The 66,895-nt window shown below is 38.9% G+C and overlaps 1 protein-coding gene across 1 annotated transcript; it reads right to left on the bottom strand.

The window, feature by feature from the left end:
* Positions 1–19,272: 19,272 nt before the first annotated feature.
* LOC115209689 (epimerase family protein SDR39U1) lies at positions 19,273–33,452 on the bottom strand. Its single transcript, XM_029778172.2, has 6 exons — positions 33,327–33,452; positions 30,101–30,207; positions 28,928–29,013; positions 27,545–27,666; positions 24,875–25,027; positions 19,273–19,910 (listed from the first exon to the last, which is right to left on the bottom strand). The coding sequence occupies exons 1-6, from the start codon at positions 33,340–33,342 to the stop codon at positions 19,501–19,503; spliced, it is 894 nt and encodes a 297-aa protein (XP_029634032.1). The 5' UTR covers positions 33,343–33,452; the 3' UTR covers positions 19,273–19,500.
* Between the last annotated feature and the right edge of the window lie 33,443 nt (positions 33,453–66,895).

Genomic DNA, 66,895 nt, shown 5'->3' with positions numbered 1-66,895 from the left:
AAAAAAACAGCAAACAGAAACAAATAAATACATAACGATTTACTCCTCACCCACATTTCTTCAATTACAGTTTACCCATGATTTTTACAAGTACTTCCATTCGGTCATGCCATACAAAATTTCTTTCAATTTCACCCCCAATTAAGACAAAATTCGAGAAAACTCAATATTTTAACATTTCACTCTTTCACTTTGAAGCCTTTACTCTGCCTATTACTCCCACTTCCTCTTTAGACACATAGACACGCAAATATATAAATAAAATTGTAAGCTAACGTGTGTGTCTGTGTGTGCGTGTGTGTGTGTGTGTATGAGGGTGCGTGTGTGTGTGTGTGTGTGTGTGACAGGGATGACCCATTCAGACTGGTCATCCTTTTTGCTAGAAGAAGATCACCTATGCTACACCACTGGTTTTCAGTTCATATTAATCAAATTAATATTCACAACAAGAAGGACTATTCATTATAATACATCAGTTCCACACATTTACCCTGGTTCCATTTCAGACAACTGCACAAACATTTGCCATTTGACACATGTATGTAAACAAATTCCTTTCTTAAAAATTTCAATTCATTTTCTTTTTCAATTCATACAAAGTTATTTAGGACGAATATAAGATCTAAAGTATATCCAAGTAGCAGAAAGATCGCCCAAAAGTGTATATAGATATTTAAATGTATTATATATTCATCTATACCACATGTATGTATAATGTGTGTGTATATATTTCCATAGAGGTAACCATTCACTCCGCACAAAGTTTTTTAGGACGAAAATAACATCTAAAGTTATCTCTAAGAAGCAGAAAGATCGCCCAAAAGTGTATATAGATATATAAATGTATTTATATATTCATCTATGCACACATGTATGTATAACGTGTGTGTATATATTTCCATAGAGGTAACCATTCACTCCATACAAAGTTTTTTAGGACAAAAATAAGATCTAAAGTTATCTCTAAGAAGCAGAAAGATCGCCCAAAACTGTATATAGATATTTAAATGTATTTATATATTCATCTATACACACATGTATGTATAATGTGTGTGTATATATTTCCATAGAGGTAACCATTCACTCCATACAAAGTTTTTTAGGACAAAAATCTTTATATATAAAAGAAAGGTTGTGTGTCTGTCTACTCCGATTTAGATTCCTAACTACTCCCACATTTTGCGATGCAGTTTAACCAAAACCGAGTATCTTATAGTCATGATTCATATCGAGCCCTTCTGGGTATTAGCGCGTGTCTACAATGAGTCTACGATTTTACAAATAATTTACCATCATTTTTTCCCATTTTAATGCATATTTTTTTTAATAAAGGGAAGTAACTCTCAAACTTCACACCAATATGCGTGCTCATATGCGACGTAATATCACATCAGCAGCATTTCCTCACACCATCCTTGCACTTGGCGAAGGCAAAATACCAGGGGATGAAAATGGTAATATTGCCATCGATTCCATTTGTACCATTGTTAAGACACTTTCTGATCTCAGAGATGCAGTGTTCCAAGATCTACAAGCTAATTATCAGAATATGGATTGGATTGGCCAAAAGGCTATACTGGCCCCGAGGAATAAAACTGTTCACCATATTAATGATGAAATGCTAAAACTCATTCCTGGGGAAGTCTATGTATATCAGTCTATCGATACAACTCCTGACCCACAGGACGTCATCAACTATCCAATAGAGGTACTCAATTCCTTTGAGCACCCCGGACTACCACCACACATTCTCAAACTTAAAGTTGCTGCCCCTATAATGCTCATCAGAAATTTGGTTCCCCCAAAACAATGCAATGGCACACGTTTGATCGTTAAGTCCTTATCTCCCAGCGGAAACTTATATCAATATTTGCCTGAATAATCATCATAATTCAGTGCAATCATTAACAGTACTTTCAAGCAATTCAGCCCCGAGCAACGCCAGGCAATTCTGCTAGTGTATATGTATATGTATATATACATATATGTATGTGTACATGTATGTATATACGTGTATGTATGTATATACATATGTGTATGTATGTATGTATGTATACATGTATGTATATACGTGCATGTATGTATGTATACATGTATGTATATACGTGTATGTATGTATACATGTATGTATATACGTGTATGTATGTATACATTTATGTATATACGTGTATGTATGTATGTATGTATGTATACATGTATGTATATACGTGTATGTATGTATGTATGTATACGTGTATGAATGTATGTATACATGTATGTATATACGTGTAAGTATGTATGTATACACGTGTATGCATGTATGTATGTATGTACACATGTATGTATACACGTGTATGGACGTATGTATACGCACATGTATGTATGCACGTATGTATACACGTGTATGCACGTATGTATACACATGTATGCACGTTTGTATACGCACACGTATGTATGCACGTATGTACACACACATGTATGTATATACGTGTATGCACATATGTACACACACACGTATGTATATATGTGTATGCACATATGTACACACACGTATGTATATACATGTATGTACATATGTACACACACACGTATGTATATACGTGTATGCACGTATGTACACACACACGTATGTATATACGTGTATGCACATATGTACACACACACGTATGTATATATGTGTATGCACGTATGTACACACACGTATGTATATACATGTATGTACATATGTACACACACACGTATGTATATACGTGTATGCACGTATGTACACACACACGTATGTATATACGTGTATGCACATATGTACACAATATGTACACACATGTATGTATATACGTGTATGCACGTATGTACACACACATGTATGTATATACGTGTATGCACGTATGTACACACACACGTATGTATATACGTATATGCACGTATGTATGTATATACATGTATATGTATATACACGTATGTATATATGTATATATATGTATGTATGTGTATATATATATGTATTTTTATATACTAGCTTAAGGTGACCCGCTCTATGTGCGAGTAAGAGTGTGGTTGTTACTTTCTGTTGCTTCATTTCAGCACGTAAAAAGCACCATCCGAACGTGGCCAATTGCAGCTCCGCCTTGATTGGCTTCTGTGCCGGTGGCACTTAAAAAGCACCAGCCGATCGTGGCCGCTGCCAGCCCCCATGGCACCTGTGCCGGCGGCACGAAAAAAGCACCCACTACACTCACAGAGTGGTTGGCATTAGGAAGGGCATCCACCTGTAGAAACACTGCCAGATCAGACTGGAGCCTGGTGCAGCCTAATGGCTTCCCAGACCCCGGTCAAACTGTCCAACCCCTGCTAGCACGGAAACAGGACGTTAAACGATGATGATGATTCTCCTTCTTTGTTTCTCTCTCCTTTCTCTCTCACTTTTCCACTCTCTTACTTTTCTTTTCTCTCGGACTCTCCCTCGCTTTTTCTTACTCTCTATCTTTATCTATCTGTCTCCCATTTATAAACAACAAAATATCTTGAGTAAGTTGAGAAATAAAATATTTTGAAAGATCAATCATAAATATGAGGCAGTGACAACGGAAAGGTCTGCTTCAAGGCAGACAGCAAAACACTAACATTTAAAAGGGACAGATGAACTTGCGAGCTGAATAAAAATAATAAAATATTGGAAACCAAAGTTTGAAGGGATAGAATCTGAGGATAGTAGAGTCACCATGGCTGGCATTTCTTAACGACGGACAGCAACGTATTGACAGTTTAACGGCTGGCGTAAAATTTTGAACTTGATGTAAAAGAAAATTCCTAAACACCAAGTTTTGAAGTGATTCTTTCTCACGACAGTAGACTCACCATGGCAAGCATTCAAAACTTCTTCAACACATTGACGATTAAAAGGCTGGCGCAAATTTTTTAGCTTGATGTAACAGAGAATCGCTAAACACCCGCTCCTTTAAATTTTAATCCCCTTCCAGCCCCATTTAGACCCCTTTTCACATTTTGGTTAATATAACGCGATTTCATTCGGGTCTACTTGGGGCCACATTTTATAAGATGAGGAATTTTGTCCTAGAGGTCACGCCTTTCATTTGAGGAAAAAAATAGTTGTCATGCAAACTTGCCAGCACTTTTAACATAGGTGTGCATATTTTCAGCTCAACCGACCACATAATGCACACATTATATATATATATATATATATATATATATATATATGTATATATTGTGTGACTGTGCACGCATTATATATACAAATGTATACAAATTATATATATATATGTATAAATTAAATTAGAGATAAAACCACTAATAGGCAAATCAAACAGTGAAAAACATAAACCAAAACATAAAAATTAAAATATAATATACAAAATATATAAAATATAAAATTGAAAAATTAAAATTATTTAAATTTAAAATTAAAATTATTAATTTATATTTATAATTTTTTTAAAAATATATATAACTATCAAAAAGTATTAAAAAGTTTAATATACATAAATACAGATATATACACTTTGTATATATACATTATATATACATATTTATATATAGAACACACACACACACACACATATATAAATTAACCCAATAAATATATGATTCATAATATTTGTTCTCATGATTGTGTGGTGGTGGTTGTGGTGATGATAATTCTCTCTATGAATGCAGACAGACGTAGAGAGAGAGAGTGTGTGTGAAAGCGCTGTCGAAGGCGGGGAGGGGGGAAATATAGAACGCCGTGACACAACGTTATAAAGGGAAAGTGAAGGTAAGGGAGTTGGACGCCGTGAAACAACGTTATATATAGAAAGTGATGGGAAAGGAAGAGAGTGAGTGACAGAGGAAGACAGATACATAAAAGAATGAGAGTAGACTTGTCAAAGTGAGTTTTTGGCCCTAGCAATGACACCTTTTATGATGGGGATTTCTAACCTAGCCCACTAACATCCTCACTTCATTTTACATGTCCCGTCGTATATATTATATATATATATTATATATATATATATATAAACACACACGCATATATATATATATTATATATATATATATATATATATATATATATATATATATATGCGTGTGTGTGTTTGTGTGTCTGGGTTTGTCCCCCTAGCATTGCTTGACAACCGATGCTGGTGTGTTTATGTCCCCGTCACTTAGCGGTTCAGCAAAAAAAAAATGATTGATAGAATAAGTACTGGGCTTACAAAGATTAAGTCCTGGGGTCGAGTTGCTCGATTAAAAGCGGTGCTCCAGCATGGCCGCAGTCAACTGACTGAAACAAGTAAAAGAGTAAAGAGTATATATATATATATATAAAATATATAATATATAATATATATATATAATATATATTATATATATAATATATATAATATTATATATATATATATATATATATATATATATAGAGAATAAGTACTGGGCTTATATATATATAATATATATATATAAGTACTGGGCTTATATATAATATATTTTTATCTAGTTTCAGCTCACGAGTTTTATACAGCTGGATGCCCTTCCTAATGCCAACTAATCTAAGAGTGTAGTGAATGCTTTTATGTGCCACCAGCACGAGGGCCAGTCAGGCGGTACTGGCAACGGCCACGCTCAAATTGTGCTTTTTATGTGCCACCTGCACAGGAGCCAGTCCAGCGGCACTGGCAACGACCTCGCTTGAATATTTTTTCATGTGCCACCAGAACAAGTGCCACAGTTTAGAATAGTGTATCTCTTTCCAAAACAGATGAAGATTTGACAATACAGCAGAGTAATGAAACATTCTTCACTTTTACAGTGTTAACTCTGCTAATGGATGTCTTTTAAAAAACCTAAAGAACCTTTGGCTTAAAAAAGATATAAAGAAATTTGAAAACTTGAAATGCCTTCAGGTTCATTTATAATTATTAAATTTTTTTAATGACAGTCAAAGCATGAGAAGTTGCACTGATGAACTTTTAAGGGAACACTAAGAGGAAGAGAGATGTTCATAGTCTGATCAGACTCCAGTGAATGCTTCTAATATATTTTTGGCCACTTATAACAGTCTGCCTTGTTGATTCTTCAGCCCTGTAACAAGCACCCCAGTTTGGGAATCTAAGGTGGGATCATTTTATACTTCAGACATCACGAAACAAAACTAGAGAATATTCATCCATTTATTAATTTATGGGGATGGGGTACTAAGAACAGCAATAATCCAATCAATAGCATATCTCTTCATTTTTAATATATTGTGGCAGATTCAAACATTGATGTTATCCAGAAGTGAATAACAACAGCAATCAGATATTCATATTTGAAGGAAGAGGTATCTTATTGCTCACCCATTTAACTTCTTTACAAATCTTTGACTTGGAGCTCACATAAAAATATAATTTTAACATTATTTAAAGATTACCAAAGATTCTTTTCCTATGACTTATTCAGAGGAGGAAGGACTGCACCTCTGACCCTTTTTAGGGCCTCTAAGGCTGCTTAACCATTTAGCATTTAAACCAGCCATATCCCATATCCAGCCAAAATATTCTTCCTGTTTTATGTTCAAAGTGGCCAGATCCAGCCTCTCACACCTACCCTACAATGTTACTCTGAAAAATATAGTCATTTAACCAAAATCTCAAAGCTACAAGATAATGCAGGATAAATTCAAAACTGTGAATAAATAAACATATTTGATAAAACAATCAGAATGCCAAGAGGTTAAAGGAAAGAAGCTATGCCCTGACTCCACTAAATGTATTCAACAATAGGATATAGGTCTTAAACCGAGGGATTATCTGAAGCAAGGTCTGCATGGAAACTCTCTCTCTCTCTCGTTTCTGCATTGTAAAAGTGATAGATTATGATAGAGCTTTATGCTTACTGAACTGGATAGATCAAGTGTATACTTACTTTTCAGCTGCAATCTCTCGTCTTTTCATTATTATTTCTATAACTGTCAGCAGTAATAATACACCAAGAATAATTAGAGTACCACATCTGAAAAAAATGTTTTTTAAAAATCATATCAAAATAAGAATTATCAAATAAATGTTAAAATTGATTAGATTTTCGCAATTTGTAAAGTATTCAGATTTACATATAATCTGGGCTATTGGATTATATTGATTTCTTACAGAGGGTCATGACAAATAATAATAATAATAATAATAATAATAATAATAATAATAAAGGTTTCGAATTTTAGCACAAGGCCAGCAATTTTTTAGGGGAGGAGTAAGTTGATTATTGGGACCCCAGTGTTCAATTGGTACTTATTTTATAGACTTCAAAAGGAAGAAAGGCAAAGTTGACCTCGGTGGAATTTAAAACTGAGAATGTAAAGATGGACAAAATGCAGCTAAGCCTTTCACTTGGCATGCTACAATTCTGCCAGCCTGCAACTAATAATAATAATCCTTTCTACTAAAAGCACAAGGCCAGGAATTTTGGAGGAGGGGACTAAATTACATCGACCCCAGTGTTTCACTGGTTCTCAATTGACCCCAAAAGGATGAAAGACAAAGTTGACTTCAGCGGAATTTGAACTCAAAATGTAAAGATAGATGAAATGCTGCTAAGCATTTTGCCCAGCACATTAACGATTCTGCCACCTCGCCACCTTAATAATAATAATAATAATAATAGGCCTCACCGAGGCAATGGCCAGTGACCGAGAATTTTGGAAATATGCTGTGCTTGAGAGGACCTGGCAAGCCAAGTGAGACCATAACCTTTTGGCCTAAGCCAGGGGTATAACCAGCCCACTTATGTGTACCTTCCCTTCATTGGACACTGCTTGTGAAGACCTGTTGAGGCAAGTGAAATCGGAATCAAAATCAAATTCGATGACTGGCATCCTTGCTTGTGGAGCACCAAGAGCACCATCTGAGCGTGATCGTTGCCAAAGTGGCTACCTGGCGTTCGTGCCGGTGGCACATAAAAAGCACCATTCGAGCGTGATCGTTACCAGCATCACCTTACAGGCACTTGTGCCGGTGACACGTAAAAAAAAAAAAACACGATTTTTCCGTGATCGTTGCCAGTACCGCCTGACTGGCACATAAAAGCACCCACTACACTCTCGGAGTGGTTAGCGTTAGGATCCAGCTGTAGAAACTCTGCCAAATCAAGATTGGAGCCTGGTGCAGCCATCTGGTTCACCAGTCCTCAGTCAAATCATCCAACCCATGCTAGCATGGAAAGCGGATGTTAAACGATGAATAATAATAATAATAATAATTCTTTCTACTATAGGCACAATGCCTGAAATTTTGCAGGAGGGGTCATGTTGATTTCATTGACCCCAGTGCTTAACTGATACTTATAATTCTTTCTACTCAAAGCACAAAGTCTGAAATTTTGGATGTTGGGGTTAGTCTTTGACATCAATCCCAGTGCTGAAATGGTACATTATTTTAAGGATAAACAGCAAAGTTAACCTTGGCAGAATTTAAATTCACAATATAAAAAGCCGCAACAAATTCCAGAAGGTATTTTGTGAAACATTCTAAGAATTATGCTCCAGAAAGTGTCTCCTCTTTATGGAACATGTGCCCCTCATTGAACTTTTTTATTTCTTTAACTACAAGAAAAACGGAGATTAAACAGGGCTTACAGATATCTGAGGAATGGGATAAACAAGCAGAAATTATATAAGAACGAGGTTGAAAGATGCTATGCTCCTGTCATTTTGGAGTTGTGCTCTCATCAGCATTAGATACCAAACAGGACAAGTAACTTGAAATGCATATATTAGACCGTATGTGAGTGCTATGAAATGACAAACATTTTTCATATTTTGCCTAAAGCAGGGAATTTTCCCCATTGTAAATCACAGTGAAAATGGCATTTTTACAGATCAAATATATCCCGAACATATTTGAGTTAACCAAAAAATTATTATATATATATATATATATAATACATACACAGACACACACATTGCACCAATTATATGCATCCTTTCTACAACACCTATTTGCATCCTCCTTATATTATTTCAAGCTGTTGAATCCAGAATGTTCCATGATGTCTTTAGTCACTCATAGAAATTCATAGAGTTCTTTAGTCATTCATGTGAAAAAAAGAACGCATATCTTGCGAATCACTGAGTTGTAACATGTGGTGAACATCCATGGAACACTTGATTGGAATTCAGATTTTATTACATTTCTTTGTACGCTGGTCCTAGCTCTTTACCGGCTCTATTTTCCGAATCCATATCTTACTGAGGTCTACTTTGCCTTCCTTCCCTCCATGTTAATAAAATAAAATACTAATCAAGTACTGGAATTGTCCCTCCCCTTGAACAGGAAACGTCCCAGATCAAATATATCCTGAACATATTTGAGGTAACCAAAAAATTATTATATAGATAGATAGATAGATAATACATACACAGACACACACATTGTACCTATAGGCGTAGGAGTGGCTGTGTGGTAAGTAGCTTGCTTACGAACCACATGGTTCCAGGTTCAGTCTCACTGCGTGGCACCTTGGGCAAGTGTTTTCTACTATAGCCTCAGGCCGACCAAAGCCTTGTGAGTGGATTTGGTAGACAGAAACTGAAAGAAGCCTGTCATATGTGTGTGTGTGTGTGTTTGTGTGTCTGTGTTTGTCCCCCCCAACATTGCTTGACAACCGATGCTGGTGTGTTTACATCCCCATAACTTAGCAGTTCGGCAAAAGAGACCGATAGAATAAGTCCTAGGCTTACAAAGAATAAACCCTGGGGTCGATTTGCTTGACTAAAGGTGGTGCTTCAGCATGGCCACAGTCAAATGACTGAAACAAGAGTAAAAGAAAAAAAGAGACAATAGCAAAGGGGTTCTCATTTGTCTTGCCTGGCAGTGTTAGTGTATCCTTTATGAAGAATATTATGCAAACTAGTTGGATACCGTAAAACAGACAATAGTGGGTGCCATTTTATGAGTTTCATAAAACCAACAATTTGTAATTGTTTATTATATTTGGAAGTCAGGACTTCCAAACAGTATAATTGACAAAGTTTTTCTGTTAATATATATTTACTAGGTTTGAAGGTACATGAAGAGAAGCTAATTTTGATTACTTCAAAATTCCTCTATTTTTACAAATCTCACATTCCCCTATGATGTCTTTTGCATGTCCTGAGAGTTATCTGTAACCCAGTTTGAGACTTACTGCAGCAGTATCTTACAGTAGATTGTTGTTGTTGTTGTACAGGGCTGTGGAAATAATTTTATTCAGGGAGAAGGGCTCTTTACTTGTCATCATTGGAGATGATCCCTTTCATGAAATAGATATTAGCTTCCTGTTATTGGAGAAGGATTACTCTTTTATTGGAGAGTGTCTCTTCATCACAAGAAGTGTACCCCCTCCAATCTTTTAATTGCCTATTTTAAATTTAGTGTGTGTGTGTGTGTATGAGTTTGTTTTTTTTTGTTTTTATGACAATTTGCCAATCCTTTTTGGCCTTTGTCTGGTCTCCATCCTCATATAGTAATGTTGCTGCATGTGACTCTTTCTTTCCATTGCCACCCCAACATGACTGGTACTTTATTTTATCAGTCCCAAAATGATAAAAAGCAAAGTTGACCTCAACAGGAGTTGAACTCAGAACTTAAAGAACAAGAACAAATACCACCAACCATTTTGCCAGATGCTCTAATGATTCTGCCAATCTACTTATAGAATATTGAAAAGAGAATATAGAAATATCTGAATATAAACTTCTAACTTTCCATTCACAAATATGAAGAGAGGAGAATGAACTGATTTTGTTCAGCTTAAATCCAGTTGATCTACAATTTGTAAATTGCTTGTCATAAAAACATTCTTATAAATAGTTTTTCTTGCCTGTTTGATTAATTTATAAATTGTTTTGTACATAAAAAAAGTATCTTGAAACTCATTGTTTAAATTGGGCATTGAAAGTTGCCTTCACCAAGTTTAGTTAGTTGAGCTTTACAACTAGTAAGACAATTGGCTTTATGCCCAACTAATGAAGTTGTTGTATGGGTATTTTTATAGCCCGCTGTATGCCATTTTCTATAAGTAGAGATGGGTATTTTTGTTTGAACAAAAATTCTCTTAGTTCTATTAGGCATTTGTTCCTGATATTTGCATCTTCTATAATGGTACAAATTCTTCTGGCTAGGCAGTATGGGATGTTGCGTTTTGTATGTGGTGGATGGCACGACTTAAAATTTAGGTATTGATGTGTGTCTGTGTGTTTATAGTATATATCTGTGGTGATGGTGGTGTCTTTTTTAATTACCATTATATCTAGGAATGGTAATTTGGTACTACTCATCTCCTTTGTAAATTGGAGAGATGGGTGTAGGTTGTTCAAGAGGATATTGAACTCTTCCAGAGTATTTAGAGATTCTGTCCAGATTATGAAGCAGTCGTCAAGGTATCTCTTCCATGCCTTTTCAATATACTTTCTAAATCCAGTGCCATAGTTTACCTCCACCTCTTGGTAGAGTTGTCGTTCTAAGTATCCCATTACAGAGTTGGCGTAAAACGGGAGCAATCCTCGTTCCCATTGCCGTGCCTCTAATTTGGATGTAATTCTTTCCATTGAAGAAGAATGTGTTGTTTTCTAGAATAAGTTTGGCTGTGTCTAATATAAATGGCACTGTGAATCTGCTGGGAATCACTTCTCTATGTTTTTCTAACCAGTATTTAATCGCCTTTATTCCTAAATCGTGTGGAATATTGGTGTAGAGGCTTACCACATCAAAACTTAGTAAAACTGAATTTGTTTCTGTTGTTTTGGGAAGATGGGACAGGAAGTCGATGTCATCCCCGATGAAACTGGGTATGTAAGTACATAGTGGTTTCAAAACAATGTCAATAAAATTGCTTAGACAGTGAGTAGGGCATGCTGGACCAGCTATAATAGGTCTAAGTTTTAGGTCTTTTGGATGTAGTAATTTTATGTACTCACTTTCTTGTTCTTTTACTGCCTGTTGAATATCTTTTGATTTATGTATTTTTGGTAAGCTGTAGAAGTTGCTGGGTTTTGGTTCGAAATTGGTGATGTAGTCTCTTTCATTATCCGTAAGTGAGTTGTAGTGTTTTGAGATCAGGTTGTTGATCTTTTTCATGATGTGGTGGTCTATATTTGCGGGTATTTCACAATAGAAGGTTGTGTCCTTCAGTTGGTCCTCAACCAAATCCTTATAGTATTCAGTATCCATAATAACAATTGCACCACCTTTATCTGCTTGTTTAATTATTATTGTTTGATCGTTTTGTATACGTTTACATGCAGACATCTCTGATTTGTTAATGTTTGGCCTAACATTGGTATTGCATCTAAGGGGAAATTTAGACAGGATATCAATGTATTAGTCAAGGTAGTTATTTCTTCCTTTTGGTGGGGTGAAATTTGATTTATTCCTTACTAGGGATTCATCAATCTCATTACTTTTGTTAGCGAAGAATTCTACAAGTCGTAATTTTCGACAGAATGTTTGGATATCCTCCTTTAATTCTTGGTGGTTGGCTGTTGGTGTGTGAATTTCAGTCCTTTTGACAGAAGTTGGATTTCATCATTGTCAAGATCTCTTTTTGATAAATTAATTATTTTAGGATCTATACGTTCAGTTGTTTTGGGTAAGTTTCCTCTTGGATTTTTTCTTTCTCCGGTGTTTGTTGACCTGATGTAAAAAAAATGGATGTTTTTCTGTTTATGATTTATATTCCTGTTGATGTTTGTTTGATGAATTTTGCATTTTGGTTGTGGTATTTTACTTGGTTTCGTTATGTTTTCTGTCTTGTTTTTGGTATTATGTATACTACTTTTCAATTTCTTGTTAGTATTGTTTTTAACCACCTGGGGAAATGATCTGGGTTTACTTCCAGATCTAGATCGGTTTTTTGTCCAGTTTCTTGTGGGTAATCTCTGTTGAGGTCTTGAAAATGATCTTCTGTTATTTCTACTGCTAATGGTCTGTTCAAAAGAATATCTATTTTGTTTGTGCTTTTTGTTCATGTTGTGTGCATTAGGGTGTTTGCATACAAAAAGGGAAGAGTTCTTACCGTAGTTCGTCTTCGATTCGTGGTGAAACAGGTGTTCATGTTGCCACGTGTTCTGGCGTATGTTGCATTTGTGAGGTTGTCCACTTTTAATGCTATTTCTCAGAGTTCTGGTGTCTTTACCGTAATTTGTAGCATATTTGTTGAGAAATAATTGTTTCCGCTGCCAAAACTTTCTTGATCTGCTTTCTTCTTTTGAGATATCTCTGATCCATAGTTCTCGCATTTTTTCTGCTATATTGCCGATTGTTAATTTGGATATTTCATCTCTGATTTGATCAACGATAGCTTCGTATTTGGCTTTGTAGCGGGATTGTTTAGACAGGGTAATGGAGATGTCAGTCCTGAATTTTATCAAACTAAGGTCCCATCAAAGTTTTGTTTCTTCCTCTGGTTCTCCTGCAATTTCATTAATTAGGTACTTGTGAGGAAGTATGGGTGCCGCTAAAGATATCCATTCCAAATGTATTTCAGCATATTTTTCGCATTTATATGCCTTCCAGAAGTTTTGTTTTCTTATGTTAAGGAGTTTTTTCCATGTCTTCCGTATCTCTTCTCTTTTTCAGTGTGCCTCTTTTTCCAGATTTCATTCATTTATTTCTGACATCCAAGGCTTTCTCTTGTAGATTTTATAATTGTTGGTATCATTTCAGCTAAATTCTTAATTTTCTATAAGTAGAACAAAAATACCCATCTCTACTTATAGAAAATGGCATACAGCAGGCTATAAAAATACCCATACAACAACTTAGGACAACCCAAGGAAGAGGAAAACAAGAGCAAGTCATACCATTCATAGTGACACACAACCCATTTCACCAAAATATCTTCAACATTGCCAAAGCAAACCTACGAATCATTGCCCACAGTAATGAATTAAAAGACATAATCACGGATCGAGCTATGGTGCTTAGTAAAAGACAGCCTAAAAACTTGAAAAAATTACTAACAAAGGCAAAATTTGACCTTAGCAACAAAGACCAAACATTCACTGTATCTAAATGCAATGATAGCCGAGTGGCACATGCCAATTCATACATACTGGCCAATATATAAACAAATTGCACAGCCCAAGTGAAATCGAGAGGAAAATCAGAGAAAAGAATTTTATTGATAAATTCGAACCCAAGCAATAATAATAATACTTAGATAGCAAGAAAATTATCTTATTTAGGGTTAAAAGTTCTATTGCCACCACCATCACCACTAGCAACAATAATTAAGGTGCTGACAATGATGATGATGACAATTGAAATATAAAAATCTTTGACAAAGGCTATTTACAACATTTCTATAAATAGCCCAACAATTGCTGCTTTGGCCAGGGTCAAGATACAGGACTCTTGACATGTCCAACAAAGCATGATGCCTAAACCAATCAGCTTAAGTAATTGAGTGATACTACACACTGATTGGTCAGAATACAGTTTGCAAAACCTAGCATCTGGAGCCTACACAGCTGTATTTAAAGCACAGATTCAATCATCTCACTACAGTCAAAAATTGTGAAGCATGACTGTCACCACTACTACATGAACCTGAAGATTGCAGAATTTAATGCATGAAAGTACTAGTTCAATCAGAATGAACATTTAACATTCTATTATTTTATTTTATTATATTATATTATATTATATCATTATAAGATTGTAAATAAAATGTGAAAATCAGACAAGGTTGGAATTCCTTTTATTAATATATATATATATATACACACACACATATATATATATATACATACATATACAGATACACATATATATATATATATATATATATACGTACATCATCATCATCATCGTTTAACGTCCGTTCTCCATGCTAGCATGGGTTGGACGGTTCGACCAGGGATCTGGGAAGCCAGAAGGCTGCACCAGGCTCCAGTCTTATCTGGCAATGTTTCTACAGCTGGATGCCCTTCCTAACGCCAACCACTCCGTGAGTGTAGTGGGTGCTTTTTACGTGCCACCTGCACGGAAGCCAGTCGAGGCGGCACTGGCTTCGGCCACGATTTGGATGGTGCTTTTTACGTGCCACCGACACGGAAGCCAGTCGAGGCGACGCTGGCATCGGCCACGATTCAGATAGTGCTTTTTATGTATCTCCAGTCCAGAGGTCCTGGCATCTGCCGGGTACCAGTTATAGGATTGGTTCAATTTCGATTCCGATTTTGATTTCACTTGCCCCAACAGGTCTTCGCAAGCAAAGGTGCCTGTCGTCGGATGAGGTTCGATATCGACTTCGCTTGCCTCAACAGGTCTTTGTGTGTCCAAGGGAGGAAAGGCATGCATAAGTGGGCTGGACTCACTTGTCCTGCCTGGTCTTTTCACGCACAGCATATTTCCAAAGGTCTCGGTCGCTGGTCATTTCCTCAGTGAGACCTAAAGTTCGAAGGTCGTGCTTCACCACCTCATCCCAAGTTTTCCTGGGTCTACCTCTTCCACGGGTTCCCTCCACTGCTAGGGATTGGCACTTTTTCACACACCTATCTTCATCCATTCTCGCCACATGACCATACCAGCGCAATCGTCTCTCTTGCACACCACAACTGATGCTCCTTAGGTCCAACATTTCTCTCAGGGTACTAATGCTCTGTCGAGCATGCACACTGACATTACACATTCATCGGAGCATACTGGCTTCATTTCTCATGAGCTTACGCATGTCCTCAGCAGTCACGGCCCATGTTTCACTGCCATGTAGCATGGCTGTTCGTACACATGCATCATACAGTCTGCCTTTTACTCTGAGCGAGAGGCCTTTAGTCACCAGCAGAGGTAAGAGGTCCCTAAACTTTGCCAAGGCTATTCTTACTCTAGCCGTTACACTTTCAGCACACCCACCCCCACTACTGAATTGGTCACCAAGATAACGGAAGCTATCAACTACTTCTTCTTTTTATCCCCTGGAAAGTGACAGAAGTTGTTTTCTGCAGATTTTCAGAGGTTAATGCTCCCAAGCATCTGCCACACGTACATATATATACATATATACATACATATCGAAATCAAATTCGATCACAGGCATCCGTGCTAGTGGAACGCTATGAGTAAACAGCCAGAGTGTGATCGTTGCTGGAGCAGCTAACTGGCTTCCGTGCCGGTGGCATGTAAAAAGCACCATTTGAGTGTGATCGCTACCAGCGTTGCCTTACTTGCACTTCTGCAGGTGGCACGTGAAAAAACATTCAAGTGAGGTCGTTGCCAGTCTGCTGAACTGTATCCTGTGCAGGTGGCACATAAAAAACACCAATTGAGCATGGCCGTTGCCAGTACTGCCTGACTGGCCCTCTTGCCGGTGGCACATAAAAGCACCCACTACACTCTCGGAGTGGTTGGCATTATGAAGGGCATCCAGCTGTAGAAACTCTGTCAGATCTTGATGATGATGATTTGACAGATATTTGTCCTCATCTTGTTTGTTGTTAATACGTTTTGGCTGATGTACCCTCCAGCCTTCATCAGGTATCTTGGGGAAATTTCAAACCTGGGTTCTCATTCCTAAGGTATTTTCCCGATGTTCTTATTATTATTCAGGTTACTACCTGGAATTGAACTTTGAATCTTGGGGTAGTAGTCCATGCTCTTAACCAACAAGCCATATGCTCGTAAGCTACTAACCCCAAGATCCCGAGTTCAATTCCAGGCAGTGACCTGAATAATAATAATAATATTGGAAAAATACCTGAGGAATGAGAACCCAGGTTTGAAATTTCCCCCAGGGCACCTGATGAAGGCTGGAGAGTACATCAGCCAAAACGTGTTAACAACAAACAAAATAAGGACAAATATCCATCAAATGTAAATAATGTCCATAATTCCTCATCTCTGAAATATAGAACTGTGTTTTTAATACGTTCCAAATTCAGTTGTTCTAGTATCTGTAAAATGTAAAAACTTGCCAAACATATCTCGAGTCTGCTGCTTATGTCATGAGAAAACCTAATTTTTGCAGAGTTTATTGTTTGCAACCCTGGAAAGGTTGATCTGAAAGGTGATCTGATTCATTATGTTACAGTACAATTATATATTCATATATAGGTATTTATAGGTACATTTATGGGTGTCAGATGCTTTAGTGTTGCTGATGTAACTGGATACATATTACGAAACAGCTGTCAACAAATGGAGTAAAAATTTTGTCTCTCACTTTTCTTATATACTCTGCACTGTTGAGATTCCTGGATTCTCAGAATGACAGTGATGTTAATCTTCCACATTTGTGTTATCCAATGCCTTTGGTAACAGCCGAACACCAGGCGGAGAGCTTACCGTGAGCTCTGTTTGATGTTCTAGTCCTGTTATATTCCAACCTATTCAGTTGAAAATGGATAGGAAGCTCACTGCTTGGAAACAGGTGAGGTTGGTGACAGGAAAGGCATCCTACCACTGAAAATCTGCCTCAACAGATTCTGTCCATCCCATGTAAGCATGGAAAAGAGAATGCTAAAACAATAATGATGATGGACAACAACCTGGGTATTAACACATTTCTGCAGTTGCAGAAAAACCAAGTCGCAGTTGAATGATAAAATATCTGACATCGCATGAAATGAATTTTACAATTCTGTGTGTGATTTAACCCTTTAGTATTTAAACCGGCCATATCCGGCCAAAATAGCTAATCTGTTTTATGTTCAAACTGACCAGATCCAGGCTCTCACACTTACCCTACAATGTTATTCTACATTAAGTAATTACACCATCAAGATCTTGAAGATATGAGATAATGCATGATTAATTCAAATCAATGGGAATCAATAGGCATTATGTTTGATTGAATAATCTGAACACTAAAGGGTTAAATGGTTCATCTACAACGATGGTGTTGTTACTGTACACTGTCTTAGAACAAATCACTTGCTAGACAGATGCAATTCTGAAATTAAAATTGATTTATTTTCAAAATCAACAAAAACAAGTTCAATTATTGAATTTTATTATTTAGAAATTCCCTTTATTTTTGTTTTGTTTTCCAATTTGAGCTTCATTTTTGTTTAAACCCTTCTGTCAACAATTAGGAAACATCCAGAAGCTGTGTGTGTGAGTATAGATAGATAGATAGATAAATAAAGAGAGAGAGAATAAAAGAATAAATAAATCTAGATGATCACCTCAGCAGAACTTCATGCTGGAACCAGGCTACCAAAGTGTTCAAACATTAGTATAAAAGTTATACCTTTTAATCAACCAAAGAACGATTGGTTATACTTCAGCTGAATATTATTAGCACTCCACATCAGCAAGGCACGTACACCAAATAGGTATATTATAATCCACACAAATTAAATAGCAACAATTTTAATGTAGAAGAGAAGCCAAATTAATGCCACCTGTTCCGGTCCATGGCTATTTATTTCATAATTCTCTTTACTCTCTTTTTACTCTTTTACTTGTTTCAGTCATTTGACTGCGGCCATGCTGGAGCACCGTCTTTAGTCAAGCAAATCAACCCCAGCACTTATTCTTTGTAAGCCTAGTACTTATTCTATCGGTCTCTTTTGCTGAACCGCTAAGTTACAGGGACATCAACACACCAGTATTGGTTGTCAACCAATGTTGGGGGACAAACAGACACACATATATATATATATATATATATATATATATATATATATATATATATATATATATATATATATATATATACACATACACATACGAAAGGCTTCTTTCAGTTTCCGTCAACCAAATCCACTCACAAGGCTTTGGTCAGCCCAAGGCTATAGTAGAAGACACTTGCCCAAGGTGCCACACAGTGGGACTGAACCTGGAACCATGTGGTTGGTAAGCAAGCTACTTACCACACAGCCACTCCTGTGCCTATGCATTGCAATATAATAAATTTAGAGCCAGTTCACTTTGTTAGACATTTTTGTTTTGACTCACCACAAAAGAGGACACCACATAACTTTTGTAATAGGAAATAAATGGTAGCAGTTTGTTAAAATGTAGGTCACTTCTATTTGATTTCTCTTTTCCTTCATATATACATGTGCACAAGAATGGCTGTGTTGTCTGCTTCCCGACCACATGGTTCCGGGTTCAGTCCCACTGTGTGGCACTTTGGGCAAGTGTCTTCTACTATAGGCTTGGGCCAACAAAAGCCTTGTGAGTGAATTTGACGGATGGAAACTGAAAGAAGCCTGTCATGTATATATATGTATGTGTGTGTGTGTTTGTCCCCTACTTCTGCTCAACAACAAGTGTTGGCGTGTTTATGTCCTTGTAACTTAGCAATTCAGTGAAAGAGACTGATAGAAGTACGAAGATGAAGGAAAAAAAAATTAAATACTAGGGTTGATCCATTTGACTAAAATCCTTCAAGGCAGTGCTCCAGCATGGGGACAGTCTAATGAATGAAACAAGTAAAAGAGAATATATGTATTGTAAATTTTTCAGAACTTGAAGAATTTATCTCCTATGAAGGTTGCCGTGGTAACGTCCACTTTGAGATTCCAGAATTCCGAAAACAATGCAAAACGTCACAATAAAATTACTGACAGAGATTTTTGCAAGCTGAAATCAAATCCGGATATTGAAACTGGTAACCAAATTTTAGAGTTCTTTCTGGCAGAACCTTTTGGCCTTCTAGTACTGCTTTGGCTCTCTCGCTGCCATACACAAGGTTCATAGCAAATCCTGGTACAGGGAAAATAGCTGGACGATTCATAGCTTTTGCAAAAGTCTGTGTGAATTCCGAATTTGTGAGAGGCTGTGGTGCTACTCCATTTAGTACTCCATTTACATGGGAATTACAAACGGCATATTGATATATACCAGCAATGTCAGAGATGTGTATCCATGGAAACCATTGGTTACCGGAGCCAATTCTTCCACCCAGCCCCAGGTTGAAGACAGGGTAAATATTTTGAATGACTCCACCGTCTCTTCCAAGAACAATGCCTGAAAGTAGTAAAAAGAATTGGATTTCCTGTCTTTTGTTTGTTTATTTTGTAGACAAACAACAACACATTCAGATACACAAGAAATGTTTATAAACAGACTCAAAGAAGATCTTGGAGAGAGGAGAAGTTACTAAGTCAATAGGTTAAAAACAGTGAACTTTGACCAACAAACAACTGATTGATTCAGTTCTATATTTTAGAGATGAGGAATTATGTACATTATTTACATTTGACAGATATTTGTCTTCATCTTGTTTGTTGTTAACACAATGTTTCGGCTGATATACCCTCCAGCCTTCATCAGGTGTCTTGGAGAAATTTCAAACCTGGGTTCTCATTCTTAAGGTATGTCTCCTGGTGCTAAATTACAGCAACATTCGTCCTAAACCAGGACTGCCATGATATGTTGGCAAACAATCTTTACTCCAAAGTCCTTGGATATTTGGAAAAAGAAGGGAGATTTGGGCAAGGGGTTTGGATCTATCTTTTGGCATTATAGGGAAGACTAGCAAGCGAGGATGTGTGGGTAGGTCATGGAAAAGCTCAAGTTGCAGGTTTGGACCAAATACCTGCAACAGAGTGAAGCATTAAAGGCCCCCTAAGGGTCAGGTGGTGGTGGTAAACTGAACTGTGAGATGTACCTCTAACCCCCCCCCCAAAAAAAGGGGGAGGGGCATTCTTAGCTAAATAAAAGGTTAAATTTGGATAAGAACAAGAGAAAAATAGGGAAAAAGAGAATCATAGACTGTGATTGAAATAAAAACAATCAAAATGAGAGAAAACAACAGCCACAACAACAATAATATTTTCTTTGTTAAAGGGTGTGATGTTGGAAGGGAACTTAAGATAATTAATAATCAAATAGGTGCTGGCATAGCTGAGTGGGAAGAAGTTTGCTTCCAAACCACAAGGTTCCAGGTTCAATCCCACTGCATGGCACCTTGGGCGAGTGTTTTCTACAACAACCCTGAGCCAACCAAATTCTTGAGTGGATTTGGTAGATGGAAACTGAAAGAAACCTGCCTTATATGCATATATATGTGTGTGCCTTTGCATCAGTGTTTATCCTCCACCACCGTTTGACAACTGGTGTTGGTGCGTTTATGTCTCTGTAACTTAGCAGTTTAGCAAATAAGATTGATAGAATAAGTACCAGACTTAAAAAATAAGTCCTGGGGTCAATTTCTGTGACTAAAATTCTACAAGGTGGTGCCCCAGCATGGCCACAGTCTAACGACTGAAACAAGTTATGGTTAAAAAACTGAATAATCAATTACATGCTAGCATGGGTTGGGTGGAGTTTATTGAGGCAGACTTTCTATGGCTGGACGCCCTTCCTGTCACCAACCCTCACCTGATTCTAAGCCAGCCAATATTTCCCCATGGCTGGACATGTTTCTGCAGTATATTCTTTTCTACTCTAGGCACAAGGCCCAAAATTTTGGGGGTAAGGAGTGAGTCGATTAAAAACAAACCCCAGTATGCAGCTGGTACTTAATTTATCGACCCTGAAAGGATGAAAGGCAAAGTCAACCTCAGTGGAATTTGAACTCAGAACGTAATGACGGATGAAATACTGCTATGCATTTCACCCGGCTTGCTAACGTTTCTGCCAGCTCACCACCTGTTTCCGCAGAATATTGGCAATTAACGACGCTACTTGTGTGACAAATATCATGCCATGGCAAGACAAGGAAACACAATCTCACACACACACACACGCATGCATGCACAAATACAGACACATGAACATACATACCATGATTGTGTGGCTAAGAAGCTTGCTTTGTAACCACGTGGTTCCGGGTTCAGTGCCACAGAATGGCACCTTGGGCAAGTGTCTTCTATTACACCTTGGGCCAACCAATGCTGAATGAGTGATTTTCATAGAGGGAAACTGCACAATATATATATCTATAAACGGCAAAATATCTGTGCATCTGTGTATTCTTTATACAAATCCACAGTTTTTTGCGTAAAAGACTCGCATTTTCTATGGGCTTTCAAAACTGTCTGAGGGTGGTCGTGAAGATCTTTTCATTTCCCCAGTCACCCCAGAAAGCCATTAAAAAAAAAAAATCGATAAACTGACCCCTTATGCCCATAACTTATGGGCATATCCATTCAAAATCGCTAAATCATAGAAATTTGCACGCGTGCATGCATACAGCTAGATATGCCAATAGACTGCCAGCTGTTTTTTAAATGGACAGAGATAATTTTACCCTTGACAGTTGAATGCGCATGCACATTTGCAGACAGTCTGTATGACTCAGCGCATTTTTGTGTTTTGTGAAGATGCATTATGTGTTTTGGCTTTCAAACGTGCAAGCTTTTCAGATTTGAGAAATGCAAGGAATAATTAACGTGTTTGACCAAGTGAATGACAAGAGAGCGGGATTTTTATGAAAGACCAAATATGCTTGATATGCTATCATTCCTTAAGTATGCCATAAAAGAGTTGGAGCCTATTCAATTAATCTATTAAGGAAGGGCTTTACTTTTATGCTTTCGGTTGATTTAAGTTATCCAGTGAGAGCCCAGGATGTTTTATTCAAGTAGGATTAAAAATGAAAGATAGGTAAGTTGACTCCGCAAAGGATTTTCATAAAAAACGTTTATTTGTTTGCATTCAGCCTAAGATCATATCGTTTGCTACCTACACAGTAGGAGCATAGGGTTATCAGGGTGATCCTTTTGGTGCAAGAAATCTTAATTTGATTTGAGTTTACCAAAATTGCCAATCAATCAGTGGAAACTCAATAAAACTATTCCTTGCAGGTTTCTGCATTTAAATTGACTGCAACCTTTTCTTTTAGCCCTAACTTGAGGTATGAATGACTTAAGATACAAAGATTTTCTTAAGCGAAATTTCATGCTTTTATGTTTTGAGATATGAGTGAAAATTGAGATGCTAATTAATTTCCAGTCACAATTTTCCGCTTGCTAGGAAATTTGAAAACTTTATCAGCCCCAATTACTCATTTCATTTTGTTGGCGAAGGTTTGCTTTCATGGTGGTCTTTATCAATTTTCTAACATGCTCCCCATTCATCTTCAACAAAGCCGCCAAATTTGTGATGATTAATTACCCAGTATAGCTGCACCTCTGAGTGGGCTCAGAATCTGCAGAGGCTCAGTCAAACGCGTTAAAAAATATATGCGATGAAAAGGCAAACATAATTTCCGAAAACAAAGAAAAGGATTTAGCACAAAATAAAGCAATCTTTATCTGTAAAAAGCCTGAGTTTTGTTCTTACCCCATTTTATAGCTAACCAAACAGAAGCACACCAGTACCTAAGACAAGTCAAGGCTAGAACTCACGAGTCATACAGTGTTTCTGCACTACCCTGATTAAGTAAGAACTTTTTATTGAAACACAGGAAACGAACAACAAGCACATGATATGAAGCTTTCAGTTAGCGGAACTGTGCACATGTCATAGTCGGACAAAAAAGGAGGAAGAAGAAAGAGAAAAACTCAAATTTGACCGCACCACAGCATGATTTTGAAAATACACATAACCATCGTTTGTTGAGTTCGCTTTCAGCCTGAGGTCGAATTGTTTGCTATCTACATAGCAGGTGACAAGGGTATTCAGGTTATTACTTATGGTACGTGAAATCTTAATTTGATTAGAGTTTGCCCATAACAATCCCTTACGGGCTTTCTCCTCCTCATCATCAGTTAACGTCTGCTTTCCATGCTAGCATGGGTTGGACGATTTTGACAGAGGGCTGGCGAACCAGATGGCTGCACCAGGCTCCAATCTTGATTTGGCAGAGTTTCTACAGCAGGATGCCCTTCCTAACGCCAACCACTCTGAGAGAGTAGCGGGTGCTTTTTACGTGCCACCGGCATGGGGGCTAGTCAGGCGGTACTGGCAACGACCTCACTTGAATCCTTTTGCAGATGCCACCAGCACAGGTGCCAGTAAGGCGATGTTGGTAACGATCACGCTCGAATGGTGCCCTTTTATGTGCCACTGGCACAGAAGCCAGTTGGCTGCTCTGGCAACGATTACACTAATTGAATTACAACTACTTTCTCTTAGCCTTAACTTCCACATAATAAGCTCTTTGTTTGCAACCACAAATTGATTGGGTTTTCCCCACCTCACAAATGCCCTATGTTTTTTTAACTTGAATCCACTTTCCACTAATTAATTAGCCCGTGCATCAAACACCACAAAAAGCATTTTCCCCGCGTAGACACTTTAATCATCCTGTGCATGTGTGTGAGCGTGGCACTGTGTATGACCTTGAACATGTGCGTGTACTGGCCAATGCTGCTGAGGGACATATGTAAACGTTTGACCTTAGATGTGCGGCCTTGGATTTGCGTGTACTAGATCATTATCCAATAAGATTCAATGCACTAATTAAGCATGAGGATGCATGATTTGGCGCCCAGACTCAAACACTTTTCACAATTACGCTTTGTGGCTTGGTTTCCGTTACTGATTTAGTGAGAAATCTTTACTGCGACCCGGTAACGAACAACAAACACTAGCACTAGACCCAGCAACGCCGGATCATAGTGCTAGTGTATGTATGTATGTATTTGTGTATATATATATATATATATATGTATGTATGTATGTATGTCTGTCTGTCGTTGTCCCTCCCACTGCTGCTTGACAGCCAGTGTTGGTTTGTTTATGTTCCCATAATTTAGCGTTCAGCAAAAGCAAATGATAAAATAAGTACTGGGATTGATTTATTCAAGGCGGTGCCCCAGCAAGGCCACAGTCCAATGTCTGAAACAAGTAAAAGATAAAAGATTTTCTTTCAGTTTCCATTGACCAAATCCATTTGCAAAGCTCTGGACAACCTGGGGCTATAGAAGACACTTGCCCAAAATGCCATGCGGTGGGACTGAACCTTAAACCATATAGTTGGGTGTCAAACTCTTTAACCACACAGCCATACCAGTAGAGAAAGAAACGAAAAAAATACTTACCAACTCTGATAATAACCCGTCGTACAATGTTGGTGAGGGAGGGACCTAATGTTGATGCTGTCTCCCATTCGGAGCAGAGCCTAGACAGAAAGTCGTGGTCGCCACCCGGACTGTATTCAGTATAACTGTTCTCATCATCAGGAGCATAGAAGCCTGAAATGGGAAGAATTTGATCTGTGAATTAACATCTTTGTGTAGCATTTGTTAGATAAGTATAGGGCTTTCGATTTATAGAAGGAAAATGATGTGATGTTTGTAGCCTTTTGAAAACAATTTGACAGGGCGTCACATTTAGTAATTTATTGGGGTTTCTGAGGGAACTAGGTGTAGACAAAAGGATTGTGAAGTTTGTACAAGGAAGTAGCAAATAAGATGAGTGATGGAAATGACATCAGTGATGAATTTAGTGAATGCCTTACAGAGAACTATAAGAGGAATCACACTTCTAGATCAAGTTATGAAGGTCATGGAGAAAGTCGTAGACCAATTCATCTGTGATAAAGTAGACCTGGATGAGATGCAGATTTTTGCTTGGACCCAGGTAGAGGTACCACAGATGCAATCTTCCTAGTGAGACAATTGCAGGAGAAATACCTGACTAAGAATGAACCATTATTTCTGGTTTTTGTTGATTTGGAAGAAACATTTAGCAAGTACAACATTCAGTAATCTGGTGGGCATTGAGGAAACGATGAGTAGATGAGTGGCTTATGAGGATACAGCAAGTAGTGATTTATGAGGATACAGCAAGTAAAGTGAGAGTTGGTCATGACATCAGTGACGGATTCAGCGTGAAGGTATGAGTACTTAACCCTTTTGTTACCATATTTCTGTTGAGATGCTCCGTGTTTCTTTAAATTAATTTTAAATCATCATCATCATTGTCGTTTAATGTCCGTTTTCCATGCTAGCATGGGTTGGACGGTTTGACTGTAGGCTGGCAAACCAGATGACTGCACCAGGCTCCAGTTTTGATCTGGCAGAGTTTCTACAGCTAGATGCCCTTTTTAACGCCAACCACTCCAAGAGTGTAGTGGGTGCTTTTACATGCCACTGGCACGGGGGCCAGTCAGGCGATACTGGCAATGACCTCACTCGAATTTTTTCACACATGCCAATGGCACAGGTGCCAGGAACATAAGTTGTGACTAAGGTTTGGTAGAAAATTTTAATTTGATACTTATGTAAACAAGACATTTGTACTACAGAGTCAGATACTTATGTAAACAAGACATTTGTACTACAGAGTCAGAGGCGGTTTTGGCCGGGTTGGTATCAAAAGGTTCAGTTCATAGTCCTCTCTGATTCATCAGAGTCCTACAAGTCATCACTGAGGAGTTTAAGGACTAGCTGTCCACAGGAACTCCTATATGCTGATTATCTAGTCCTCATAGCTGAATCCAGAGGGGAATTAGACAAGAAATCCCAGGTACAGAAGCTAAATCTGGAATTTGCTTAAGGTAAACCTAGCAAATTCAAAGGCTTTAATAAGTAGGAAAGATGACAGGATTCTGGTACCTTCTGGGAAATGGCCTTGCTTATTATGTAGGAAAGGGGGATGTATAAATTCCATATGCTGTACTTGTTCATGCAACCTTCAACATCACCAATTTTGGCAGTCTACTCCGCCATTGCCCCTTTCTCCTTCCCATCCATTTCTATTCATCACCATTAGCTCTCTCTTACAGCTTTTTATTGATCTTTTTCTCTCTCTCCTACATGTGAGAAGCCATGCAGATCTTCTACAAAGCCTGCTCTCATAGTAACCACCCCATTCTCTAGCATGAAGCTGACCCCACTCCTCCAGGGTTTGTGGTCCTGAGAATTACATGGTGACCATAACAGTGCAGGCAGCATGATAAAAAGTGACCAGTCCACACTGCAAAGTGATTGCCATTAGGAAGGACATTCAACCACAGAAACCATTCCAAAGCAAACATTGGAACAGAATGTAGTCTTATTGGATCTTGTTGAGCCATCCACCCCATGCCAACATGGAACATGGACATCAAATGGTGATGTATTTGTAGATGGAATAGTAACAACTATAATGGTTTTACTTGGTGAGTCTGGAGGAAGGAGCAGAGTCCATCACTGTCACAAGCTCTCTGGGACTGATGAGCTGAGGTCAGTGAAATAGTTGCAGGTCACAACTTGCAAGAAAGATATGGCAGAGAAAATATTTGAAAGGGACTGATGTTTGTGGGAATAAGGACTGAATGTGTTGGACATCTTAAGAGATGATGAAATGGGTTGGAGAAGGCTGTGTGGAAGAGGGTTGAGACTGGGGTATCCATGTATCTGTTCTACAGCAAGACACCTATATCTGCCCCTTCTATAACTTAAAACTCCCAACTGGCACAAAGCCTTACCCCTCAATACTACTCCCCCTTCCCAACTAAGGAGCTTTGTTTTGCAAGGTACTTGGTGATACCATCAGTGCTGGTGCCATGTAAAAAGCACCCAGTACACTCTGTAAAGTGGTTGGCATTAGAAAGGACATCCAGTCATAGAAACCATGCCAAAGTGGACAATTGGAGCCAGGTGCAGCTTTGCAGTTTGCTAGCAAACCGTCCAAACCCTGCTAGCATGGAAAATGGACCTTGAATGATGATGATGAGGATTGTTTCTTGAAAAAAAAAAAAAAAAAATTTCAAGGTTTCCACTTACCTATGGCAGATGTACCTACAAATACTTCTGGAGGTGTCTGGGCACTTGAAATAGCTGTTAGCAAAGTTTTGGTAGTTTTAATACGACTGTCATAAAGATCTTTCTCAAAACCTGCGTTCCACCTGAAAGATGTAAATTAAAATAAATAAACAAATCTTGAATAACTGCAGGATTCCATTTTATCAAAATGCCATCTTTATTCTTTAACAATCTTAAATGAGTATTATTTAGAACTTCCACACTCTTGGTTGCTGCCATCAGCTTTTCCACATTTGCATGGGTCAAATGGAATTTATTGAAGCAGTTTTTTTACAATTAGATACCCTTCCTGTTTCTAACCCTCAATTATTACCAAGTAAGTTAATATTTTGTCAATCTGAGACATGTTTCCATTGAAGATTACAAATGAAAGGGACCGCTTGTATGATGGTGTCACTCATTTACAACTATCATGTGATGTTAGGATACACACATATCTAAATATTCACACAAGCTTTGTTCAATTTCCCATTACCAAATCCATTCGCAAAGCATGTGAGTTCAGGGCCATAGTAGAAAACACTGGCACAAGATGTCATGCAGTGGGACTGAACCTAAAACCATGTGGTTGGAGAACAAACTTCTTAACCACACACCCAAGTCTGCATCTGTAGGAACTGAATTGCCTAACCAGAAGTAAACCAAAAGTGAATGGGGTTTAAGAATAGGTTTAAGTGGTTGTTATGGTGATGTAGACATAAATCATCATTGCTTAACATCCGCCTTCCATGCTGGCATGGGTGGAATGGTTTGGCAGGAGCCTGCACCAGACTTCTGTAACTGTTTGGCAGGATTTTTACAGCTGGATGCCCTTCCTAACACCAACCACTCAACAGAGTGGACTTAGTGCTTATTACATGGCACAAGTACAGGCAAGGTTTTTACAGCTGGATGCCCTTCCAGATGCCAACCACTTTACAGTGTGGACTGGGTGCTTTTAAGTGGCACCTGCACTGACAGGGTCACCAAGTACTTGAGAATAAGTAACAAAAGGACTCTTCCCTTATTACTGAACCCTAAAAACGTGGGCCAGAAGGATAACAAGTCCAAACCTATCTCTTGAATGATATCAAAAAAAAAAAACACTGATATCAAATTTTAGCACAAGGCCAGCAATTTGAGGGATGGGGCTAAGTTGATTACATCGACCCCAGTACGCAACTGGTACTTATTTTATTGACCTAGAAAGGATGAAAGGTAAAGTCAACCTCTGATACAGTGTGCTTGAATATAGAAATAGAATGACTGCCACTGGAATGTCTTTGATTGTAGTTCTCCTGGATGGGCATTGATATAGGACTATAACAACAACTTAGTCACACTAGTTCATACGATAAACCTCACCTTCTTAATGGATTCATTAAGTTCTCGCCTGCCAAGTTAACAACAGCTTTGCAGTCATCTGGAAGTCCATTTTCCTGAACATCATTCTGTATGAAGAAACATCTCAAGGTTAAACACAGAGTAAAATGTGACATTTGGTGCGAGAAAAGAAAGATTTAAGTCCATATACCTCCCTCCCCTGTACCAACTCATTTGTATCATTGATCACCCCTCCCCCATTCATTCCTATGCCCTACCCAATGCCCAAGCTATCATCTACTCTTCCTTACCTCCCATTCAATTCATCAAAACCCACCACTTCAACCTTTGTTCATTTGCAACCCTGCCCCATTTTTAGTCACCCTTCACTCATCATCATCATTTGACAACCATTTTCCATGCTGGCAAGCTGGAGAGTTGCACCAGCCACCATTTGTCTGTTTTGACAAAGTTCCTATGGCTAGATGCCCTTCCTAATGCCAACCACTTTATAGTGTGGACTGGATGCCTTTTACGGGGCTACTAGCACCAGTGGAGTTGCCTAGTGACTTGCATGTCAAGGACCTCTTAGTTGAGAAAGGGAGTGGAATCGAGGGAACTGGCTGTGTGCCAGGCTAGAGGTTAGAGTATAACAGAGGGACAGAGATGGCTGTCTTACTATAGACGGGATGCTTGGCCTCCCTAATAAGGAGAAGGAAGATGGGTGGGTGAGAATTAAAGATAGGGGGACAGTCTATCCAGCCACTCCTCTTCTTGTTCGACCCACCCTGAGCACATCATGACACACTGTCGCTATCATTTTTATCTCTCTTTCTAGCTTCACCTCAGTTAGTCCTACCTGCTTTTCTGAAATGTGAGTAGCCACATAGCTCCTCTACACTAAAATATCTGTTCTGTTTTGGCCCCTTTCTTCATACTTTAACCTCTCATCACCAGGCATGCACAAAGCTGTCTCCCATTCTACAGTCCAGTATGATCTTAGTCTTGTGAGTTACATAGTGACTTCACAAATGTTGGGGCATTAAAAAAAAACACCCAGTACACTCTGTCGTGTAAACAATATACCACAGCAGACACTGGAGCATGACATAGTTTAGTTCTGTAACTTGCCAGATCCTATCAAACTGTCTAATCCTTGCTAGGTTGGACTGATGTTAAATGATGATTTAGGGAAGTTTTTACATTGTGACTTACCCAAGTAATTTGGTTAAAACCAGCAGTTCTGGACACAATTATGACTTTATAACCAATGGACCTTAGCTTCTTACAAAGATGATGTCCAATGAAACCAGTTCCACCACCTACAAATTAATAGAAAATAACCTGTATAAATTGAAGAGAATAAAGCCACATTATTCACTGTTAGTGTTGAGTGGACATTAGCAGAGAATTGGAGAGGGCAAACATTTTTGCCTTTATGTTGTAGCGGGGATTCAAAACTGAATCCCTGGATATGTGGTCAGACATCACATGCAAACCACCATAGTTTCACACAATTGGTCTATTAAGTGACCAATCAGCATGAAGCAAGGGTGTGGACAGGTTTTCTTGAACATTCTAGAATTTGACTTCCGGTCACCATAAAAGTTGTTTGGCATGCATTTTAACCAACCGGATGACCCAGGAAGGTGGCTACGGCAGATGGTACAGATAGTAGACAGGAACCCCTGTTGCCATGAATATAGCACAATTATTTCCAGTTATGTTGGGTAAGCCACATGTTGCTATATCAATAGCTTGTTGTAAACTCCAAGAAGTATCTCACTCTCTCTCTGTCTCCCAATATGTATTTATTGCTGTTGTTGTCTGTAAAAGGTCAATGTACTTTGTCTTTATGTGCGACAATAAGATCATCTGTTAAATATTCATGAATGTTCAATTACTTCTACACACAACCCAAGAAACATATTTTCATTCTTCAACTCAACCAGTCTCCACCACAGGCCAGACCAACAATCTTCAGGCTGCGACAATGTTATCTGATACAGTATGGAGAAAAAGGAGGTGGGAGTTGTGACTTCTCACCCAATGCAATGACTTCAGCGATGTGGACTGAGATAAACACCCTCAATGCACCTTAACAGCTGCTGGTACTTGGAGGAGTTTGAAGAGCAGGTGAGACAGTAGGTGAGGAGAGGCCATTGCAGTAGTAGTGGAAAAGTAGAGGGAGGAGACAAGTTACCTGTGGGCAAGAAGTCAGAGCATATTGGCAACTTCTTGTGAGGTGGCCATTTTATGGATGCAGACATGTAAAAAGCACCCATGCTGTCTCCATGTAAAAAACACCTGTGCAGGTGTCCCGTAAAAAGCATCCAGTACACTCTGTAAAGTGGTTGGTGTTAGGAAGGGCATCCAGCTGTAAAAACCTTGTCAAACCAGACAATTGAAGCCTGGTGCAGCGCTCCGGCTTGAAAGCTCTGGTCAAACCGTCCAACACATGCTAGCATGGAAAATGGACGTTAAATAATAAGATGAGCCTAGGATATTTATAGGTATGTAGTAGCATTACTATATCATATGTGGAAGCAGTATTTAACTGACGAAGTGAGTCAGGCTTGAGTTAGAGACTCTCAGAGGCTAGCGAGGTTAGAGGCTTGCTCACCAGATAAGTCAGTACATTGTATCATGTTACAGAGTGGTCACTAATCACTGACCATTTACTCCAGCTAGTGCAGTAGGTCTCCACTGGTCACCAATCTTTCTTTCATTTTCTGGGGTGTTTAAGGAATGCCTTTTTCTGTTTTTTTTTTTCCTTTAATTTTTTAAACAGCAATTCTTGATATCTTCTCGAGACGCTAATTGCAGAGGAATTTTATTTTATATCAAATTGCCGAGTTTGATAGAAGTTAACATATTTGAAGCGAAAGAATGACAACATACATAAAGTGAGATCGTGAGCTAATATATCTTACCACATACACACAATATCTTGTCTACAAAACAACAGCCTGACCAACCACGAGCATATATATAAGGCGGCGAGCTGGCGCCGGGCGAAGTGCTTCGCGGTATTTCGCCCGTCGCTACGTTCTGAGTTCAAATTCCGCCGAGGTCGACTTTGCCTTTCATCCTTTCGGGGTCGATAAATTAAGTACCAGTTACGCACTGGAGCCGATGTAATCGACTTAATCCGTTTGTCCCCTCTATGTTTAGCCCCTTGTGGGTAGTAAAGAAACATATATATAAGGTATTCTTTGGTATAGAATGCCTATATACAAATATATGGCGTTGTTATATAAACAAGCCGGCAATACACCGTATTTCCGAACTCTCAGTGTAAGTGTTGTAGAACTTGAGGCTTCTAAGTACGAAAAACCAGATGGAGAAGTGTATGCTATGCAGTCCATATACTATTTGTATAAGAGTTACTCCGTCGTCAATATGATATTGACGAAAGTTAGAAAATTTCCAGAACTGAATTAAAATTCTTCAATGGCGACAGTTTATGAAATATTTCAAATGTCTGGGGGATTAATTTACCTTTGTTTTAAATATTACCTCAACGACCTAATGTCATTCACGCATAATATATATGCACAACACACACACATTATTACAATGACACTAATTCAGCAGTGCCAAACCAAAAGTATAGAAACTATTATTTCACTTCAATGGTGTTGGTTAATGTATTGATATTAATAACTTCACCACACACACACACATTCAACTCAACAACAACAACAGCAGCAGCAGCAGCAGATACTAAAGATGATGCTATGGCCTTTTCTTTGATAATATCTTTCTTGCTTATTCAAATTCAGTTCAATGCACACTTGCCTTGAACCAACCATTTCTCTTTGTGTGTGTGTATGTTCTTGATAATCGTTTAGAACAAGTAGTTTTACACCAATTACACTATTTTGTTTCTTTTTTTTTTTCCGGCCCGGGTCAAACACTATAGTTTAAAGGCCATGGACTGAAGATGTGAATTTTCCGAGTCTTCTCACCCACCCCACTTTCGTGAGAGCGCATTTTTTTTTGTCATATTCGTTTAAAGCAAGTTGCTTTACATCTATTGCACTATTTTTTTTTTGTTTGTTTTTATGACCGGGTTAAACAAAGTTTAACCCTAAAATCGATACATGGCAAAATTCACCGTGTTTTCCCCAGGGGTGAAAAACTAGTTCCTAGGCCTATTATTCAATGTAGAATCATTTCGTGAGTTCAGAAATAAACTGTTACAATTAAGTTATGAGAATATATAAATTCTTGCTTTATCAACAGTTGTCCTTAACAAACCGGTCTGTCTCCTCTGTTATATAACAAATAAACAAAGAATTATATAAAATGCACACAAACTTGCTATTTTAAACGTAACAGTTGATTAAATTATAAACAATCCAATTATTTATCAAATATAATTAGTTTGTTTAAGTTTGGTCCGTAAATATTATTTTTACGGCGATGTTATACTTACCAACGACAACACTCATGTTGCTAAAAAAGAGTTTTATTTGTACCGGAAGTGCATTTTTCGAGTTTGCGCAGTTTTGCCATTTTAGTAGATCGATGTACTCTACCGGACAAGCAGTTCGGTTTCGTTCTTTCCCCTGAAAAAAATACAATTTTATTAAATTCTAGTTGCAAACTAAGTAGATATTTCTTTAAAAAAAAAATTTTTTTTTTAAACTATATATGGCGGAGGTAAAGATCATGGACCGCACACCCTTTGCGACGTTTTGGGGTTTTTTAAAATTAAAAAAAAAATTTTTTTACATGGACACACTATATCGACGGCGGAGATTCCAAATCTGGCAAAAAAAAATCTGCATTTCAAAATTTAACCTCTCCCTAACAAATTTCTTACAATTTCCTTTTTTAAAAAACTTTTCGGGCGAAATACGTAGAAAAAAAAGAAGATTATGATTCTGAAAAAAAAAAAAGAAAAATGTAAAATTTCAATTTTTCACAAAAAAAAAATCTCTACCCCTCCCCCTCGGCCCTATGACAAAAAGTGAAATTAAAGCTGTTTTCTCTACTAATGTTTCACGCATACATCATAGAATTATAAAATAGCAGACACAAAACGGATCTAAACAGAATACCTGACATACTAGAAACACGTTTTCAGAATTTTAATACGAATTACCAAAGGAAAAATTTCAAAATTTAAATCCGCCCCAACCAGAAATCTGACAAGCTAGAAACAACAGCCAAATCGAGGATCAACTTTCTAAATACGAATTACCAAAAAAGAAAAAAAAAATTTAATGTCATTTTGTTTTGTGTGTGTGTGGTGTGTGTGTGTGTGGTGTGTGTGTGTGTGGTGTGTGTGTGTGTGGTGTGTGTGTGTGTGGTGTGGTGTGTGTGTGTGTGGTGTGTGTGTGTGCAAAAAATCTAATTTTTACATACGTCTCTTAATTCCAAAAGACCCTCAACCACATGTTGGGTTTATGTTCGTCATTAAACATTAGCATGATACTTTAATTTCAATTCTGGTGGTGTTTATTTTATTTTTCAGAATCATGATGTCCGTATTTTTCTATGTATTGCACCCAAAAGTTTTTTTCAAAAAGTGAAAATTTAAGAATTTATGGGGTGGGGGTGGGGGTCAAAGGGAGAGGGTGATTTAACTTTTGAAATGCAAATTTTTTTGCAGATTCGGGATCTCCGCCCTCGTTATAGTGTGTTCCTGTAAGAACCCCCTCCATCAAAAAAAAAAAAGTCGCAATGAGGTGCAGTTCATGATCTTTACATCCGCCCTATATATTTGTGTGTGTGTGTGTGTGTGTGTGTGCGCGCGTCCATGTATGTGCATATATTTACACACACACACATATTCTTTATTTTTTTAAATTTCTTTCAGCCATTTTAACCGCAGTTACGCTGGAGCATCGCCTCGAGTCGAACAAATCGAGGATCTGTTCCATCTCATATGGAAAAGATCCCAAATCGACCCCAGGACTTATTCTTTGTAAGCTTAGTACTTATTCTATCGTACCCTTTTGTGGAATCGCTATATTACGGGGACGTAAATACACCAGCATCGGCTGTCAAACGATGGTTGGGGGACAAACAGAGACAAGGTACCACGCAGTGGGACTGAACCCGGAACCATGTGGTTGGGAAGCAAGCTTCTTACCACACACCTACTCCTGTGCCTATTGTATATATAAATACACACATGTATAAACACACACACACACACACACACACACACACAATATATATACAGATACGCACACACACACACAGAGGCATACTTACTCAAGTGCCCCTCCCTCGCCGACTTTGTTTCCAGAAAAATGATGGATACTTTTTTAATGAAATTTTCTATAAATACGCTTTAGATGGTGGAGAGTGGATAATATCAGAATTTGATGCGGAAAATTCTCTCCTGTTGGCGGAAAGTGGAGTTTCGGAAAATTCACTCGAGTTGGGTTTGTTTGCTCATAACTTTCGGAATAATGGATATTTTTTTTAATGAAATTCTCTACAAATACTTTCAGAGTGTAAATTACTATTATATCGGAACTAGATGTGAAAAGGAAAATGGTGAGCACGCGCTCATACATGCTGACACACATCACTACAAAATGAAATTTATTTTCTCCGGAATTCCAAGTTTCATTTTGTAGATGTATGTGATGTGATGTCAGCTTGTATATGTGCGAACCCACCATTCCTTGTTCATACTAAATTCCGATATAATCGTGATCTACACACTCTGAAACGCATTATTAGAAAATTTCATTAAAAATTACCCATTTTTTGGTGGGGGGGGGGAAGGAATGAGGAAACAAAGCCAACACATGTGAATATTCCGAAACTCTTCGTCCCATACACACACATACACACACGCGAACAAACACATATACACACTTGCGCACACACAACACCCTAACAAATATAAATCATATACACACACACACACACACAACCGTGCACACATATACACACACCTTCCTACCAAATAAAAAACACACACAGACACATTTACATACGCCACAATAAACTCTGGGACCAATAGAAAACGGTCCACACACACAAACACATGTATACACACACACACACACAGACGTACACAGAGACGCACACACACTCACACCATTCTGACCGCTGAGACTAGTCTCCCAAACCACTGAACCATGAAACAAAAAAATCCTTTCAATTCCACATTGCTATTCCTTCCCCCACCCCAACCAACCTCCCACACTATCCCTTAAAATAGCAAACAATCCTTAGCTTCACACAAAATAAAAAAATGCTAAAACAGGTCAGTTCATCTCAAATTCTTTGTAAACTCCTAAATATATCTCCTTCTGTATATATATATATATATATATATATATATATATCTTCTCTATATATAAAACTGAAATGCGTTTTTACCGCTTGGTTCGCTTTCAATGCCACTACATCCCGTCCGATTCGCTCCAAAATTTACAGGGACATGTAGAATGAGGTGACGATGCGCGTGGGCTACCTTAGAAATCCCTATCTTAAAAGGTGTGGTTGCTAGGGGCCATCTTCCTACCTCACCCTATTTCCTCCAGTACTCTGTCACTCCTCTTCATTTGACAATGCAACTACCGTTATTTAATGTAAAGTCTTCCTCAAATCACTCTGTCGCTATTGACTCTCTTCCAAGAACATTTTCACTCACTCTTATTTCTTACCTTCCTATACATTTTACTCATGTATCTATCAGCGTTCATAGACAGTAACAAATATTACATCGCCATCCCCATCGCCATCGCACTCTATTGTCTACCTGTCAACACACACACACACACACACACACACACACACACACACACACACATATATACATATATCTAATATTATATTTTTATGTTTTTGTTTTTTTACTGTTTCATTTCCCTGTTAGTGGTTTGATCTCTAATTTAATTTCTACAGTGTGCACACACACACACACACACACACCCCTATATGTGGCCCCAGTAGACCCGAATGAAATCGGGTTCTCTTCATCAAAATGTGAAAAGGGGTCTAGAATTATCATCGCCACAACTTATGTTTTTCCTAATGATAATTATCATCGCCACCACCAACACACAATCATGACAATCTTTCTCTTAAAACAAATCATGTTTACATTGCAAAATATTTCATTTTCCCGTCCTCTCTTTCATATATGTGACCCAGGTTTGGGTGGCCGCACAGCTACAATTAAACAACGGCTAAAAACATTCGATGTTGATAATGCCTGGATCGTTCCATTCAACCCTTTGCTTTCCAAAACATTTAATGCACACATTAATGTTGAGTACTGCAGTTCGGTGAGATGCATACAATACCTCTGCAAGTACATTAATAAGGGCGATGATATGGCCGTGTTTGTGTTCAGTGATGAAGACCTTAGACATGACGAAATTAAACAATTCGTTTGGAGTAGGTATGTATCCTCCAATTAAGCAGCGTGGCGCATTTTTGGATACGAGATTCATCTAAGCTCACCATCAGTTTTCCACCTGAATGTTCATTTACAGAAGAGACAGCTGGTTTACTTCACAGAGAAAAATGCACGTCAAGTCATTGAAAATCCAAAAGGGACTACGCTTACAGCATTTTTTAAATTGTGTTCAGTTGATGAGTTTGCTGCTACTCTCATTTACCCTGAAGTACCGGAATATTACACATACAACAACAATAATTGGAAGCGCAGGTCACATGGAACAGAACTTGACAATTGGCCCGGTGTTTCTAGGAAGAACGTCATTGGGCGTGTGTATAATATCCATCCTACCAAACAGGAAATCTTTTTGAGAATGCTACTTCATGTAGTTACTGGACCGAAGTCTTTTGCTGATCTTCGCACGGTTGATGGTATCATCTGCGTCACTTACAGGAAAGCATGTTTGAGGCGCGGACTTCTCAATGACGACCACTTACACAGGACATTAGCAGAGGCCTCAAATTGTAAACTGCCATGGCAAATGCGTCGATTGTTTTGTAGCATATTAATCCACTGTAATCCCAGCAACCCTCTTAACCTTTGGGAATCGTTCAGACAGAGCCTATCAAAGGACATACAGGCTAATTTAGCGCAACGTGATGGCAACGACGATGTTTATAATGAGGCATTAATCGACATGGACAGACACATCAGACGCTATGTTATACGCGGTTTAAGTGAATTCCATCTGCCAACACCTGTCCATCATGAAGCGCCTTTGGATGTTGAATACATGTCAGAAAACAACTACAACATTGCCGAATTGACGGAAACAATTACGCGAGATGAACCAAGACTTTTGCCTGAACAAAGAGAGATTTATAATGAAATTATTGACAGCGTTAGATTGAACCAAGGAAAGCTTTTCTTTTTGAATGCTCCAGGTGGTACTGGTAAAACTTTCGTTATCAATTTGATTCTCGCAAAGCTGCGCGCTGAACGTCGATTTGCCATTGCATGTGCCTCAAGTGGTATTGCAGCGACACTGCTTCAAGGCGGCCGTACGGCACATAGTGCATTCAAATTGCCCATGGACATTGGAAAGAAAGATAATCCTATATGTAATATAGATCGTAGTTCCTCAAGAGCAAGACTTCTTCGTGAATGCAGTCTTTTTATTTGGGATGAGGCTACAATGAGTAATAAGGCCATGTTTGAGGCTCTTGACAGAACTCTCCAAGATTTGCGTCACAATACAAAAATAATGGGTGGAGCTACGTTTCTCATGGCAGGAGATTTTCGACAAACTCTTCCTGCTGTCCGAGCAGGCACTAGAGCTGATGAGGTTAATGCATGTAAAAATAGTTACGTGATCCTATTCTTAATAATATATTTTACTGACTATATTTTACATGCAGCGGCAATACACATAAGTTTGGAATGACAACAAGATTTCTTTTTAAGATATATACATTATTTATTTTACATATTTTACAATCATGTTTGATGTTGGAAGTTTGTAAGTGTTCGCATGTTTTTGTGTCTGTGTGTTCGTTAGGCGTAAAAAGGTACTGACCAGTGAATTGTCGATGGGATTTGATTCACAGTTAATGTTGTTGGTATCGGCTTGGCAACAGGTAATAACAGATGGCTTAAGGTAGTTCTTAGAAGAAACTAGAACCCAAGAACAGATAATTGATTTACCGTTTATGAGGTACAGCGTCAGACTTCCATATCAAGATATTGCGTGTCGCAGTTGAGATTAATTGAACCACTCGTGTTTATCTTTCTCTTGATATGAATATACTTCCAGACATGTTACTGTAGCCGTTTTTTCCCGTGGCGAGAATTTCACCTAACCGCTATAGTTGAATCTGTAGTTGTCTCGTGTACAAATTAAATCTTCGATGTTTGTCGATTGGTTCTTGCTGCTTCTTCATTATTTTCTGCTTGGTTATTTTTCTCTAGTTATAGATATCTTGTAACCGTTTTCTTCATGGTGATATTTCACACTAACAGTATGTTGGGTATCTGTAACATCTTGTATTAATGGTGGTCGCCTGCCTCGAACTGGAACTTGGTCGAGTATTCTCTGTGTGGTCAGAGACTTAGTTCTTAAAAGAACTAAAAGCCTAAGACGAGCTCTGTGTGGTCAGAGGTTCGCCCTGAGAAGGACTGGAAACCTAAGACGAGCTGTGTGGTCAGAGGTCTAGCTCTGAGAAGAACTAAAAACCTAAGACCTTTATTTTTCTGAGAAAACCTTGTTTTATAAGCTTCACCAGGCTCCCAGTGAACTTCAGAAATGGAAAGCTGTGATTGGCTGCTTGGACTATGGCGCGAAAATAAGTCGAGCCATTTTGCGCCATAGTCCAAGCAGCCAATCACAGCTTTCCATTTCTGAAGTTCACTGGGAGCCTGGTGAAGCTTATAAAACAAGGTTTTCTCAGAAAAATAAAGGTCTTAGGCTTTTAGTCTTTGAGTGAGTTATTTGGAGTTATTCAGGTGTGTTTATTCTGGTGTGTTTATTTCAAGTGAAGAGGTGGTGAGTTCGAATTCGTTGGAGGACGTGGAATAATTTTTTTCCTGAAAATGCAAGAACAGACTTACGCGCGAGCGGCAGGCAGAGGCCTGGTTGCCGGTGAGCTGGAAATGGAGGAGGTGGTGGTCGAACAGAGGACTTTACAGAAGTATTTCGACAGTTTAAGGAGGGAGGGTGACTGCGTAAGAGTCACACCGTCCGAGGAGGAGGAAAGCAGTGCAGAGAAGCGTACTATAACGTACAGGACGTGGTGTGTGGAGTCGAAAAAAATTGAAGTAGCGGAAATGAAAGAAGTAGAAGAATGTCTGAAGGAAATTGAGGGTGAACCCACATTTTTCAAAAGAGGAAAGAAATATGCCACGGTGGTGGTATATTTTGAAACAGAAAATGAGGCAAAAAAGAACGCAACAAGACTTTTGAAATCGGATAAGTGGACTTTGCTACCAAGTTACTGCGGAAGGAGAGCAGTGAGGATGAGAATCAATAGAATCTCACCCGAATTTAATATGGAAAGGTTGCTGGCAGCAGTGCTGTTTAACTGCAAGGATGATGTGGAGGTACTGAAGGTGGAGAAGTCAGCGGAGGTGAAATGGTGGGGATATACGGTGCAGGTTCTCGCACACATTACCGTGCGAGACCTGTACAACATCCCGGAGGAGCTGGTCTACCCTGACGAGACACGGCTCCGAGTTGTGGTAGAGGGAAGACCCCCAATCTGCTACAATTGTAAATCGAGGGGCCACATGAAGGATGTGTGCCCGCGAGAAAAAACAAAAGCACCAGAGGTTGTGATGGAGGAGTGTAGAGATGCGTGTGTGGAGGAGGCGAAAGCGGAGGAAGTACGAATGGAGGAGCAGTTGAATGAGGAAGAACGAGCGAGTGCAGAAGAGGAAAAGACAGAAGACAGGAAGAGATCAAGGGTGGAATCACCACCGAAAGATCAAAAAAAGAAAAAAATTAAAAGCAAGATAGCAGAGGAGAGAGAGGAGAAAACATACAAAGAACAGGAAGTAAAAGAGAAGGCGAGAGAGCGGCCAAGGACAGAGTTTGAACAAGAATGGGAGACAAGAGTGAACGAGCAATTGGAATCATGCAGATATGGAAGAAGGCCTACAGGAAAAAACTTGAAGGCAGTTGTAATGTATATCAAGAATACAGAAGTAGAGAAGAGACTTGTAGGTAAGAAAGGGTTGGTCAGGGTGAAGGTGAACCCAAAGCTGTATGGTGACGACGTGAAAGGCGTCATTATAGACAAAGAGACATATATAAAATTAAAAAAGATGTTTAATGCTATGCACATAACGCACTATGTGCGGTATGATAAATTGCCAGATGTTATAGAGCAAACGGACCTGTTGGATTATATGACGGACGAGCGTCTAATGTAAAAGAATTAGAATTGTAAAATTTAAAGTTGTATTTTGAATATATGTAATGTTGACATGTAGAATTGTAAAATTATTGTAACTGTAAAATTGTATGTATAATTGTATTTTAAACGAAACTGCGAGTTGGGGGTTCGTAAGCCGTTCCATCTCATTACATCTAATTCATTTTTTACTTCATACTTTATTTTATTTTATGTTCCCCATGTCCCGTCTTGTAATGTCCCCCTCTTCGTAGCCCCTTGTGGGTAATAAAGAAATAGGTCTTAGGTTTTTAGTTCTTCTCAGAGCTAGACCTCTGACCACACAGCTCGTCTTAGGTTTCCAGTCCTTCTCAGGGCGAACCTCTGACCACACAGAGCTCGTCTTAGGCTTTTAGTTCTTTTAAGAACTAAGTCTCTGACCACACAGAGAATACTCGACCAAGTTCCAGTTCGAGGCAGGCGACCACCATTAATACAAGATGTTACAGATACCTAACATACTGTTAGTGTGAAATATCACCATGAAGAAAACGGTTACAAGATATCTATAACTAGAGAAAAATAACCAAGCAGAAAATAATGAAGAAGCAGCAAGAACCAATCGACAAACATCGAAGATTTAATTTGTACACGAGACAACTACAGATTCAACTATAGCGGTTAGGTGAAATTCTCGCCACGGGAAAAAACGGCTACAGTAACATGTCTGGAAGTATATTCATATCAAGAGAAAGATAAACACAACGAGTGGTTCAATTAATCTCAACTGCGACACGCAATATCTTGATATGGAAGTCTGACGCTGTACCTCATAAACGGTAAATCAATTATCTGTTCTTGGGTTCTAGTTTCTTCTAAGAACTACCTTAAGCCATCTGTTATTACCTGTTGCCAAGCCGATACCAACAACATTAACTGTGAATCAAATCCCATCGACAATTCACTGGTCAGTACCTTTTTACGCCTAACGAACACACAGACACAAAAACATGCGAACACTTACAAACTTCCAACATCAAACATGATTGTAAAATATGTAAAATAAATAATGTATATATCTTAAAAAGAAATCTTGTTGTCATTCCAAACTTATGTGTATTGCCGCTGCATGTAAAATATAGTCAGTAAAATATATTATTAAGAATAGGATCACGTAACTATTTTTATACTGGTTTTTCTTCATGGTGTTATTTCACACTAACAGTATGTTAGGTATCTGTAACATCTTGTATTAATGGTGGTCGCCTGCCTCGAACTGGAACTTGGTCGAGTATTCTCTGTGTGGTCAGAGACTTAGTTCTTAAAAGAACTAAAAGCCTAAGACGAGCTCTGTGTGGTCAGAGGTTCGCCCTGAGAAGGACTGGAAACCTAAGACGAGCTGTGTGGTCAGAGGTCTAGCTCTGAGAAGAACTAAAAACCTAAGACCTTTATTTTTCTGAGAAAACCTTGTTTTATAAGCTTCACCAGGCTCCCAGTGAACTTCAGAAATGGAAAGCTGTGATTGGCTGCTTGGACTATGGCGCGAAAATAAGTCGAGCCATTTTGCGCCAAGTTATAACCAGCGGTGCGAGCGTAGTAGAGACCAACGTGTCAGCCAATCGAATTAGTGTTTACATCAATGTTGAACCAGCCAAAGCTGTTTGTAATCTCGACCGAGGTCATTCTATATACTCTTCTCAAACAGTGAAGATAGCACTGAGAGACGATATTGCTACACATGTATAAAGCATTCTTTTGTGTGGCACAGTGTTTTCAGTCGCCATCTTCAAACAAACATGACAGTCCACCTACATGGTGATGTGGAGTCTGAGGCTTTCGCAAAACACCTATTAGATCTTGGTGATGGAGTTTTGCCTTTCGTTGATGATGAGCATATTCGGTTGCCTTTTGGGAATTTCGTTCCAAATGTAGAAGAACTTATAAGAGCCGTTTTACCTGACGTCGAAACCAACTTCCAGGATCTCGATTGGCTAAGAGCAAGAGCTATTCTATCGCCTCATAATACAACAGCTCATGCTACAAATAAACAAGTACTGATATGAATCCTGGTGAGATAGTTTCTTTCATGTCCATCGATACAAATAAATATGAGAATGATGCAGTCAAATATCCACCCGAGCTACTCAACAAGCTAACACCTCCGGGACTTCCACCTCATCATTTGTGTTTGAAAGTTGGTGCTCCAATCATGGTGCTCAGAAATCTGGAAACGCCTGAAATATGCAATGGAACCCGAATGGTTATTAGGAGGATTCAAAGCCATGTTATAACTGCTGAAATTTTGAGTGGACCATTTGTAGGAACAATCAAAATGATACATAAAATGAGTATTTCACCCTCTGATGTTCCCATTCAGTTTAAACGCTTTCAATTTCCAATAAAACTATGCTTCGCGATGACAATCAACAAGTCACAGGGACAATCACTGGACATTGTAGGCATTAACCTGTCACAACCGGTTTTCAGTCATGGTCAATTGTACGTAGCCTGTTCTCGAGTTGGAAATCCACATAAACTCTTCATTCTTGGCAATCATGAGCGCACAAGGAACGTGGTTTATCAGGAGGCTCTGACAAAAGAAAACTGATTGTAAGTCATGAAATTTTGCTTGATTTTTTATTTTGCACCTCTTCATTATCTCTTCATTCTTGAAAATAAAGACATTAAAAAGAACATGGTTCATAAAGAACATTGGGTTCAGATGTTTGCAAACATTTGATCCAACTCATTCTCTTTATTCCTCATTTTCCGATTCCTTCTACGTCTCCATTAAACGGTTTTGTCAAGTTATTGTTTCTTCGCTAACATAAGACATTCATAAAGTGAATGAGTTGTTAATTACATTTTATACACTATTCCATTGTTTAGGTGGTGTCGAAAGGACTGGCATGTGTCACCATATAAACTCTCTCAGTCAAACTCCCAACTTATGAGTTCACATCGTGATACTCTTTCTACAAAACTGAGCGGGTGTGAATTCTAATTTCATTCACTATAACAGATTTTTTAATTTTTGAAACAAACACATTGCCTCTTTCGTTTTAAAACAATAAAACAATACTACCTTAATACATTGGTCCAACAAACAAAACATCCAACACTCTCATTCTTTTATGTATCTGTCTTCCTCCATCACTCACTCACTTTTCTCCCTTCCTTTCACTTTCTATCTATAACGTCGTTTCACAGCGTCTACCTCCCTTACATTCACTTTCTCTTTATAACATCGTTTCACAGCGTCCGTTATCCCCCTCCCTGCCTTCCACACCGCTTTCACACACTCTCACTCTCCATGTCTGTCTGCATTCATAGAGAGAATTATCATCGCCACAACCACCACTCAATCATGACAACAAATATTATGAATCAGATATTTATTGGGTTAATTTATATATGTGTTTGTGTATCTATATATAAATATGTATATATAATAATCTTTATATATACAAAGTGCATATATCTGTATTTACATATATATATATATATATATATATAATATATATATATATATATATATATATATATATAATTTGTATACATTTATATATATATACCACACTCTTACCCGCGCGTAGAGCGGGTCACCTTCAGCTAGTCTCTATATATAAAACTGAAATGCGTTTTTATCGCTTGGTTCGCTTTCAATGCCACTACATCCCGTCCGATTCGCTCCAAAATTTACAGGGACATGTAGAATGAGGTGACGATGCGCGTGGGCTACCTTAGAAATCCCTATCTTAAAAGGTGTGGTTGCTAGGGGCCATCTTCCTACCTCACCCTATTTCCTCCAGTACTCTGTCACTCCTCTTCATTTGACAATGCAACTACCGTTATTTTATGTAAAGTCTTCCTCAAATCACTCTGTCGCTATTTACTCTCTTCCAAGAACATTTTCACTCACTCTTATCTCTTACCTTCCTATACATTTTACTCATGTATCTATCAGCGTTCATGGACAGTAACAAATATTACATCGCCATCGCATTCTATTGTCTACCTGTCAATACACACACACACACACACATATATACATATATCTAATATTATATTTCTATTTTTATGTTTTTGGTTTTGGTTTTTTACTGTTTCATTTCCCTATTAGTGGTTTGATCTCTAATTTAATTTCTACAGCGTGCACACACACACACACACACACACCACACACACACACACACAACACACACACACACACACACCTATATGTGGTCCCAGTACACCCGAATGAAATCGGGTTCTCTTCATCAAAATGTGAAAAGGGGTCTACAATTATCATCGCCACAACTTATGTATGTCTTCCTCACTCACTCACTCTTTTTCCTAATGATAATTATCATCGCCACCACCAACACCACCAACACACAATCTGGACAATCTTTCTCTTATAACAAATCATGTTTACATTGCAACGACGTCTGCCACCTCCGCCGTCTCTATTTATTCTGCAAATGACTAGAACTCGAGAAACTTGGTTTAGTGTTCTATGGTCTATGACCAGAACTCGGGAAACTTGGTTGAGTGTTCTATGGTCTATGACCAGAACTCGGGAAACTTGCTTGACTGTTCTATGGTCTATGACCAGAAATCGGGAAACTTGGTTGAGTGTTCTATGGTCTATTACCAGAACTTGGGAAACTTGGTTGAGTCCTCACCTTATAAAATGTGGCCCCAGTAGACCCAAATGAAATCGGGTTATATTAACCAAAAGGTGAAAAGGGGTCTAAATGGGGCTGGAAGGGGATTAAAATTTAAAGGAGCGGGTGTTTAGCAATTCTCTGTTACATCAAGCTAAAAAATTTGCGCCAGCCTTTTAATCGTCAATGTGTTGCCGTCCATGATGAAGAAGTTTTGAATGCTTGCCATCGTGAGTCTACTGTCGTGAGAAAGAATCAAGTCAAAACTTGGTTTTTAGGGATTTTCTTTTACATCAAGTTCAAAATTTTACGCCAGCCGTTGAACTGTCAATACGTTGCTGTCCGTCGTTAAGAAATGCCAACCATGGTGACTCTACTATCCTCAAATTCTATCCCTTCAAACTTTGGTTTCCAATATTTTATTATTTTTATTCAGCTCGCAAGTTCGTCTGTCCCTTTTAAATGTTAGTGTTTTGCTGTCTGTCTTGAAGCAGACCTTTCCTTTGTAACTGCCTGATATTTATGATTGATCTTTCTAAATATTTTATTTCTCAACTTACTCAAGATCTTTTGTTGTTTATAAATGGGAGAGAGATACATAAAGATAGAGAGTAAGAGAAAGCGAGGAAGAGTCCGAGAGAAAGGAAGAGTAAGAGAGTGGGAAAGTGAGAGAGAAAGGAGAAAGAAACAAAGAGGGAGAATCATCATCATCATCATCATCGTTTAACGTCCGTTTTCCGTGCTAGCACGGGTTGGACAGTTTGACAGGGGTCTGGGAAGCTAGGAGGCTGCACCAGGCTCCAGTCTGATCTGTAAGTGTTTCGACAGGTGGATGCCCTTCCTAACGCCAACCACTCTGTGAGCGTAGTGGGTGCTTTTTTCGTGCTGCCTGCACAGGGGGCTGGCAGTGGCCACGATCGGCTGGTGCTTTTTACGTGCCACCAGCACAGAAGCCAGTCAAGGCCGCGCTGCAATCCGCCACGTTCGGATGGTGCTTTTTACGTGCTGAAAGGAAGCAACAGAAAGTAACAACCACACTCTTACCCGCGCGTAGAGCGGGTCACCTTCAGCTAGTATATATATACAACCAAATATGAATTTTTATTAATAGAGCTGTGACGTTTTTGCAGCTTTAATGATAAAGTATATATATATCGTTTTTGGATTTGGTTTGCAAGATTCTTTATGTGAGTTCGTGTGTTGAAGCATATTCTGTTGTGTCTGGGGTGAGTCATTCTCTTTTAGTGCCTTATAATTTAACACCCTCACCGGTAAAATTTCCACTTATTTTTTTTATTATTTTTCTAAAATTTTCGCTGCGTCTTGCATCTTTCTAATAGTTTTGACTCTAAGCTATTGAAAAGGTTGCAAGATACAACGGAAATTTTAGAAAAATAAAAAAGAAATAAGTGGGAATTTTACCGGTGAGTGTTAAATTATAAGACTCTCCCCAGACACAACAGTATATATTTATAATTTTTTTTAGAAAAACATGAAAACGGAGAACTACACTGTAAGAAGTACAGCAGTCTATATTTATTACTGGTGAAGGCCTGTTTATAGGGTTTCCCTGGGTTTCTCGCTATAAAGAGTACTATTATGGCGTGTGTGCATATATATATATAATGAAGTAAAGGTAATAAACTTCATTAAGGGATCATAAATACTGGTTAGTTACCAATCCATAGAAAGTTCAACTATAAGGTAACCATATATATTTAAAAAATAAGGAGAGAATGGAGAGGTAATTAATAAAATTATTTACTAATTATATTTTAGAATTAATAAATAATTTTATTAAAGCCTCTCCATTTTCTCGTTATTCTTTACATACACACACACACACACGGACGGACGGACGGATGGACAGACAGACAGACAGGCAGGCAGAAAATTGGACAAAACAGAGAACACAATTGAAAAAATTAAAAAGAAAAATGAGAGAGATAGATAAAAGAGAAAAAAAGAAATAAAAGCTAAAACAATTCACCACCTTAGGTTGAAAAGTTGGGGGCGCTGGAAAACGTCTGGAATGGCTGTTGAGACACGCCAGCACGCTTGTAGTGTTGCCGTGGGTGATGGCGAGGCTGATACGCTGGAACAGCCAAGCGCCCTCACGAGCCTCACCAGTTGCCTCTGCAAGGCGAGTGCCAGTGAAGACAGGAATCTCGCAGTCAGTGGTTCGACCCCACCAAACGTCTCGAATGTCACATAATGGAAAATGTAGTTGGTCGAAAGATCACGGTATTTCAGGATTTTGTTCCGCTCGGCCGCAGAAGCTGTGGATCACGCCCTGACCGCAGCACCCAGGATGTGAGAAGAAGCAAAGGAGTCGCTAACTGGGACATTCCAGACAAGGCATCTGTCTCGTGACCAGGGGCACATAGTGAGGCCGTCAGGTCTCTTTCTATCACATCTGGACAGTCCAGATGGTTCCAAGGTGGAGGGGATGTTTGCCCGGGCTAATACATACTAGCATACAGGAAAAAACTGCTCTGAAATTATAGAAAGCTACCTGTGTGACAACATATGGTTGGTAAAAAAAATATACAAAGTCGACTGTGCAAATCTCTGTCGCGACTGAGGTCTGTTGGCTGCCTGCCTTCTAAGCTAGGAACTAAACGGTTTTTCATAGGGGATCAGGCACCAAAATCGTTCGAGAAAATCATATCACGCTACAATCTCGCGCTGATTGGTTGATTAATAGATTTATTACAGGAAACTATGGTGGTTCACTCGTAGTGCCTGGCCGAGTATCTAGAGGTTAGATTTTGAATCACCGCTGAGTTTTATTAATTTCTGCATGTGCTTTAGCGAAAGCCCAAAACCAAAATAAATCGGACTGTCTGTTATTGCTTCATACCTTACCGGCCAGAATTCTCGGACTTCTGGCAGTGATACGGTTTCGCATCACGTCAACATCTTCATCACTTCCTTACATGTCCTGAGCTAAAGCTAAATCAACTGGTTAGTCCTCCTCCAAGATTGAATCACGCGATGGCTTGACGCTGATTGGTCGTTTAATAGACTGAATACGTGAAACTATCGTGGTTCGGTCGTAATGTCTGACTGGATATCCAGAGATTCGGTTTCGAATCCCTGCTACACATTGTAATCTCCTTTTTACTTACTCTTTCTATGTGTGTGTGCGCGCGCGCGCGCGTGTGTATTTCATCACACGTGCATGTGAGTTTGTCTCTGACGCCAAAAAGTAGTTCCTCTTATAGTATTTTTATAATTAAACTAGCAGTATCGCCCGGCGTTGCTCGGGTTTGTAAGGGAAATAACTATATAAGCATTTTTAGAGAGTTACTTCCCTTATAGATGCCAATTCGGGCTTTCTTAGCCATTTCTGTTTTGGTGTCTTCAAGCCATGAAGTCGTTGTTCTAAAAGAACGTTGGTCTCCTTGACAACGCATTACGACGTTGATTTCCTTAAACTCCCTTCCCCACAGCTTCACGAGGGAGGGAAGAAGGGGGAGAAGCAAACACAGGTGCAGGTGTGAGCGTGGACGCCAACTCCGCCGCCATCGACGCCAACTCCGCCGCCATCGACGCCAACTCCGCCGCCATCGACGCCAACTCCGCCGCCATCGACGCCAACTCCGCCGCCATCGACACACGAAAAATTATGCATTAAAATGGAATAAAAAATGATGTTAAATTATTTTTAAAATCGTAGACTCATCGTAGACGCGCGCTAATAGCCAGACGGGCTCGATATTAATCACGACTATAAGATACCCGAATTTGGTTAAACTGCACCGCAAAATGTGGGAGGAGTTAGGAATCTAAATCGAAGGGGACAGATACTTACACAACTACAGTTTTATATATATAGTCTAGCAGTATCGCCCGGCGTTGCTCGGGTTTGTAAGGGAAATAACTATATAAGCATTTTTAGAGAGTTACTTCCCTTATAGATGCCAATTCGGGCTTTCTTAGCCATTTCTGTTTTGGTGTCTTCAAGCCATGAAGTCGTTGTTCTAAAAGAACGCTGGTCTCCTTGACAACGCATTACGACGTTGATTTCTTTACACTCCCTTCCCCACAGCTTCACGAGGGAGGGAAGGGGGAGAAGCAAACAGGTGCAGCTGTGAGCGTAGACGCCAACTCCGCCGCCATTGACACACGAAAAATTATGCATTAAAATGGAATAAAAAATGATGTTAAATTATTTTTAAAATCGTAGACTCATCGTAGACGCGCGCTAATAGCCAGACGGGCTCGATATTAATCACGACTATAAGATACCCGAATTTGGTTAAACTGCACCGCAAAATGTGGGAGGAGTTAGGAATCTAAATCGAAGGGGACAGATACTTACACAACTACAGTTTTATATATATAGTCTAGCAGTATCGCCCGGCGTTGCTCGGGTTTGTAAGGGAAATAACTATATAAGCATTTTTAGAGAGTTACTTCCCTTATAGATGCCAATTCGGGCTTTCTTAGCCATTTCTGTTTTGGTGTCTTCAAGCCATGAAGTCGTTGTTCTAAAAGAACGCTGGTCTCCTTGACAACGCATTACGACGTTGATTTCTTTACACTCCCTTCCCCACAGCTTCACGAGGGAGGGAAGGGGGAGAAGCAAACAGGTGCAGCTGTGAGCGTAGACGCCAACTCCGCCGCCATTGACACACGAAAAATTATGCATTAAAATGGAATAAAAAAATGATGTTAAATTATTTTTAAAATCGTAGACTCATCGTTGACGCGCGCTAAAAGCCAGACGGGCTCGATATGAATCACGACTATAAGATACCCGAATTTGGTTAAACTGCACCGCAAAATGTGGGAGGAGTTAGGAATCTAAATCGAAGGGGACAGACACTCACACAACTAGAGTTTTATATATATAGATATTATAAGGAACTATATTACTGTTTACTCTTTTACTTGTTTCAGTCATTTGACTGTGGCCATGTTGGAGCACCGCCTTTAGTCGAGCAAATCGACCCCAGGACTTCTTTGTAAGCCTAGTACTTATTCTATCGGCCTCTTTTGCCGAACCGCTAAGTTTAATAGTTTATTTTGTGTATTTTTGAAGCTTAACCAATTTATTGTACATAAACTTCAACAACAAAATCTTATATGGAACCCCTAAGGTTCATATTGACCCCGGTTGAAAACCATTGCTCTAAATACATGTGCTTCTGCTACTCTCCAAACTCCTTTAGTCATCACCGACTTTTTAGCAGTTAATGTTCTTGTACTAAGAACATCTTTCTCACTTCGCACTTCGTCAAAATCCTCAACGTCTTCAACGTTCACAACTGTTCTTTAATTAAAAAAAAATATATCAATTTAGATATGCTTGGAGCTTATTTAATCTGTAAAAAGGTTATTTTTACGGCGATTTGCCATGGAGAAAATTTTTCGTTTTAGACAAGAAAGTGTTAAAACATCTCAGCCAGTTCATGGCGTCGTCTGAAAACAAACAAAATGCATTTCGAGCTACTTATGCTCTTGTAGCGGTGATTCGAAACTGAACCGCTTGGTAGCCGGTCATATATCACAATCGAACCACAGCAGTTTTACGTGATCGGTCTATTAAGCAATCAATCGGCGTCAATCTTCTGGAATATTCTTGTGGCTGCTTTTGGAGGTAATTGCAGAGGTTGTGCGATATGTCTCTATTCTTGCCACGGCCAGACAACCCAGGAAGACAGTTAAAAGAGATGGCAGATAGATGACTGGAACTTATGTCACCACGAATGTAACACAACTGTTTCCAGTTATGTTAGGCAAGCCGCATGTTGCTGTATCTGTAGCTTGATGTAAGCTCCAAATACTATCTCTGTCGCAGTATGTAATTCCTGATGTTATATGACACTCTCATCCTCATCAATATCAGATACCAAGTTGGACAACTACGAAATAACTGGAAGACTTCCCTTCCTTATAAGAAATCAGTAGAGATAGAGCACTCAGAAAGCGCAAACCTCCGCCGAGGCAACACTAACGTCCTCTCAACGATTAGCCAGAGATGATTTTTAAAATGAGAATATTCGAAATAAACTCGACTGCTCTCACAAACGAGAATACTAAAAATGAACCCGACCGCTTTCTGTTTACTTGTTTCAGTCATTTGACTGCGGCCATGCTGGAGCACCGCCTTTAGTCGAGCAAATCGACCCCAGGACTTATTCTTTGTAAGCCTAGTACTTATTCTATTGGTCTCTTTTGCCAAACCGCCAAGTTACGGGGACGCAAACACACCACCATCGGTTGTCAAGCGATGTTGGGGGGACAAACACCGACACACAAACACACACACACATACGACGGGCTTCTTTCAGTTTCCGTCTACCAAATCCACTCACAAGGCTTTGGTCGGCTCGAGGCTATAGTAGAAGACACTTGCCCAAGGTGCCATGTCATTGATTGGTTGAAATTGCCGAAATACGAGAAATTAAACAAGAAATAACTTACAAACTACATAATTTTCTGAAGAACGCCAAGAGAAAAAGATGTTTTATGTGACACATTCTACCAGTATACGAAGTTTAAAAGTGTTTAGTTACAAAGAAATTATTTTTAAAATCTGCCGGTCAAAGTGAAAAGATCCATTTTTTTTTGTTTCTAATTTATATCATATGTAATTGAGAAGTTTTGAGATTCTATTTGATTTGGCTTGATTTGACTGGAGAATGAACCACAACTATCGTTTCTGAACACGTAAGAATAAAAATATTACTCTATAACCTCGTTGTTATTTCAGCTGAATATTTAATGAAAATGTTCAATATTCGTTTATCACCAAAAAAAGTAACGTCAGTAAAACGATATACGATGCTAGAAGACATTTGAAGCCGACCTTGAGACATTGAAATGGTTGCGTGGATTTGATCAATTTAGTACAAGGAAGATAGTTGAATTGTGGTTTCAATGCCGAGTATGTGATGTTTTCGTAACGAATTTTCTTAACATCTTTCATAGAAAATCGCAAGTTCTTAGATCTAATATAGTGTCATAATTGAGTCGTCCATAGATGGTCCGGAAGCTTATTAAATCTAGCATTTCAGATGTGATGCAGTAACATTTGCAAAGAGCTTCAGTAGCTGTGTAATCTTTGCCAAATATGTCATAATTGAAGGATATAATAATTTTAGCATGTTATAATTTTAAGATGTCATAAATGTAGGAGGTCATAGGAGTAGAATGTCGTAATTGTAGAGTCATAGTTCTTTCTATGCAACGTGTAGCGTACACTCGAGTAAAATTCCTCTCCTCTCTATTATATATATACATACATACGAACGTAGTAGATAACAGCTAGCCTTTGGCTGCATTTTGGATGTGTTGTGCCCACTACTCTGATTGGTTGGTATTGGCGCAATTTATCTCTTGCTCTATCGCATGCCAATATGCAACCCAACCAATCGCAGCCTTCAAATAAGGTCACGTGTGACAACCTGTTTTCTATCTCAGCTGAGCTTACAACTCATTATAAAAAACCTAACTTTTCCTCGTTTCGATGTCATTCGGTTCCAGACGTCTTAAGGTCTGGCCACTGACCACACAAGACACCGCCAGTTCCAGCGACAACACAACAGCAGCCACGTGTAGATCCATCAACTTCGTCCAATAGCATTCAGCGACCTCCATATCCGCCACCATCATTCGTCCTAACGTCAACATCTCTCTACGTACACAACTCAATAAGCAACTCACCCAGGTTACAACACTGCACTGTTCGTGAACCACGCTGCAAAACGAATAACCAGATCCCAATGTATGTCACTCTTGTCCTGAAGAGTGCAGATGTTCCAGGCCCCGAAGGCGAGAGGTTGTAAAAATGGAGGATTTAGTAGAGTTCCAACCGTTAAGTGGGTCCGCCAGCTGGCCACATCGAGTTGCCGTGTCCGATGTTTACCCCACCTTTTCTAGGGGCTTCCTCTTGAGGGGTGGGCCACAGTAATCCTAAAGAGGCCAGCCAGTCACGAGTCTAGCTGCCGAAGTCCAATTGCACGGCTATTCATTGGAGGGCAACCGAGATTCGCTGCCAATGTGTGGTCACGGACTAGAGACTTCCAGCTTTCCAGGCCTGCCTCTGGTGACCACGATACCATCATCATTGGGCTTTTTGAGACAGATTAGAAAGATGAAGCCATTCGCTGAGTAAATTATTTGAGGTGGCGTGTGTTAACGTTGTATTAACAACAAACAAAATGAGGATAAATGTCCGTCGAATGTAAATAATGTAGAAGTAATACATCTTTCCTAAGTACAGGTATTACTTTCGCTTGCGTTGTTTCGACTCGCGACTTTTTCAACTTAACGTCGTTTTTTTAAGAAATTATTGGAAAAAAAAAACGGAAAACGAAAAGAACAAAAGCATCAAATACAGCCGACTGATCCGACTTTGCGTTAAAAACAAATAAAAAATACCTAAAAACCGATACTGAAGTGAAAAATAAAATTAAATACAAGTGAAAAAATGGACAAACCATTTATTAAAACATACAAGAGCAAATAACTTTTTATAAAAGTTTTTCAGTGTGATGTCGTTTATCGAGTTACGTCGCATATATTGGAACCAATTACCGACGTAAATTGACATGTACCTGTGAACGTATTTATACATCTTTCATACATCATCTCATTTTATCACATCAGTATTTCAATTTATTTCGCACACATATTGTAGCAGTAGCGGTTAGGGGAGACAACCCTGTCTAGCCTAAGTTAAGGTAGAAATAGAAGCTTGAAATTTATATGAAAGAAAAAAGGCTTAATGAATATATACATTTAATATTTCTTTCTTCGACATACTATAAAGATCTTAAACTTTCCAGTCGTTGGTAGTTATAGATAACACCATTTCAGCCTTCTTTCGAATCGTCGGTGCAGTTTATTTATGTTATTGAGCAAACAGAATCGTTAGCACGCTGGACGAAATGCTTAGCAGTATTTCGTCTGCCGTTACGTTCTGAGTTCAAATTCCGCCGAGGTCGACTTTGCCTTTCATCCTTTCGGGGTCGATAAATTAAGTACCACTTGCGCACTGGGGTCGATATAATCGATTTAATCCGTTTGTCTGTCCTTGTTTGTCCTCTCTGTGTTTAGCCCCTTGTGGGTAGTAAAGAAATAGGTATTTCGTCCGTCTTTACGTTCTGGGTTCAAATTCCGCCGAGGTCGACATTGCCTTTCATCTTTTTGGGGTCGATAAATTAAGTACCAGTGAAACACTGGGATCGATGTAATCGACTAGTTCCCTCCCTCCAAATTTCAGAATTTGTGTCTTTAGGAGAAAGGATTATTATCTGTAATGTTTTATATTCCAAGTTGTTATATCACATGGCATAGAAAAGTTAACCGTTCTTCGCCTTCTTTCTATTCTATTCCTCTTATTATACATTATTCTCTCCCGCCTAGCCCCATTTCTGTGGTTAAATATGTCAAAATCGTAATAAAGGTCAATTCGGTGCCTTTATTACGATTTCAACAATCACCAGATGAAACTAAAAAAAATTATAATCTTAACCTTCTGCCTGTCCAAAGAATTATCATAAATTTTACCTCTAACATCCATGCATATTTTCAGAATTTCAGTTAGATCTTGTTTCATACGATCTGAGTAATATAAAGCCTTCCGGTCATATGTACCGAGTTATTTTAATGGTTGCAAAAAAAAAAAATCATCTTTAGCCTTTGACTGTATTTTTTTGTTTGTGCCAATGTGTGTGGGTCAGTTTGTGTGCACATGCACATGTATGTATGTATGTATGTATGTATGTATGTATGTATGTATGCATGCATCTCTCTCTATCCGCTCAGTCGAAGTCGACTCTCGGTCACTCGTTGGATCAGTGTCCTCCAGTCAGTTCTATCCTGGGCCGCTTCCTTCAGACTGGCCATGTCCATTCCGGTATCACTCCTGATGGTGTAAAGCCAGCGGGTTCTTGGTCGGCCTCTTCCTCTCTTGCCACTGACCATTCCGAGCATGATGTCCTTCTCCAGGGATTCTCTTCGCATAATATGACCGAAATATGCCAATCTACGCTTGGTGATCCTAGCTTCTAGCGACATTTTCGGCCTTATCTGCTTAAGAACTTCTCCATTGGCGAGCCTCGCAGTCCATGGAATCCGCAAAAGTCTTCTCCAACACCAAAGCTCGAATGCATTAATTCTCTTCTGGTCAGCTTTCTTTAGTGTCCAGGTCTTGCATCCATATGTTGCTATTGAGAAAACAATTGCATTCACCAATTTGCATCTGGTAGCGAGTCTGATGTCTCTACTCTTCCAGACCCTGCTCAAACTACCATCACCCTGATCCCCCATGTAAGCAAAATGTATGCACGCATGCATGTATGCATATAAGTGTGTGTATGCATGTGTGCGCGTATGTATATATGTATGTATGTGTGTACGTTTGCATGTATGTATTCTGCATATTCATGTTTGTGTGTCTTTCTCTCTGTGTGTGTGTGTGTGTGTGTGTGTGTGTGTGTGTGTGTGTGTGTGTGTGTGTGTGTGTGTGTGTGTGTGTGTGTGTGTGCCTCCGTCTCCTTATAAAAGCATGTCTGAGTGAGTCTAAGTATGGGTTTTTGTGACTATGTACTCTATCTGTATGTATGGAAGTGTGTCTCCATATGTGTCCTTGTGTGAAGTGTGTGTGTATATGGTCACATGTTTCTGTCATCATTTGTGTATGTATGTGTGTATGTGTGCTTGTCTGTTCATATTACCTATGTACCTATCCGTCTGTATGTTTATCTGTTTACATTTATATCCATTTAGCTACATACATGTGCACACACACACACACACACACACACACAACACACACACACACAAACATACACACACAAGGTGTCATCGAAGGCGGAGATGGCAACAGACTCAGGAGGTGTCGCCGAAGTAACCAAATAGTACAAGACTGGTGATCTTGTTTATGCACTGTGCTATGGACCTCGCCGTGACAAGCAGCCCCGATGGGTAGCAGCAGTCGCCAGGAAGTCTTTGGGTACCCGCTGTTTCAACGTCAAGGTTTTTCCTCATGGCCCAGTATGGAGATGATACTGGGAACAGCTACGTCCGCACTACGCTTCTGCAGAGGACTGCGAATCTGGTGATGAGATTGACAATATTTCCGAGCTTCCAACAGATCATCCATTGGAAATCCTGGAAGAAGTGCCACAAACTCAGAGACAGACAAGACCACTTTTATCCCAAACCGCTTGTTCCAGAGTATGAACCGGACAACTCTAGACGATCCAAAAGAATACCCAAGCCTAGAAAGAGACTTTGTTTTTAATTCTTTTTGTGTAGTATCAGTTTCGGTAGAGAGGTGTTGTGGAGATCGCTAACCAATAGAATTCAAAGTTCTGGAACTCGCGAGAACGTTCACCAAGCGTCTCGATTTTTGGTTTACGTTATTATTACAGTCTTGAGTTTTACATTGGAATACACCTATCTGGAGTATCACTGTGTTTTCTTCTTTGCGAGTAAATGACAACACACCTATCTGGATTATTACTCTGTTCTTTGTAAGTGAACTAGAGAAATACAACGTATGATGTGGTTTCATACTAGTATGAATTGTAATAAAGTGAATAAAAAGTATTTCATACCGTAAAATGAAAATGGGATAATATTTATTGGAAGATGAAAACAGAGATCTAACAGAATCGTTACCGCACCGAAAAAAATACTTAGCGGCATTTCGTCCGTCTTTACTTGCAGAGTTAAATTCCGCCGAGGTCGACTTTGCCTTTCATCCTTTTGGAGTTTCTATAAACTAAGTACCACTTGAGTCGATGTAAGCAACTTTTCACCTTCCAGCGAAATTCCTGGCCTTGTGCTAAAATTTTGAAATCAATATTTGGTCCATGTTCGTTCACTTAAATCTTCTTTCTTTTGTTTTTTTTTTTTCTAGCGATTCAAAGATCAACATTTCATTTTTAATCCATTGCTCTAAATTTCGTGTTTGCTTCTTCCTACTTTTCTGACCAGAATTTTCCATTACGATCATCAGTTTATGTTCCTCACTATGGATGTAATTTTAATTAATTAAAATATTCTAAATCAATACTGTGTGGTTTAGTACCGACTTTAATATTTAGGTTTTATACGAAGGGCGTCCTTGAGTATTCGCCCATTTATTAGTCTTTAAGGAAAGTAGAGTTCACTCCCTTATTATGCTCGTGTACGGACTGAGTTAATATCGATAGAAAATTCAAAAGTGAAGCAATAAAAGTCACGAGACGTTCTCAGTGAATAACATCAGTTTGACGCCGCAAGGCAGCGAATTGGCAGAAACGTCAGCACGCCGGGCAAAATGCTTAGCAGTATTTCGTCTGTCGCTACGTTCTGAGTTCAAATTCCGCCGAGGTCGACTTTGCCTTTCATCCTTTCGGGGTCGATTAAATAAGTACCAGTTACGCATTGGGGTCGATATAATCGACTTAATCCGTTTGTCTGTCTTTGTTTGTCCTCTCTGTGTTTAGCCCCTTGTGGGTAGTAAAGAAATAGGTATTTTGTCCGTCTTTACGTTCTGAATTCAAATTCCGCAGAGGTCGACTTTGCCTTTCATCTTCTCAGGGTTGATAAAATAAGTACTAGTTGAACACTGGGGTCTATGTAATCGACGGTTAGCCTCCAATGTTTAGACCCGAGCAAAAAAAAAAAAATGAAAAAAAAAATAGTGTAATAGGTGTAAAACAACATGTAGTAAACGAATATGAAAAAAAAAGTGCGCAGGCGAACGGAGGCGGGGTGGAGAGATGGCTCGGAATATTCACACAATCAAACTCACAGGATCCGAAAACTCAACGTTCACACCCGGTCACAAAAATGAAAACAAAATCGTGTAATAGGAATAAAACAACATGTAGTAAACGAATATGAAAGAAAAAATGCGTGCTGGCGAACGGGAAGGGGGTACATGACTCGGAAAATTCACATCGGGAGTGTTCCGAGTCCTTTCACCACTTCCCATTCGTCGGTGCAATTTTGTTTTCTTCATATTCGTTTACTACACATTATTTTACACCAAGTACACTATTCTTTTTCCAATTTTTGTGACGGGGGTGGGTAGGGATGGGGTGCTGACTCGGATAATTCACACGATCCAGTAACCCAACTTCGACACCCGGCCACCAAAATTTTTTTTTAAAAGTGCAATAGGTGTAAAATAATGTGTACTAAACGAATATGAAAAAAAAAATACGCGCTGTCGAGGTGAGGACAGGACTCGGAAAATTCACACGATCAAACTCACTGGATCCGAAGACTCAACGTTAACACCCAATCACAAAAATAAGGAAAAAATAGTGTAATAGGCGTAAAACACGTAGTAAACGAATATGAAAAAACAATGCGCACTGACGAACGTGGCGGGAGAGAAGACTCGGAAAATTCACTTGCCCAAGGTGTCATGCAGTGGGCCTGAACTCGGAACCGTGCGGTTGGGAAGAATATCCATTTTCCCGAGGGAAAATATCGGATCGTGTGAATTGTCCTGGCCCTTTTCACCCATTCGTTCACCAGCAAGTGTCTTCAAGTATAGCCTCGGACCGACCGATGTGTCCTGGAGGCTGAAGTTGGCATTTCAGAGCAAAAATTATCTATGCAATAAACGAATGTGAAGACAAAATTACAACCAACAGCAGTAATCTTACTCAGCTGAATATACGTCATTGATTGGTTGAAATTACCGAAATACGACTACTTTAACAGGAAATAACTTTGAAAATAAAAACTTTTCTCAGCAACACTAAGAGTAAAAGATGTTTTATATGACACATTCTACCAGTGTCCGAAGTTTGAAAGTGTTTAGTTACAAAAAATTATTTTCTCGATCTGCCGTTCAAAGGGTAAAGATCCAACACATTGCCTACAGCAGACCCAAAGGTGCCGCCCGGGATGGACCCCCCCCCCCCCCACCTCATCCACCTTACCCAGCTAGGCTAGTGGGCCCAAGGCCTGAAATTTAGATGCGGGAAGATATGGGAGGGTAGTCGATTACATCGACTCAGTACGGAGCTGATACTCTATTTTATCGACCCTGAAAGGCTGAAAGTTACATAGAACAGGGAGAGATGCCGCTCAGCATTTTGTCCAAGGTGGTAATAACTCTACCAACTTGCCGGTAACTAATGAAGTACAAATACCCCTGCTTAAATTACTCATTTCTTGATTTCTTCTTGTTCTCCACTTATGTTCTCTTTTACATAATTATTACAAATAATATTTCGCTTTTATGAAATATAGGTGTGTCAAAAATATTTCTAGAAATATTATAGTCCCATTCATGTTCAGGATAATTTGTAAAGATATCAAGTCGACACCGGCATTTGATAGGTACTTTGTTTTAGCGATTCAAGAAAAATGAAAGAGGATTTATAACTCAAACACAGCAGGCATTTTGTGTAGGCTTCTAAAAATTCTGCCAAAACATATATGCAGCTCAATTTTCTGGGTAAGGTGTCAAAATACTATAAAAATCTAAGTTCTTTGTACACAGACAAAAGTGATCAATATTTAGGAAAGATTTTCGAACTGAAAGGTCTAAAGTTAACGGATACAGACTGTAATCATGGTTGTTAAGATAAAGAAAACTGATGGAATATTTCTATAAAAACATCTATTCTATATCATAAAACCTCACAATGTAATGGGTGAAATTGACATTCTAGTAATTGACTCTGATTACTCTTATAATATGTGTGTTAGTGAAGGCGTGTGGCATAATGGTTAGGGTATTCGGCTCTCGAGCCTACGGACATGAGTTCAATTCCCAGCGGTGCGTTGTGTCCTTGAGCAAGACACTTTATTTCACGTTTCCCTAGTCCATTCAGCTCGCCAAAATGATTAGTACCTGTATTTTAAAGGGCTAGCCTTGTCACATTCTGTGTCACGCTGAATCTCCTTGAGAACTAACGTTAAGGGCACGCGTGTCTGTGGAGTGCTCAACACGTTAATTTCACGAGTTCCGTTGGTTGCATCAACTGGAACCATCAGGAACAATCTTAACCGACGGAGTGTCAGTTGTTATGTGTTTTGTACTAAATGCACACATGATTCTGTGTATACGTTTATTCTAGGAAACTCAAATGGAGAATCTTTTGAATGTTGTACAAATCTTATACCACCAATTGATTGGGATCAAAATATCCAAATTAGTTTGAATTCTTCTTCCTTAGAATATCCAAGATTTTTTGTTAATCTGTTGTTACATAGTCCTGTACAACAATGATAATAAATACAAATGAAAACCTGTTCTTTACCGTTGTTTTGTGGTGCCGCTAGTCAGCCAACATTTTGTATTTGCACTGTGATAACATATTAGTTTTAGTCTAACATGTACTCAGTTGCGATCTTGTGTTCCCCAGGAACATATTTTTAAAGTATAACGGATGTGTATTGTATTCATAAAAGGTCATGAAATAACATTTCAATGATTTCTTTCAACTGCACGATTTCGATCAACTGTCCACTGGTCAAAATTCGAGAAGCTGTTTACTTTTGCAAATTCGATCAATTGAGCACTGCGAAAATTCGATTAACTGTCTAATTGTGCAAAATCTATCAATTGTCCACTGCGTAAATTCGATCAACTGTCCACTGGCGTAAATTCGATCAACTGTCCTTTTGCGCAAATTCGATCAACTGTCCACTGGTGTAAATTCGATCAAATGTCCACTAGCGCAAATTCAATCAACTGTCTACTCGTGCAAATTCGATCAATTGTCCACTAGCGAAAATTCGAGCAACTGTTCACTAGCGAAAATTCGATCAACTGTCCACTGGTGTAAATTCGATCAAATGTCCACTAGCGCAAATTCGATCAACTGTCCATTGGCGTAAATTCGATCAACTGTCCATTGGTATAAATTCGATTAACTGTCAGCCAGTGTTAATTCGATTAACAGTCCACTGGTGTGAATTCGATCAACTGTCAACTTGCGCAAATTCGATCAACTGTCCGCTGGTGTAAATTCGATCATTATTCCTCACATTCCGCACATACCAGACATTCCTGACATTCAAGACATTCCTGACATTCAAGACATTCCTGACATTCTAGACGTTCCAGACATTCCAGATATTCCTGACATTCCTCACATACCTGACATTCCAGACATTCCTGACATTTCTGACATTCCTCACATTCCTCACGTTTCTCACATCCCAGACATTCCAGACATTCCTGACATTCCAGACCTGGCTTGAAATTACGTGACGTTAAATTAAGTGGCATGACGTGACTTTAAATAACGCTACGTCAAGGGAGGTTTAATGTCGTTATATGACTTGCTGTTAAACGACCTTAGGTGATGAAGCAGCATGACGTGACGTTAAATAACTTTAAATGACGTTAAATGTCGTTTAATAACATTCCAGACATTCCTGACATACCAGAAATTCCTGATATTCCAGACATTACTGATATTCCAGACATTCCTGACATTCCTCACATTCTTGACACTCCTCACATTCCAGACATTCCTGATATGCCAGAAATTCTTTACATTACTGACTTGGACACTTGATCGAATTTCTGCTTGTGAACAGTAGATCGAATTTTCGCTAGTCGACAGTTGATCAAAGGTCTTTCCAACATTGCTTAGAAGAGATATTCCACGGTATTTGTTACAATCACCACGGTCACCTTTGTTTTTGTAAACAGTTGATCGAATTTACATCATTGGACATTTGATCGAATTTGCGCCAGTGGACACTTGATCAAATTTACACTAGTGGACAGTTGATCGAATTTACACTTGTGAACAATTGATCGAATTTAGACCAGTGTACGCTAGTGGACAGTTGATCGAATTTGTGCTAGTGGACAGCTGATCGAATTTATCCCAGTGGACAGTTGATCGAATTTGCGCCAGTGGACAGTTGATCGAATTTACACTCGTGGACAGTTGATCGAATTTTCGCAGTGCAGAATTGATCGAATTTGTGCAAGTAGATAGTTGATCAAATTTTTGCTAGTTGACAGTTTATCGAATTTGCGCTTTTGGACAATTGATCGAATTTTCGCTAGTGAACAGCTGATCGAATTTTCGCTAGTGGACAGTTGATCGAATTTAGCGCACCGCTAAGTCATTTTATTGATCATTTTCAACGAACCGCTAGTGTCATGTCATCGATCTAGTTTGGCGAAGCGCTAAGTCATATTATTGATCTCGTTTGGCGAACCGCTAGGTTATTTTATCGATCTCGTTTGTCGAACCGCTAAGTCATTTCATCGATCTAGTTTGGCGAACCACTAATGTCATTTTATCGATCTCCTTTAGCAAACCTCTAAGTCATTTTACCGATCTAGTTTGTAGAACCACTAAGTCATTTTATCGATCTCGTTTGGCGACCTGCTAAGTCATTTTATCGATCACGTTGCCTTTGTTACATATAATTGAAAAGGCCTTTTCTACTCACCAATTCAAAGGCCTTTGCCCGGTCAATGAAGGCCATATATAATGGCATTTTCTGCTCTCTGGACTTCTCCTGAAGTTGGCGTATGTCAATAGTTGATCTGCTTCTTCTAAAGCCACACTGCAATTCTGGATAAATTCGAGAAGCAAGCAGTTGTAGCCTGGACAGGATAACGCGAGCAAAGGTCTTTCCAACATTGTTTAGAAGAGATATTCCACGATATTTGTTACAATCACCTTTGTTTTTGTAAAGCGTAATGATGTTAGCATTCCGCATATCCTGAGGGACACAGACGCTCATGAAAGTGCCGAAGCAGGATGGTGTTTTTGCCAGTTTTGATGATCTCTAAGGGGATGCCGTCTTTTCCCGGAGCCTTGTTACTTGCTAGGAAGTTAATAGCCTTGGCGAGCTCTGCTATAGATGGCAAACTGTCATGTTCGCACATGACTGGCAAGATCTTGACACCCTCGATTGCAGCCTCAGCTACCGTGGTCTCCCGTGAGTAGAGATCCTGGTAGTACTCCACTCATCTATCCATTTGCTTGCTTTGGTACTTGATGAGATCTCCAGTGGTTGATTTCAGAGGGGCTGACTTGGTTGCAGATGGACCGAGGGCCTTCTTCAAACCGGCATACATCCCACGAGTGTCGCCAGTGTCAGCAGCTGACTGGATACTCTGACAGATTTCCTGTCAATACCTATTTGCACAGCGTCTGGCAGTCAGTTGGGTTTTATTTCTTGCCTTTCTGAGTTCTTCGAGTGACTTTGTAGAAGAATCACTCTTTTATTGCATCAGAGCTGCACGTTTTGCTTCAATAACGGTTTCCAGCTCTGAGAGCCCAGCACTGAACCAATCTGGGTTTTGCCTTTCTCTCATGCTGAAAGTATCTATTGATACTTTCCTGATATAATTCCACCTACTTTCAGCAGATGAGGTTGGGCAGCTACTGAGGGCAACCTTGATAGAAACAGCAAAACATTTTCGCAGCGTAGGGTCCAAGGTTCTGGCAGTGTTAATGCGTGGTCGGCCCATTTTCTTGGAGTGATGGACTTTTTTAGGCAGAATCCTCACCCTGCTTCTTATTAGTGAATGATCTGTGTCACAATCCGCGTTGTGGTAACTACGGGTCAGTTGAACAGATTTCAGAAAGGATCTTTGTGTAATGATGAAATCCAGCTGATGCCAGTGGTGAGATCTTGGATGTCTCCAAGATGCTTTGTGGGATGTCTTGTTGGCAAAGAATGTGTTAATGTGCAAAATTCAAGTAGTCTCTGACCATTGTCATTCATGTTGCCAATACCAAAGCACATACACTTCCATATATACATACATATATATATACGATTGACTTGTTTCAGTTCCTGTCTACGAAATCCACACACACACACACACACAAAGATAAATTAATAGATACAACTGAGTGGGCAAACAAAAATATGAGACACTGCGTAGTGCGTTTTTAAATTTTGATACGCCTGGTACTTATTCTATCAGTTTCTTCTTGTGAAACCAGTAAATTGTGGGGATGTAAATAAACGAACACCAGTTGTGAAGCAGTGATGAGGGAGAAACAAAAAGACACACACATAGACTTACATATATACATACATATACATACAATTGATTCTTTCGGTTGCTGTCTACAAAATACACTGACAAGGCTTTGGTTGGTCTGAGGCTATAGCAGAAGACACATGCCAAGTTACCACACAGTGGGACTGAACTGAGGACTATATGTTTTGGAACCAAGTTTGTTACCATACAGTCACACCTGCACCTATGTATGCGTGTGTGTTTGGGGGTGTATGTGTGTATGGGTGTATATATGTATGCATGTGTATATGTGTATATATGTGTACATATTACATGTTCATCTATCTATATATATATATACATCTAGACATACATGTATACATATACATGTATATCTATAGAAATACATATATACATATACATGTATACATATATATATATATATATATATATATATATATATATATATATATATATATATATATATATACATGTATATATATATATATATGTATGTATATATATATATATATATATATATATATGTATGTATATATATATATATATATAATATATATATATATATATATATATATATATATATATATATATATACATCCATATACATACAATAGAGAGATGTTTTTGTTTCACTTTTAACACGTAAGACTGAAATAATGGAGAAGATATGATATTGCTGTGGGCTCGCCCTAAGCAAGAAGTTAAACATTTTTTTGCCCATGACACTACATGGACCCTAAGTAAGGCATGTGCAAACTTTGAATGAAATTGGTTGTGTAGTTCTCAAGTTTTAGGGATTCACACAGACAGACAGACACACACACATTCGCAGTTTTATATATATACTAGCAGTATCGCCCGGCGTTGCTCGGGTTTGTAAGGGAAATAACTATATAAGCATTTTTAGAGAGTTATAGCAAAAAATAGCAAAAAATGCATTAAAAATGGAAAAAATATGATGGTAAATTTTTTTTTAAATCGTTGACTCATCGTAGACATTTTTAGAGAGTTACTTCCCTTATATAATAGCGAAAAAATGCATTAAAATGGAAAAAAAACGATGGTAAATTTTTTTTTAAATCGTAGACTCATGTAGACGCTTTCTTAGCCATTTCTGTTTTGGTGTCTTCAAGCCATGAAGTCGTTGTTCTAAAAGAACACTGGTCTCCTTGACAACGCATTACGACGTTGATTTCCTTACACTCCCTACCCCACAGGTGCAGGTGTGAGCGTGGACGCCAACTCCGCCGCCATCGACACACGAAAAATTATGCATTAAAAATGGAATAAAAAATGATGTTAAATTATTTTTAAATCGTAGACTCATCGTAGACGCGCGCTAATATTCAGATGGGCTCGATATGAATCACGACTATAAGCTACCCGAATTTGGTTAAACTGTACCGCAAAATGTGGGAGTAGTTAGGAATCTAAATCGAAGGGGACAGACACTCACACAACTACAGTTTTATATATATAGATATACATAGCGCAGTAGTGGTGAGATATGACAGCAAAGAAAAGCATACATTCACTCTCTGCATGCAATTAGACTCGGAAAGTTCGTGAGGAACCCATTGACCCAATTTGCTGACTTTTCCGATAGCACACAGGTGTCAATGAATGGTTGAATGACCAAATCCAAGCTTCTCTGCTAGTTCCTCAACAGTTACGATGATATTTTGTTCCACCAGGGTTTTCAGGATGTCCTTGTCGAGTTCTACAGATCTTTCAGGATGAGGCTCGTCTTCTAGGCTGTAGTTTATGGCTCGGGATTTCTGGAACCACCATTGACACTGCCTTACGCTTATTGTCCAATCCCCATATACTGCATTAATATTTCTTGTACTTTGCACACATTTATATTCTGTTATTCTTTTATATGTTTCAGCCTTGAGGTTGTGGCCATGCTGGATCATGTGTGTGTGTGTGTGTGTGTGTCTATCTGTCTGTCTGTCTGTATGTATATATGTATATGTATGTGTGTGAACAATAATATTTTCAACAGATGTGTTGCAAATGTATCTGATTGTTCTCAAGCTTCAATACTGTGTGTGTGTATGTGTGTGTGTGTATGTATGTATGTATATGTGTGTATGTATGTATATGTATGTATGTATGTATGTGTGTATGTATATA

This window comes from Octopus sinensis, linkage group LG3 (genome assembly GCF_006345805.1).
Source record: "Octopus sinensis linkage group LG3, ASM634580v1, whole genome shotgun sequence".
Lineage (NCBI taxonomy): Eukaryota > Metazoa > Mollusca > Cephalopoda > Octopoda > Octopodidae > Octopus > Octopus sinensis.
This window is presented reverse-complemented; position numbering and strand designations above follow the sequence as displayed.

Coding starts and splice junctions, on each gene's coding strand:
- LOC115209689 (XM_029778172.2), bottom strand. Junction 25,028..27,544: donor TGTAGGTACATCTGCCATAG/GTAAGTGGAAAC, acceptor TTCCCATTTCAG/GCTTCTATGCTCCTGATGAT. Junction 19,911..24,874: donor ACGGGTTATTATCAGAGTTG/GTAAGTATTTTT, acceptor TACTACTTTCAG/GCATTGTTCTTGGAAGAGAC.